The sequence below is a fragment of the Talpa occidentalis genome, unplaced genomic scaffold (genome assembly GCF_014898055.3).
Source record: "Talpa occidentalis isolate TD23 unplaced genomic scaffold, MPIMG_talOcc4v2.1 talOcc4.10, whole genome shotgun sequence".
Classification (NCBI taxonomy): Eukaryota; Metazoa; Chordata; class Mammalia; order Eulipotyphla; family Talpidae; genus Talpa; species Talpa occidentalis.
In genome coordinates, this window is record NW_023600993.1 from 88,486,952 (window position 1) to 88,547,899 (window position 60,948).

General features: G+C 46.5%; 2 protein-coding genes across 2 annotated transcripts; one reads left to right on the top strand and one right to left on the bottom strand.

The window, feature by feature from the left end:
• Window positions 1-28,358: 28,358 nt before the first annotated feature.
• Window positions 28,359-45,402, bottom strand: CUNH20orf96 (chromosome unknown C20orf96 homolog). Its single transcript, XM_037497462.2, has 11 exons — window positions 45,160-45,402; window positions 44,812-44,863; window positions 44,148-44,265; window positions 37,371-37,471; window positions 33,821-33,979; window positions 31,989-32,088; window positions 30,979-31,136; window positions 30,801-30,902; window positions 30,557-30,643; window positions 29,817-29,935; window positions 28,359-29,033 (listed from the first exon to the last, which is right to left on the bottom strand). The coding sequence occupies exons 1-11, from the start codon at window positions 45,177-45,179 to the stop codon at window positions 28,973-28,975; spliced, it is 1,077 nt and encodes a 358-aa protein (XP_037353359.1). The 5' UTR covers window positions 45,180-45,402; the 3' UTR covers window positions 28,359-28,972.
• Window positions 45,403-49,588: 4,186 nt separating this feature from the next.
• Window positions 49,589-52,375, top strand: ZCCHC3 (zinc finger CCHC-type containing 3). The gene has a single exon (XM_037521234.2). It carries the CDS (start codon window positions 49,694-49,696, stop codon window positions 50,903-50,905), a length of 1,212 nt encoding a protein of 403 aa, XP_037377131.1. The 5' UTR covers window positions 49,589-49,693; the 3' UTR covers window positions 50,906-52,375.
• Window positions 52,376-60,948: the final 8,573 nt, after the last annotated feature.

Below are 60,948 nucleotides of genomic sequence, written 5' to 3' on the forward strand. Positions count from 1 at the left end.
TGTTTCTTTTAAGAAGCTCCGTGGCCCCAAACCCAAAACTACATCTCTGATGAAGCACCCAAAGGTGCCATTAGGCCCTCCAAACTTAGCAACCACCTGTAGCACCTGGAGTGGCCCTCACTGATCCAGCCAGACTTTTCTTAATTTTCACATGTCACTGCTTTTTCCGGTAAGCAGTTATTTCCTTCTTGGCAGCGATGGGCCTCTATGTTTCGAGAAAAGGGAGCTTTCACTTCATTTAGTTTTGTTTTGCTTTAATTTGGGAGGAGGGAGCGTAAGTTGGTGAGTGGTCCTTGAAGGGCTTCCTCCAAGCCTTGAAAGTGCTCCCTGGAGTCTTGGAATCTGGGCCTGTGGTTCATGTCATCATCAACTTCGGGATTTCTCAAATTGGAGTGACTACCTCCTGCCTATCTTTGTCTTTCTGGATAACTTATAGATGTCCACATGGGTGACTTTTAATAACCAGAGAAAAGCTAAAGAAGTGAATTGAAAGAAAAGGACAGGCAAGTCATATTTTAAGGGAAGAATCTTCAGGAATGGTTTACTTGGAGAAGCTTTACTTACTAACTCAATGATCTCTGTTGGATAAAGGGGGTTGTATTCTATTCCTAATGTACTAAAAATATCTTGTATTTGCTTTTTTATAATAAGTTTTAAATCAGAAAGTGAAAATCCTCCCACTTTGTTCTTTCTTCAAAATTGTTTTTGTTATTTTTTTATCTTGTTATATAAATTATGAGATCAGCTTGCCAGTTTCTGCAAAAGCATCCTGCTCAAATGCTGATAGGGATTGTGTTAACTCTGTAATCAACAAAGCATATAAAGAGATACTTAAATTCATTTAATCAGAGAAAAGCAAATCAAACCAAACTTAGAAAGCTGGATAAAAACACATGGTAGGGTAGATGTAGGGATATAGGAACCCTCAAAAACTGTCTGTAAAAGTGTGGACACTTCATCTTTTTAGGGGATAATCTGCTACTACTTGATCAAATTCATTGTATATTATCTTATGACCCAAGAATTCTGCCCCTCCATATATCACAAAGATATTCTGACCCAGGTCCTAAGAGGATGTATTTACATTGTTATGTTGTTTTTGGGATTTCAGGCATCCTAAGGCAATCTGGTAGCAGAACAATAAATTATGCAGATGAAGCCTTCAAAATACACACCTAAGTAAGGAGCAACAGATTCAACATACAGAAATGTGGAAGGATTTTCACATTCTTAGTGGGAAAAAAAATGAGACAGACATATAATACCATTTATGTAAACTAAAAATATCTGCACTTAACACATTTAAAAGAATATATAAAAGATATTCATGAAACTCATTAGAACAAAGAGGAGGGAAAATAGACTAGGTATACAGTTTAAAAGAAATGAATGAGTAAAATAAAAGCTGGACCTAGTATAGACCAATACGATTATGCACCATGATAGAGGAGAGAAATTCATTCAAGAGCTGAGAATCCAGGGGCCTCCTTGGTGGCGCAAGAGGTTAAGCATCACACCATGAAGCAATCCGCAGCCTCTGCAACATGAGTTCGATCCCCAGCCAGCCAGGGAGCTACCCACATGGCACAGTAGACCTCTTCTGTCTCACCTGCCCACTGCTCCCCTCAGCAGTGTATTTCAGTCAATCCGCCTGTTCTGCTCCCTACTCTGTCTCTGGCGAATCCTCTCAAATCATCTCTGGCCTGTACCCCAGCTCTTGTATGCATAAATAAATAAATCTTTAAAAAAAAAAAAAATAAAAATCAGGAGTGATATGATAAATAACAGGCTGTCAGGGTGTCCAGGGACGGCACCACATGTGCCTCTTCCTCTAGAACACACATTGCAAAACACGCTGAGCACTGGGTGGATTTTTTCCTTCTGTCACAAAAGCGGAAATGCCCTTTGGTTTACAAAAATAGTCACAAGTGTAGGTCTCATAAAAGCGAAGGGGTATAAGGCAAACTTTCAAGAAGGATCATCCCTGTATAGACCTTAGACCTTCATAAACCTCTCCGTTTATTCTATGTGTGTTAATTCTATATGTGGATCAAAAGACAATCATACCTTTGTTTAACGCATTGTGTGTATATATTAACATACTGCTCTGTAAAGTGTATTATATCAACTGAAATTCAAAGGAACTGTAGACCAATGGTCTTACTTGCCTCACCCTTGCCAACAGTGGCTAGTTAGTGTTTTTTCTAAGACGTGGTGCTAGTCTTCTAGATATTCAGTAAATCGATGCAATGGCCAAATAGCCTGGCTGGAGCTATTTGCCATGATGGCAGAGATTTCTGCTCTATCACTGGCTCACTGCCAGATTTTTCTTTTTTTTATTCTCACTTGAGGTCTGATAAAGATTGTGCTTCAGGCAAGTGACACATATCACCCCACTGCATTCTCCCCAGGCATGTCCCCATTCTTCAAGCATGAAGTTCTTGCCTCTGACTTTTGCAGCTCTCATGTTTCTGGCTTCAGTGCCCTTCAGTGAGCTGGAATGCTCCTTAATAAGAAGAGCATAACGGCGGGGAAGGACAGTGGAACAAAAGCCTTAGCTATATCTATTTTAAAAGGGAAGGGAAATGTTTAAATGAACATCGATAGGAGGAAGAAAAAACAAGGCAGAGGAGACAAGTAAAAAGTTATACTTCTGTGAATATAATCTGCTTTGAAGATTTGACTTTGAGTCAAACTTTAGTTTACTTAATACAAAAATATGGAAATTGAGAAAGCAATCTCTAAAAATTAAAAGCTAAAGAAAACAAATGATCCTGTATTGAATTGGTGGCATTGGCACAAGAAGAACTATTTAAAAGTGATGTTAAAAGAGTAACTTGAGGCCTCCCTAGTGGCACAGGGGTTAAAGTCTCTTTGCTATCAAGCTATCACCAATCATTGCTGCATGAGGTCGATCCCCAATCAGGGAGCTAGCCCACATGGCACAGCAGACCTCTCCTGTCTCCCCTGCTGCTCCCCTCAGCAGTGTATTTCAGTAGATCTACCTGTGCCGCTCCCCACTGTCTCTGGTGAATCCTTTCACGCCCCGCATCTCTGGCCTGTACCCCAGTTCTTGTATGCATAAATTAAAAAAAAAAAACAAAGCTAGCAGTTGGTCAAATTTTGATCCCTGCTGTCTTTGGCTGGCTGTTACAGTTTGATTTTCTTCCCACTAGTGGGGCTTCTGGGCCTTCCGGAACATGCCACTGGACCTGGACAAGCCTGGGACCTGATCCTCACTAGCCTCCAGACCCTGCATCTTCCCCAGGCTCCAAATGACTCTGCATCTCTTTTTCTCTTTTTAATATTATTCATCACATATATGTAAAGTTATGCAAAAATAGAAAATAATGGAGACCTACATTTCTAGATATGATAAGAGCTCTTGGACATATTAATTTTTTTTAAGATTTATTTATACAAGCACTGGGTACAGTCAGAAGCGCGGGAGGGTGAGAGAATTCACCAGAGCCAGAGCGGGGAGCAGAGCAGGCAGAAGGACCAAGGTACACTGCTGAGGGGAGCAGCAGGCAGGAGAGGTCTGCGCGCCATGTGGGACCCTTGCCTGGCGGCCGGGGATTGAACCAGTGCTGCAGAGGTGCTCAACTGCTGTGCCACCAGGGAGGCCCTTGGACATATTAAATTTTAAAAAAGAAGCAGAACACAATTATTTATTTTTTTTGTAATGTCTTTAATAAGATAAATCTGTCTTTTTTTTTTCTTTTGGTGTGTGCTTCTATAAATTTTAATACATATACTTGCCTGTAACCACCATCACCACAAACATACTATAGTTTCATCACACTCACAACCACTTCTATGTATTCAGATTTTCATCTCACCACATCTCAACCCCTTGCTATCACTGATCTATTTTCCGTTGCTATATTTTTAACTTTTCTGAAAATGTCATATGAATAAAATAAAATAGCATTTCACTTTTGAGACTGACTTTCTCACTCAGCATGTCTTTGAGAGTCATCCAATTAATAACTCATTCCTTTTTACTCTTGAGTAATATTGAGTTCTAGAGGTAGAGTACAGGATTTTTTATCCTTTGACTCAATGAAAGACATTTTCATTGTTTCCTCTTGAAGGATAGACCTCCCAAAATGTCAGAACAGACTTTTCCCAATATGTGTCACCTTGGCATATGGAGCTAAGGTCAATCAGACCCTGTGAAATTCAAGGGAAACTGTTACCATTACCTTAAAGAGTGAGGGTTACCCAGATTTAGGTCATCTCCAGAAATAACCTTTCTATTAAGAAACTTATGGCAGAACAAACACCTAGAGCATCTCCCCATCGTATGAGAATACCTCCTTTCTCCTTGAGGACGTCAACTCAGGAATAAAAACCTTCAGACTGTCTCATTTACTCTAGAATGTAGAGGCCTGTAAATTCTCCACATATATGTAACTAAATTTGTTCTTTGTCTTCTGCTTATCTGCGTGGTGGTAATTGGTTTGTTTGGCCCTACAGTTTTTGGTTATCACAAATAAAATTTCTATGAACATCTGTTTACATATTTTTGTGTGATCATAATTTTGGTTTCACTAGGATAACTAGTGAAACCATTTTCCAGAATGACTCTGATATTTTGCATTCCCACCAGCAATGCATGAGATTTCTATTTACTCCAAATCCTCTACAGCACTTGGTATTGACTGAAAATATTTTAGCAATTCCTATCAGTGTTCAGTGATAACTTTTTTTAATGAATAAAAGGAAAGTATATTTATCTGTGCAGTTAAAACAGTTATAGAAATGTGTAAAAAGGAAGATAAAAATACACAACCAATTCAAGAAGCTACACAAAAAACAATAAAATTAAGATAAGAGAGAGTCAAAGGGAAATTCCTGCTTTGACTGTTTCTCTAACAACTTTACTTCAGAAGAATCAATATATCACTTGGACACATTGGAGAAGCCTGCCCGGAGCCCTTAGAGTGCTGGACCTGTTTGTCTACCTCAGGGCTTCCCAAATTCTAACATGCATCAGAATCACAGGAATACTTGTTAAAATAAGGTTGCTGGGCCCCCATTCCAGGGTTGCTGATTCAGTGAATCTTGTGTGGCCCTGAGAATCTACATCTCTAAAAAATCCCTAGGTGACATTGATACTGCTAGTTTGGAATTCTCCTTGTTGGGGCATTTGTGTTTTGTTGGGTTTTTTTTTTTAAAGATTTATTTATTCATGCATACAAGAGCTGGGGTACAGACCAGATGTGTGGGAGGGTGAGAGGATTCACCAGATACAGAGCAGGGAACAGAACAGGCAGACTGATGAAATACACTGCTGAGGGGAGCAGCGAGCAAGACAGGAGAGGTCTGCTAGCCATGTGGGATTCTCGTTGGCAGGCCAGTATCAAACCTACACAGCAGAGGCTGCGGGGCCGGACAGCATCACAGCGCTGTGCTCAACCACCTGAACCACCATGGGAGGCCCATTTGTGTTTTGATTGTTGCGCAAATGTCCTCTTTTTTATTTTTTAAAGATTTATTTATTTATTTATACAAGCACTGGGTATAGTCATAAGTGTGGGAGGGTGAGAGAATTCACCAGAGCCAGAGCAGGGAACAGAACAGGCAGACTGATGAAGTACACTGCTGAGGGGCGCAGCAGGCATCGCAAGAGAGGTCTGCGCGCCATGTGGGACCCTCGCAGGTGGCCGGGGATCAAACTGGCACTGCAGAGGCTGCGGGCAGCTTCGCAGCCCAGTGCTCAACCGCTGCGCCACCGGGGAGGCCCTGCAAATGTCCTCTTTTACACTTTTCTAGTCTTCTTTCTGGTGGTCATGGGAATTTCCACTCACTGGTTTTATTAGATGATGGGGGGGATGTGTGTGTGTGCTTGCGCGCGCGTGTGCATATGTGCGTGCGTGTGTGTGCGTGCACACGCATGCGCACACACACATGCTTGCTATTGTTGGGGAAAATATAATTTTTAAAAATCTCATCTCAACCCAGAAAACCTTCCGACAAGGTAAAAGAGAAAGAAAACAGTTTTGTCATTGAATAAGCATTAAACCAGAATGTGAAGCCTGTCAGGGCAATCTGCTTAGAGGTTGGAAAATCAGGAAGAAACCTTATCCACTTTTCGTAGCCAAGCAGATACAGCCCCTCACCTACATAGTCTCAAAATTATCAATAACAAGCCCTCAAGTAAGGGCACCTTTTGTTACACATAGTTCATTCTAGATTCACCTGGTAATTGGAGTGGCCATCATCTGTGCTGATTGGCTTCAAACAAAATTCCCCTGTTAAAAAACAAAATTCATCTGGACAAACTTAAAGGCCTAATTGACTTTGACAATTCATTAATCAGACAGCATCCCTATTCTCTGAAGAGCTCCAAAGAGCTGTACAAATGGAAGGCTTGTATAGATAAGAGAGAGAGAGATAAAGGAGAGAATAATTATTGCAGCCAAAGTCAGGGGTCTATCAGGCAGATTACCTACCCAGGAAATTTCAACTGACTGGTTGAGATCACATTCCTAGAAGGGAAAACCTGAAATTAAATTAGGTGTTAAATCTTGAGTTAGCGATGTAGACTTAGCAAGAGTGACTCCATTTGGGACCTAGTCTCTCTGTCCTCTCGCTCTTTTTTCTTTAAACACTTGTAACAGGAGATACTTTTGCAACTTGGAGTTACAAGAACCCGCTGAGGGGCTCCCCTGGTGGCGCAGCGATTGAGCGCTGGGCTGCAAAGCTGCCCGAAGCCTCTGCAGCGCCGGTTCGATCCCCCGAGGGTCCCACATGGCGCGCAGACCTCTCCTGCCGCCCGCTGCTCCCCTCAGCAGTGTACTTCGGTCCTTCTGCCTGCTCTGCTCCCTGCTCTGGCTCTGGTGAATTCTCTCACCCTTCTGCGCTTCTGACTGTACCCAGTGCTTGTATACATAAATAAATAAATCTTTTAAAAAAAAAAAAAAAACTTGCTGAGGTTTCTGTGTCCCCACCAAAGCTGGGAAACAGGAGTGCTATCTTCCATGATGATTACAGTTCAAAGATATGTTTCCCAGGTCTTTGAGAAAGACATTCTGTTACAGGGCAGGGAGAGGGGCACCCCAGACCCTGCAAACCTACCTGCTCTAAATAGGTTCTGTCATCCGCCGCATCAGCACAAGGGCTCTCCATCCTGCTTCCGTCCTCCTCAATCTCCACTGCAGCTTCTTGTTTACCCTGTTCAGCTCCACCCTCCCTTGGGTGGGGCAGGAAACCTGGAACCTCCCCCTTCCCTGGGGACCACCCTGTTACAATTCTTGGGTTGTAAAGTTATCAAAAGGCCGATTTACATTTTAAAAGATTTCCATACTTTAAGAGAGAGAAAGAACTTACAAGTCTTCAAAAGTAAATGCTCAGGGGCCTTAAAGATTTATTTATTTATGCATACAAGAGCCCTGGTGGCTTCTTGTATGCATAAATAAATAAATCTTTAAAAAAAAAAGTAAATGCTCAAAATCTTCAAAATTAAATGCTCAAAGAAAAGGAAAGTGCTTAAGCACTGCACTGTGAAGCAATCCAAAACCTCTGCAGCATGATTTCAATCCCCAGCAGGCCAGGGAACAACCCACATGGCGCAGCAGACCTCTCCTGTCTTGCCTGCTGCTCCCCTCAGCAGTGTATTTCCTCAGTCTGCCTGTTCTGTTCCCTGTTCTGTCTCTGGTGAATTCTCTCACCCTCCTGCATCTCTGGCCTGGCCTGTACCCAGGTCTTGTATGCATAAATAAATAAAAATTAAAAAAAAAAAGGAAAAAGGAGGGTCTTTTCCCTAATTTTCAACAGGGAGATTTAAGGCTCTTAGTTTTCATGTGTATTTGCCCTTGCACTATTCTGCTTGCTGTTTGCTTTAGGGACGTGAAAAAGGAAAAGAGTATGGAAGGAAGAAAGCAAGGAAGGGAGGGCGGGAGGGAGCCAGGATTCCTTCGCACCAAGGCCCACCTGTCATTAGCAGAATTAATGTTCCACACATGACTGTCTTTCCACAATGTCAATTTATTTGCAGTTTATCCAACGAGCAAATGGGTGATGACCATGGCAAGTAAAAACCGCCAACCTGATCATCAGAGTGAGCTGGGGGCACAAGGAATTCAAACAATAAGCAATCTATCCATGAGCAACGACCTCGCTGCGTTTGTAATAGAAAATTCTCAAACTTCGTCCCACACAGTTGATTATTAATGAACCAAAGTCCTAGCAGATGAGGGTGCTGGCCTGGTCCTGACAGAGGCTATTTCAGGCTCCAGACACTTGTGTTCAGGTGAGAAGAGTGTGGGAGCTTATTAAGTTCCAGTCTGTGGGTGCCAGCAGCGGTGTGAGAGGCAGAAGGCTTCTCAGCTGTCTGGATGAAGGGCAACACCTCAGGGAACAGATTCATGTAGAACTTAGCCTTCCACTTGCTTGGCGTCAGCTGCCATTGTTGTACCTTTCTCAGAGTCTCTCTGGCCTGGGTCTGCTTGTTCAGATAAGGTTCCCCGAGGTGCTACTCTTATCACTGTGTCGTCAGTCCATGTGGGTGCTGTCTGATTTACATCCACGAAGTGGGCTTGGGCTTTGACATTGTGACTCCATTTTATATTTGACATAAGTTACTTCAGTCACAGTCTATTAAATAGGATAACTAATTGAACAATAAAATGTTCTCACAGTCACCAAGACTTAATACCTAACCTGATAGCAATTTCGGCATCTCCCAAAGTGGGGAGAAAATTTTAACAACCTTGTTTATTTTTTTTATTTTTTTTTAATATTATTTATTTTATATAATTCTTTTTTTTTTTTTTTTTGTAGGACCCTCGCCGGCTGCCGGGGAACGAACTGGCGCTGCAGAGGCTGTGGACAGCCTCACAGCCCAGCACTCAACCACTGCGCCACCAGGGGAGGCCCAATATTTTATTTTATATAAGTCTTACATCATTTTTCATCTTTGTACAATGTATGCATTTTCATTTTGGTTATATTCCCCACACAATTGCATCCCCCCCTTATTTTGACTCTAGTTCTTCCTCTCCCCACCCCTTCCTAATCTCCCCCCAGTGTGTCTTTGGTTTATAGTTGCTTGTTGATTTTGATTATTACTTTGCATAGATTAGTCTTTTTCCTGGTCTCTTATTTAGGTTTTCTAGATTCCTGCTATGAGTGAGACCATCCGGTATTTTTCTTTTTCTTTCTGACTTATTTCTCTAAGCATGATCCCTTCTAGCTCCATCCATGTTGCTGCAAACTGCATGTGTTTATCTTTTTTGAATGCTGAGTAATATTCCATGGTGTATATGTACCACATTTTCTTGATCCAGTCATCTATTTTTGGGCATTTGGGTTGTTTCCAAAGCTTAGCTATTGTAAATAGTGCTGCTATAAACATAGGGGTGCAGGTGCTCTGTGGAATTACTGTTTCTGTGTTATTTGGATAAATACCTAGGAGTGGAATTGCTCTATGTTTCAACCTTGTTTATTTTCTAACAGCATAGGATTTCTCGCCTCAGGGGCAGCCTGAGGTTTTCCCACCACCAAAGCGCCCATGGCCGTCCATTACCCTCCACCTTGCTTCCCTGGCCCCTTCTCTACTCTTCTCTCCCTCCACCTCCACCCAAAACTGAAAATTTAAAGTAACCAATCTAGAGTTTCCTGGTCAATGCAAAAGTAATCCATAGAGAGAGAAGTCAACCCTCTATCCCTCCCCCTAAGGAGACAATCTTTCTTTTCTTTTGATAATAACCTTGTCCCACTGTAAAGTATCAGGCTTTTCTGCCCTCCCACCATTAGGATTGGTGATGGATCCTTGCGGTCCTGAATGCATGCCTGATGGCGGGCACCTGGAATAGGATGTGGGCATATGTAGATGGGATTCACCTGGGCTAAGACTGGGCTTATAACGGCGGCGTCACAGAGACGCCAGCAGAAACAGAGAAGCAGAACTACATACGAGAGAAGCTGAATGAATGGAAGAGATAACTAATTGAACAATAACCGCGAGAGAAGCAGAGAGAACGCGAGAGAACGCCGGAGAGCCTAGACAAAGTGAAGACTTGCTGGGGGCTGGGAGGCCTGCCAGCCTCCCAGCACCCCGGCCCCATAGCACCTGCTGTGTACCTGATAAATCCCAATAAGAGTCTGCAAAAGCCACTGAGGTCTCAAGGACTCTCTCTCCTCCTTTACCCATCTGCTCGGGTCATAGAAAACCTGCACTGTGCCCATTCCTGCCACTACACCGACCTTCTCTCAGGCTATAAAATCCCTCCATTTTAGAACTTCTTGCAGTCATTCTAGATGGGATGCTGCCCAATTCATGACTCATTTGATCAAGTGAATTAGATCTTTAAATTTAACTCAGTTGGATCTTCGTTATTTAACAACCTTGACCAGGTGATCAAATTTAACATCACCTAGGAGGGCCAGATGGACCTCACGTGCCTCCAGATATGACTCCTGAGGACACAGTATCACCTCAGCCGAATGTTGGCTGAGAACACATAACTTTAATCACATTAGACAAAAACAAAACATTTTGTTAAAACAAAAATAGAAAGGCTGTGTTTTTCCAAAAATAACAATATCATAAAAGATAAAAGCTGTAGAAATAGTTCCAATTAAAAGAAGCTAAAGAGACAAGCAAACTGAACTGGGTCTTACTACATGCCACAGCCCCCAAAGTTCGTATGTTAGAGTCCTAACCCCTAGTATGACTATATTTGGAAATGGACCTTTAAAGAAGTAACTGAACTTGGGGCCTCCCTGGTGGTACAAGAGGTTAAGCATCAGCACTATGAAGCAATCCGCAGCCTCTGCAGCAGGAGTTCAATTCCCCGGCAGGCCAGGAAGCTGACCCACATGGATATAGCAAAGGCGGAAGGCTTATCAATGACCTTGAGCTGAGCTCCAAGGTCTGCTGGGGACTGGTAAACCCAGGGGCTACCCAGCAGAGAAGGATGCATTACCAGAAATTCAAAATTCCAGTCCTCTGAGGAAAAGCCTCTTACTTCATGCATGAAGTGCCCTATCACTAGCCAATGAACTTTAGACAAGTCACATTTCTTTATCGCAACAGGATGTTCAGCCAATAAAATGTAACTCTTTTGCTCTCAATACTGGTCCCAAACTGTGTATAACCTCATTCCCTTTCTTAATTAGGGTGATAGACTTGAGGATATTGCCTATCTTCTTGCCACTTGATTTGCTAAGACAGCTGATTTCTCAAATACCTGATATTGCTACTGATCTGTGCGTGTTGGGCAAAGGACCCCACAGCTCAGCTGTGTTTCTATACAAAAATCATGTGTTATTTGAATTTCAATATTAATACTCTGGTCCCCCAATTTTTTCTGTTAGAGTTTATGTTTTCTGGAGGATAGCTCCACATTCCTCTCATGAAATATTTTGTTTCGTTTTCTTTCTTTTTTGCATAGAATGCTTTTTCAATCCAGTTTCTTTCCTTGTGTCCAAGCTCTTGTTTTCCTAGATCCTTTATCTAATGTGGTACCTGCAATTTTTTTAAAAGATTTATTTATTTATGCATACAAGAACTGGGGTGTAGGCCAGAGGTGCGGGGTAGGGGGTGAGAGGATCCACCAGAGACAGAGTGGGGAGCAGAACAGTGAATCTACTGAAATACACTGCTGAGGAGAACAGTGGGTGAGACAGTAGAGGTCTGCTGTGCCATATGTGGGTTAGCTTCCTGGCCGGAGATCGAACCTATGCCACCGTGCTGGCAATAGCTTGATAGCACTGAGATTACCCCTGCACCACCAAGGAGGCCCCTTCTTCTTCGTATTTTAAATCATGCTATATGTATATCTTATAGCCTACATTTTTACATTTCATGATCATTTTTAATGGTTGCGTAGTGTTCTATTATTTCCACCTTCAACTGCATCCATGTATTACCATAATTAAGGTTGCTTTTGGTTTTCTGCTATTGTAAACAATATTAGGATAAGTACTTTATGTACTTGTTCAGTTTTTTCCATTAAACGAGTTCAAGGAATAGTTTCTGAGTAAAATGTAGGCATGTATATTTCCAAATTACCCTACAAAAGCAAAATTGTACCAATTAACACTCCCAACAACGGTGTAAAGGAGCACAGGTTGCACAGGTTTCTCCATTCCTTCACCAACGCGGCCTAGAAAGCATATTTTCAAAGAGGGGGTACTGTCCTTGATGTTCTTTGTTCTACCTTTCTCCTTCCTGATAGCTCTGAATACATCAAATGCTCAATTAATAAATCAATCCTGCTATAATCCAGTAGACATGCTGATCTAATCTGACCGTTCTGGATGAAGAGAACTCTCCCTCTGGTTCACTGCCCAATATTCTGGCATTTGTGGATCCTATAAAGCAGTGGCTCCATGCACATGACACACAGGGCCCTGAATCCACTAAACCACTGCCTGCTTCCCATCCTTCAGCCATGAAGCTCTTGCCACAGGTCTTTGCAGCCCTGGAGTTCCTGGCCCTGGTGACCCCAGGTAAATTGGTTGGAGGAGGGAAAGAAGAGTTGCTGGCCAGGAACACTACCAGATCTGGCTGCTCCAGTGACAGACAAGCCAGAGTGGGAGAAGGCAGGACTCCACCCACTGAATTCCAACCAAGGGTGGGGTGCCCCCCACATCCACCCTGTCCCCACGATCCCATATCCAGCCACGGCCCTATATAGCCTTGTATAAAGCCCTGGTTCAATAACTCTTTCCTGTTCTAAAATGAATCACCTTCCAACTGAAAATAGCTCTCAATTTCTGTGACTTCCCTTCATCTCTCATTTTCTGTGAGCTTTTAAGACACTGAGAAGTCATTTCTCGCCACATTTTCACTGCAGGAAGCCAGAACCCATGTTAATATAGAGAAGAGAGAATGAGCCTGGGAGGAAGAGTTGAGAAAGAGTCCAGTCCCCAAGTCCAGCAAAGGGCCAGCAGGAGCGGCAAGCAGATTCATACCTGATGCCAACAATTACTAAGTCTGAACCCCTCGGCCACCGGGCAGGCCCAGAAAGAAAACATTAACAACAAAACTAACAATCTACCTATGATCTGCAATCCCACTCCTAGGTACCTACCTAAAGAGCAGAAAAACACTATTTTGGACCTCCCTTGTGGCGTAGGGGTTAAGACTCTGCACTATCACCTGGATGGCCTGAGTTCAATCCCCGGCCACGGAGCTGACCCACATGGCACAGCAGACCTCTCCTGTCTCTCCCGCTGCTCCCCTCAGCAGTGTATTTCAGTAGATCTACCTATTCTGCTCCCCACTCTGTCTCTGGTGAATCCTCTCACCCCCCATACCTCTGGCCTGTACCCCAGTTCTTCTATGCATAAAGTAAATATTTTTTAAAAAATAAAAGCAGAAGAAATCTTGCCATTTGCAACAATGTAGATGGAACTGGACACAATTATGTTACACAAGAGAATTTAGAAGGAAAAAGACAAATACTGGATGATTTCACTCATATGAAATATAAAGAAACAAAGCAAAGGAACAGATCAAAAAAAAAAAAAACAAAACAGAAATATGACGGCAGAACTGAGACTACTAGAAGGGGGAGGCAGAGACGGGGAAGAAACAGGAAAGGAAGCCCAGGGGGCTATGGAGGAGGATACTGGTGCTTGGGTGGTAAGTGTCATGTGGTAACATAATCTAAAGAGGTGTAAATCTGGGGTCTCCCTGCTGGCACAAGGGGTTAAGCACCACACTATGAAGCAATGGCAGCCTCTGCAGCACAAGTTCGATCCCCGGCCAGCCAGGGAGCAACCCACATGGCGCAGCAGACCTCTCCTGTCTCGCCTGCTGCTCCCCTCAGCAGTCTACTTTGGTCAATCTGCCTGTTCTGTTCCCTGCTCTGTCTCTGGTGAATCCTCTCACCCCCCACATCTCTGGCCTGTACCCCAGCTCTTGTATGCATAAATAAATAAATCTTTAAAAATAAAATAAAAGAGGTATAAATCTGTACCCCAAACATATAGTGTTGCAAGTTAATATTACCTCAGTGAAAAATAATTTAATTTAAAAAATATTTTGGGGCCTCCCAGGTGTTTCAGTAAATCTGCCTGTTCTGCTCCCCACTCTGTCTCTGGTGAATCTTCTCACCCCCCACACCTCTAGGCTACACCCCAGCTCTTCTATGCAAATAAAAATTCTTAAAATATATTTTGAAAGAGAATACAGTCACATAACTTTTATTACAGCATATCGTTGCAGTTATTCTATTTTACTATATTATCATCACTAATCTTTTACTGTGCCAAACTTATAAATTCACCTTTATCATTCATCTGTAGATGCAGGAGAAACATCACACATAGGGTTTTGTACTTTCCATGGTTTCAGGCTTCCACTGGGAGGTCTTAGAACTCATCCCCTGTAAGAAGTGGGGCTAACGCATAGCAAAATTACAGGTAAAGATGTAGAGACTAAGAGAAAGAGCTCCTTGGAGTTCCCAGGTCATCAGTGAAGGGAGAGTCTAGCTCCTTTTCATGTCTTTCCCATGTCTCATTTACCTGACATCTTAAGCATACACTTCAGGATAAAAAAACAAATAAAGTAAATATTTTCCCAGGTCTGACCCTGACCCATTGGCCATTTCTGCGCGGCTTTTAACTTTTGTCTTTTCCTCTCCATTGCAGCCCATGGGGGCTGGTCAAATTGTGGAACTCACTTCCCAGGACACTGCAGGCTGGAGTGCAACTTATTGGAACGATCACTGTTCATGTGTGACAGGTACAGACAGTGCTGTGTCAAAGACCCCATCCTGCCCATCCTGAAGACAGCTTACAGGAAACATAAGAGCTCATGCAGAAAAACCACAAAAACAACCAAGATGACTACAGGGCCAACAACTTTAGACATAACGCCTGCACCATCATCTGCACCATCATCTATAAATTCATCTGCATCATCACCTGCATCGCCATTTACATCATCATCTGCATCATCATCTGCATCATCACCTGCATCGTCATTTACATCATCATCTGCATCATCATCTGCATCATCATCTGCATCATCATACACATCATCAACTGCCCCATCCAAATCATCTACAACCATCTAAACCCTCCCATTGAGATAGGGGTTAAGTCTCAGCACTATCACTGCTATGGCCTGAGTTCGATCCCAGGCCCAGGAGCTGACCCACATGGTGCAGCAGACCTCTCCTGTCTCACCCACTGCTCCCCTCAGCAGTGTATTTCAGTACATCTGCCTGTTCTGCTCCTCACTCTGTCTCTGGTGAATCCTCTCACCCCCCACTCCCCGGACCTCTAGCCTACACCCCAGTTCTTCTATGCAAAAATAAAATAAAATAAAAAACAAATCATATTGCATCCAAATAAATTGTTGGGGCTTTCTCCATCTAGGGCTTCAATTTATGACTCACCTCAAAGTTTCTATTCTGCATCACTTACAAAATAATTTGGAGTTTGTATTTATCCTACAGGAACAAGTGCCACATGAATTCATCCAAGGAGTATGTGCATTCATTTATTCATATATGTAATAAAATGGACACAATGCATAGATCCAATATTGTTAAGACTCCAGAAACAAGACTGAAATGAGGTTGGTGAATTAAAAGTCCCACCCACATGATAAAGTTAACATGATCTTATTGGAAAGCCAAGAGGAAACAAGTACAAAGAAAGATAATTACTATTTGATTGATCCAGTTAACACTGCTTCTGGGAATATATCCATTGCAAGTATATTAAAAGAATAAAAAATAATGAACACAAAGGTATTCAGTACAATGTTATTGGCAATGACAAGAACGAAGGAAACTAAAGCAAAAATAAACAAATGGGGAAGAGATCTGTCTTCTTGTAATCAAATAAATGCAAATTAAAATTACCATGAGATCTCTTTTTTTTTTTATTTATCAGATTGTCAGAGCCAAAAGATTTGCTAATCCAAGGTTGACAAGGAATAAACAAACACAAGTCTTGTCACCAACATTTAGCTGTACTTTCAAAAAACCTTAAATATTTATGTTCTTTAAATCAGAGACTCTACTTTTAGAAATGAATATATTTTGAGGAAATAACTAGAATCCATATTTTAAAATAATGTCTGCACAAGTTTAATCCTAACATCATAGTTTAAAATAGTGAAAAACTGGAAACTATCTACATGTCCAGGAATGAGGGATTTGTTGAATAGACATATTAATAGTATGGAATACTATGCATCCCTCAAAAAATAAGCTTAAAGCTTTTCTTCATAGTATGGAAAGAATCTAATTGTGTTATTAATTCAAAGAAAAATGTATATATAGTTGATCCCATTTTATAATAATACATGCTGGGGCCCTATAGATGCTACTATTTTTTGTTCCATGCCCTTCCCAAAGAAATAATGCAATGTATCACAAAATAAATTCAATTCCACTAGGCAGTCATGAGTAATAAATATTTGCTGAAAATTTCATGGGGCTATAGGGAAGACATTCTGTATTACCACTATGCAGCAAATCTTTTTTTTTAAGATATATTTATTTATGCATACAAGAACTGGGGTACAGGCCAGAGGTGTGGGCATGAGAGGCTGGCCAGGAATGGAACTTGTGCTGCACTGGCTGGCATTAGCTTGAGAGTGCTGTCTTTAACCCCTGTGCCACCACGGAGGCCCTATGCAGCAAATCTTCACAACATTTCCCTTTTAAAATTCTTGGTGGTGCAAGGGGTTAAGACGCAACCTATGAAACTGTCCACAGCCACTGCAGCATGAATTCTATCCCCAAGCAGGGAGCTACCCACATGGCACAGCAGACCACTCCTGGCTCGCCCACTGCTCCCCTCAGCAGTGTAGTTCACAAGTGGATCTTCCTGTTCTGCTCACCACTCTGTCTCTGGTGAATCCTCTCACCCCTGCACCTCTGGCCTGTACCTCAGTTCTTGTATGCATAAATAAATAAATCTTTAAAAAATAAAATAAAATAAAATTCTTGGGATCTTTTCAAGTCTTTTTTTGGTCACTGATACCTGAACCCACAGACCTTGATTGTCCCTTCCCCACCCACCTTACATTCTCCTCTTTCTACTGTAAAGGCCATTTTGTCCTCTCTTGGCTTCTCTTATTGACATCCATAACCAGGTCAATAGATAATAACTTTCCTAGCATTTACTCTCCTCAGAAAACAACCTGAGATTACAAATCTATCATTTATTTATTGCCATAAATGCATCTGATAACAAGAGCTCTAATAAATGGATCTACAAAGATATGTAATGATGAATGATGTTTACTATTAATTAATTTTTTTCTATTTTTTAATTTTTTCTGCAGTAAACACATCATGAAGAAAAAAGTAGCATTCTAACAGCCATGATGATTATCAACCAAATTGCAACTCAAACCAGCAAAACATTTTCCAATTTTCTACTCTATCCCCCCTCTATCAAGGATTCTTGATGCAGAATATCTATAAATGGCAAAAAAAAAAACCAATAATTTAATGGTTTATTCGTTGTCCTTCTGTTTTTCCAAATAATGTATTAAAAATATAACCACTAGAAAAAGAAACATAAAATATAGGTAAATTACTTCTTCATACTTTCAAATTATTTGTGATGCTGTCACAGTGAACCATCAAAAGTTGAGACAAGACCCCTGGGAAAGGGTACCCCTCATTTCCACCCCTTCACCGACAGTGAGGGCTGGGAGACGAAATGGAAACTGGAAAAGATGTTAGAATACTTCTAAGTTATTTCAAAAGTGTTTCCTCATCAGAATGCTTCCAAAATTTCTTCCAGGTAAATGACCTACAATTCTATTCTAAATCAATAAATTAAGGACAAAAAGGATAACATAATGACAGAGAAATTTTACTAAACAATTGTCAAACTTGAAGTCATTAATATAAAGAGAGAAAAAATACTTCTTTCAAAAACCAGTGGAAGGGCCTCCCTGGTGGCACAAGGGGTTAAACCTCAGCACAAACAAGCTATCGCCAGCCACTGCAGCAAGAGTTTGATCCCCCGCCAGGGAGGTGACCCACATGGCACAGCAGACCTCTCCTGTCTTGCCCGCTGCTCCCCTCAGCAGTGTATTTCAGTCATTCTGCCTGTTCTGTTCCCCACTCTGTCTCTGGTGAATCCTCTCACCCCCACACCTCTGGCCTATACCCCAGCTCTTGTATGCACAAATAAATAAATCTTTTTTTTTAAAAAAGGTGGAAGATTCATAAAAATTAACAAAATATTAAGTTGCAATACAAATGTTCACATATTTAATACATATTATTAAAAGCAGAAGTTAAACACGTCACAGTCTTTACTCAAAGCAAAATAAGTAAGAAATTAATATAAAGTGAAAACCAAATGTTGACTCTGCAGAGAATGACCAAAGTCAGGCTGGGCTCCAGGACACCAGATTAGGCTGAAGCCAATCTCCCGTTCCTTCCCTCTCAATTTCAATCAGCCTGCCCACCAGACAGATATCCTGGGAGGAGATGAAAGAACCCTTCCAGGGAGACTCAAGGACACCAAAGGAAATTGGTGAAGTGATAGAGCTAGTCTATGTCCTGATTTTGGTGATAGTTAAAAAGTCACACAACTGCATGCCCAAAACAGTTTTACTGTATGCTAACTTCACACTAAAAACAAGATTCATAGGCCTCTCTGGTGGCTCAAGGGGTTAAGCACCACACTATGAAGCAATCCACAGCCTCTGCAGCATGAGTTCGATCCCCGGCTGGCCAGGGAGAAACCCACATGGTGAGGCAGACCTCTCCTGTCTTGCCCACTGCTCCCCTCAAAAGTATATTTCAGTCAATCTGCCTGTTCTGTTGCCCACTCTGTCTCCGGTGGATCCTCTCACCCCCTGCATCTCTGGCCTGTACCCCAGCTCTTGTATGCGTAAATAAATAAATCTTTTTTTATTTTTTTTAAAGATTATTTATTTATTTATACAAACACTGGGTACAGTCAGAAGCAAGGGAGGATGAGAGAATTCACCAGAGCCAGAGAGGAGAGCAGAACAGGCAGACTGACGAAGTACACTGCTGAGGGGAGCAGCAGGCACGGCAGGAGAGGTCTGCGCACCATGTGGGACCCTCACCAGCAGCCGGGAATCGAACCGGTGCTGCGGAGGCTGCGGGCAGCTTCGCAGCCCAGCACTCAACCGCTATACCACCAGGGAGGCCCAATAAATAAATCTTTAAAAAAAAAAAAAAACAAGATTCAGTGACAACAAAAATGTCAGTTTGGGGGGAAATATGTATTTCATACACCACGATACTAGAGAAATTTTTTTTACACAATTTTTTTTTATTTTCCTCTGATAAAATAAAATATTAAAATATAAATTCTCAAGAGCAATCACAAACTTCTACGTATAACTAGGTGAATAGTTCTGTGAAAACAATTCCTTTGGTGATTCCTTCCTTCTCTTTTCCTCTCCTTTTCTCATTTTGCTACAAGAAACAGTCTTAAAGCTTACCGAGACAGTAATTGTGACCCACGTGTGATGCTTGAAAGGATTAAAATAGAGTTTTAAATATGCTCAATCGCAATAATGATTTTAATAGGTATGTGCTTAGCGTGTTCCTATTTCTTTGCTAGTTTTTTTTTTCCCAGCAAAGAAGAAAGATAATTCTGCATCTTGTTTTAAGGACAATTGTAGTATGATTGTATTTTGGGCCAGGAAGGAAAGGACAGATTGAGGGAAGGCAGGAGGAGGAAAAATATATTAAGAGATTATACTATTAATTCATTTCAAGACAGATTTTAATCAACAAAACTACCATGCTATTATGAAAGTGAACTGTCCTTAGTATGCTTTCTGTTCATTGTATTAATGGGAGAAATTAAACTTATGGTTATCAAATTGCAAAATGGCAGCAAGTCATGACTGAGAATATAATGTATATGCCATGGCATTATGCCCAGAAAAATGGCTCAGGAGCTACTTTCAAGACATTCGTTTCTGAGGTTGAAATCTGGAGGCTTTTTAAAAAATAAAGTGTTTCCCCTTTTTAAAATAATACATCTTAGGGACTTGTATGTAACCTGAGGAGACAAAAATAAATCGCTACTCCTCTTATATAGCCTATATATAATGGTTGATTTTTAAATGTTAAAAATTATTTCCATTTTTTAATAAGTGGATCGGGTCATACTGTGAAAGTTAGAATTTCTCACTGCATTCATCAGCGCAGGCTGCCATAACAAAATACCACACACAGGGAACTTAGACAACAGGAGCATGTGTCTCCCAGACCTGGAGGCCAGACGCATGAGCCTGAGGTAGCAGCATGGCCGGTTTCTGGTGCATCTCTTCCTGGCTTGCAGACAGCCACCTTCTGTATCCTCCCATGAGAGAGATGAAGTAGGTGGGGTGGGGGCAGGAGAGCGAGAACTCTCTGGTTTCTCTTGCTATAAGGACAGTAATTCTATCAGATCAGGGTCCTACCCTTCTGACCTAATTTAGCCTCATGAATTACTTCTGTAGAGGCCCATCTCCAAATATAACCACTTGGAGGAGTTAGGGCTTCAACATAGGAATTTGGGAAGAACAAAAATATTCAGACCATGGCCTCCCTGGTGGTGCAAGGGGTGAAGACGCACCTATGAAGCTATCCGCAGCCACTGCAGCATGAGTTTGATCCCCAGCCTGCCAGGGAGCAACACACATGGTACAGCAGACCTCTCCTGACTCGCCTGCTGCCCCCCTCAGCAGTGTATTTCAGTCAGTCTGCCTGTTCTGTTCCCCACTCTGTCTCTGATGAATCCTCTCATCCCCCCACACCTTTGGCCTGTACCCCAGTTCCTGTATGCATAAATAAATAAAATCTTTTTAAAAAATGAGTTAAAAAATATATATTCAGAGGGCCTCCCTGGTGGCCTAAGAGTTAAGTCTCAGCACTATCACCACTCCTGAGTAAGATCCCCAGCCAGGGAGCTAACCCACATGGCGAGCAGACCTCTCCTGCCATGCCTGCTGCTCCCCCAGCAGTGTATTTCATCAGTCTGCCTGTTCTGTTCCCGGCTCTATCCCTGGTGAATCCTCTCACCCTCCCACACATCTGGCCTGTACCCTGGCTCTTGTATAAATAAATAAATAAATCTTTAAAAAAAAACAGTTCTATAGATTACACTACGTGATATACCTAAAACGCCTAAACTATACATTTAGAAATGGTTAAAATGGTAAATTTTATGTTGTTTCTTACACTTTTAAAACAAAAAAAATCATATTTAATAAAAAAAATTAATACAGCGTGAAAATAAGATGGATGGATGGATTGGTAGGTGGGTGGGTAGACAGATGGATGAATATGTGATAAAACAAGTTTAATAAGTTGTCTGAGTAGAATCTCTGATGGAGAAAGGGTAAAATTCTTTCAACATTGCTTTTCATTTGAGAAATTTTTCATTAAAAAATGTTGGGGAAAGTGAATCTGGTATTAAATGAAGACCTTGTGTTTTTGGTATCAAATGAGGTAACCGGGCCTCCCCGGTGGTGCAGCAGTTGAGCGCTGGTTGCAAAGCTGCCCACAGCCTCTGCAGCGCTGGTTCGATCCCAGGTTGCTCCCCGGCCACCGGAGGAGGATCCCACATGGCGCGCAGACCTCTCCTGCCTCCCGCTGCTCCCCTCAGCAGTGTACTTCGGTCCTTCTGCCTGCTCTGCTCCCCACTCTGGCTCTGGTGAATTTTCTCACCCTCCCGTGCTTCTGACTGTACCCAGTGCTTGCATAAATAAATAAATTAATTTTTTAAAAAGTTTTAAAATAAATAAATGAGGTAACCACTTACCTCATTGTAAAGTATGTTTTACTTTTAAGTCAAAGGGAGTTAGAAGGTCTGGCACTGCCCAAAAGGGGCCTTCCCTCTGCCATTAGTGTCCTCAACAAAATCTTGCTTATTTTTTTTAAAGATTTATTTGTTTATACAAGAACTGAGGTGTAGGTCAGAGGTGCGGTGGGGTGAGAGGATTCACCAGAGACAGAGTGGGAAGCAGAACAGGCAGATTTACTGATATACACCCTGAGGGGAGCAGCAGTCGAGACAGGAGAGGTCTGCTGCACCATGTGGGTCACCTCCCTGGCCGGGGATAGAATTCATGCTTCAGTGTTGTAGATAGCTTCATAGTGCTGTGTCTTTAACCCCTATGCCAGCAGGGAGGCCCCAATCTTGCTTAATTTAAAGATGCCAACAGAATTTTTTTTTTAATTTCTTGAAGACACCCTGACTGTCCCAACAACTCTGTGAAGGAGAGAAAGATGGGCATGGAGCCCTCCCCCGGACGTTACAGATGGGGAGAACTTTCCCAACCTGGCCTGTCGTCCCCATCCTTGGTGTCATTTTTACTAAGACAGAGGGACAGTCTAAGAAGTATCCAACTTATGACCTGTGAACAGTGTTCCTCTTGATATATTTTTTTAAAGATTTATTTATTTATGCATACAAGAACTGGGGTACAGGCCAGAGATGCAGGGGATGAGAGGATTCACTAGAGACAGAGCAGGGAGCATAACAGGCAGATGGACCAAAGACACTGCTGAGGGGAGCAGCGGGCAAGACAGGAGAGGTCTGCCGTGCCATGTGGGTTGCTCCCTGGCCGGCCAGGGATTGAATTCGTGCTGTAGAGGCTGAGGATCACTTCATAGTGCAGTGCTTAACCCCTTGCGCAGCAGGGAGGCCCCCTCTTGATATTTTTAGATAAAAATTTGGGGCCTGATTTTAGCCTCCATAACTCCTTGAGCACAACAGTAAATAATTTTTAAACCATGGCATGAACATGAAAAAACAGCTCACTAGAGAAATGCAAACCAGAAGAGAATGTTCCAGCAATTATTCAAGCTCTTCTCCTAAATCATCTTTTTTTTTTTTTAGATTCATTTATTTATGCACACAAGAGCTGGGGTACAGGCCAGAGATGCGGGGGGGTGATAAGATTCACCAAGACAGAGTGGGGAACAGAACAGGCAGACTGACTGAAATATACTGCTGAGGGGAGCAGTGGGCGAGACAGGAGAGGTCTGCTGCGCCATGCGGGTAGCTCCCTGGCCGGGGATCAAACTGATGCTGCAGTGGCTGCAGATAGCTTCGTAGGCTGCATCTTAACCCCTTGAGCCACCAGGGAGGCCCCCCTAAAGCATCTTTTATCAGTGAAACAACATGAGGAGAGAAGTGAAAGATGTGTCATTTCCCATATCTCACCCTTACATATCACGCCCCGTGTCCCACGGGTATGAAACACAGTACAGACTCTCCCTCACTTTCTATGGCCACACAGCAGAAATGCAGGCTGGTGACATAAACCCAAGGAAGAATGCATTACCCTGCCTCTGCAAATCGAAAAACGGGGATTTAGGGAATATGAGATTCAACTTGCTGGATTCCAGTCAATACAAGATACAAAAAGCCAGTTCAAAATGAAAATGTGAGCCCTTGCTCTCAACTTAAGAATATTGTGACAGCTACAGTAAAATATAAAAACAGAGAATTCTTTCTGGATTTGGGGACCTATGAGACACACCTGTGAAGTCAATCCTGGCTGCCCTGGTTAATAAGGTCATTATTTTTACTAGCGTGACAAACCATCAGAATAATCTGAGCCTGAAACCACTGGAGTCTGAGAACTACTCATATCTTGGGAGAGCTGACACCCGCCCCCTCAAAGCTGGGCATGCCAACGGAGCAAATGGAAACATTGAGGGACTGCATTTATTTCCCATGGCTGAGCGATCCTGACCTTGCTGGAATGATGGGGTTAATCACAATTTGTCTTATCACGCAGTGTATTTGTCAGACACCCCATTTTGCCACCTCACTGGATCATTTCCTTCAGGTGAAGGGTGCAAGTGTCACCGCTGAAACCCCCCTTACAAGAGGTGGAGCCTGTTCACCCACTTAATATGCGTTGAGCACCAACTATGTATTAGGAACGGCTCCCTACACTAGGGGTAGCAGGAAGCAAGAATGACAAATCGTCTACCCTTAGGAAACTTACATTATTGTTGAGAGACTCGGTCATAAAAAAAGAAATAAACGTGCAGGATCACATAGTAATCTCTCTATCAAGAAATTAAAACCGAGTGACTTGATGGAAAGCGATGCCGAATATATGGTAAGACCTCGCTGAAGAAAGAAAGAAACTAAGAGCGCATGATGAGCCAGCCTCTCCAAGACGTTGTGACTAGCATTCAAAGAGTGAGACCAGCCAGTGCAAGGCCGAGCAGGAAACGCTGGCTGGGAGGGAGGCAGGCTCTGAGGCTAGAAAAGGGAACACCTGCGAGAAGAGGCCAGAGGCAGGGCCTGCAGGCAGGGAGCAGATAGCAGCGATGGGCGCATCACCAACGTCTCACTCGCCAAGCTAATGGCCAAAAGCATCATCTCCAACTGCGAACTCTGAAATAATTGCCAACGCGCGGTTGGCAGTTTACAAGCTGCGGGACCGAGTGCCCTACCAGCCAGAAAAGCCGTCAACAGGTCAATTTTTGTCTTTTACCGCCACCTGCTGGCGATACCCGGTATGCACACGCCATGGTGGCCACACTGGCTTGATGCAGGCTGACACCCCAAGTTATGGGGGGGTTGGGGGGACCTGGGGTCAGGAATGACCACTGAGCAGGTTTTCTTTGATCCCATGCAGACTGGGTAAAGGAGGAGTTAGAGTTCTCAGTGGCTTTTTGCAGGCTTTTATTGGGATTTAGCAGGTACACGGCAGGCAGAGGTACTGGGGGGCCGGGAGGCTGGCAGGCCTCCCAGCCCCCAACAGGTCTTCACTCTGGGCTCTCTGGCCTTCTCTCGGCTTCTGCTGGCGTCCCCGTGACGCCGCCCTTAAAAGCCCAGTCTCAGCCCAGGTGAATCCCATCTACCTATGCCCACACCCTACTCCAGGTGCCCGCCATCAGGCATGCATTCAGGACCGCAAGGATCCATCATCTATCCTGATGGCGGGAGGGCAGAAAAGCCTGACATACCCTACAGGCTCACAACGCACTTCACAAGATACCCAGAGTTGAGCTTAGGACAGGGAATTCAGTGGAACTTCCACTCACCTGGTTAACGGGACTCTGCAAAGGTCCGCAACAGGCCTTCCCAACAGCCCCTACTAAAATTTAAAAATAATGCCTGGTCATCCAAATGGTGCCTGGGTCACGCCTGCCACAATCCTTTCAGGTATGTTCTCCACCTTAGGGGCATTCTACACTTTGCTTGCAGATTCCCCAGTTGCCTGCTTTTGCCAGTGAAGCACACCCCCCACACCTGCTCCTTCTCACACTGTGCCCTCCTTACCCCAATAAAGGATGATGGGTGGACACAGAACAGGGCAGGATCCTCTCATTATCCAGGGAAGCCCAATTGTGCTGATTTGGGATCCTATGAAACCAGTTGCCTAAGGCAGAGTTTCCTCTAACTTCCCTGCACAGGAGGGCCAACTCATAACTAATACTCATAAATTTTCTCAGGAGATGGAGGTCACTGTAACCAGCTGAGCTGACAGCATGGTGTGGAGAGTTTTTAGGGGGCAGTGACTTAAAACCACACCCATGGGCCTCCTTGGTAGTGCAAGGGATTAAGCACAGCACTATGAAGCTCTCTGCAGCTTCTGCAGCATGAGTTGGATCCCCGGCCAGTCAGGGAGCTACACACACAGTGCAGCAGACCTCTCCTGTCTCGCCCACTGCTCCCCTCAGCAGTGTATTTCAGTCAATCTGCCTGTCCTGCTCCCTACTCTCTGGTGAATCCTTTCACCCCCCCCCACATGTGTGGCCTGTACCTCAGTTCTTATATGCATAAATAAAGCTTAAAAAAATAAAACTGGGGGTCTCCCTGGTGGCACAGCGGTTGAGCGCTGGGTTGCGAAGCTGCCCGCTGCCTCTGCCACGCCGGTTCGATCCCCGGCTGCTCCCCGGCCACCGGAGGAGGGTCCCGCATGGCGCACAGACCTCTCCTGCCGCCACTGCTCCCCTCAGCAGTGTACTTCGGTCCTTCTGCCTGCTCTGTTCTCCACTCTGGCTCTGGTGAATTCTCTCACCCTCCCGTACTTCTGACTGTACCCAGTGCTTGTATAAATCAATCAATCAATATTGTATAAATAAATAAATCTTAAAAAAAAAAATAAAACTTCACCATGAGCAGAACTCTGAAATGATATGGTCCTGGCCCTCCCCACAAATCCACACCCCAGATGCAACACTCCTGCTGACCCAGAGGCTTCTCTCTCAGCTCCTTGTTACTGCCCCAGGCACCTGACAATGGCAAGAGGATTCCGTTGCAATGGCCAAGTCCATGAATATGTCATTGGACATCTCAGCTTTACCAGAGCTCACTTAGCCCTAGCATAGGTATGGGACACTCAGAACCCAACTGCCAAGGCCGCTGGACATCAATGTTATTGGGCCCATGCACCTTCTAGAAACTACTGCCAGATATATGGGCTCCTCCTACCCTCACTACACCAACAACCTAGCAAGTCTAAATGCAAAGCCTGAGATGCCTGGAACAAGAGCTCCTGTGTGTATTTGTGTGCACCTGCACGGGGGCACACCTGTGGGTCTGAAGATGGACCACGTGCAGCTGAGTAGGTTGGGGCGCTCCAGGTATAGCTGGCACGTGCAGGGCAACTACTGCAGCTGCAGGCACGTGGGCTGTGTGCCAGCGAGGGAATCTGCATGTTCAGCTTCAGATCGGGATTTTGCTCACTTGTCTCAGAACTCAGTGTCACTTCACTATAAGGAGTCCAGCTTCCTGCTAAAAACCTGTGTGTGATTTTTCAAGCCAACCATAGGCCTTTCCAAAGGCTTTGCCCAGCAGGCCTCATAGGGTTAGCTGCCCTCCACACACAAGCCTGGGAGGCACAGCCAGAGGGCGCTGTAGCTAAGGCCTCAGCCCCTGGGTCCCCAGGCCCTCATGCATTCCCAGCCCAGCCTTCCTGCAGAGAAGAGCCTTTTCACCCCTTTATGGGACTGAGACAGAGTTGGGGGGGGGGCAGGGCTTCCCTCTCTCCATTATGCAGCTCGCTCACTCCCACCCTGGCCCCCTGGCCCATACAATTGCAGGAATCTCTTCTTGGAGGCTCCTTACATCCTCTGGGGCCACCTGACCCTCCATGGTGCCATTCACGGGGAAAATGGAATAGGCTAGAATAGCCCTTCTTCCAAGTAGCCTCTTCCCTAGACCATCACAGTAAGCAATTAAAGGCTTGACTGTTCCTTGCATCATGACTCTGACACGGGCAGCTCAGTTCAGCTCAGTGAGCTGCCGACAGCATAGGGACTGAGGAACTGCTTCTGCAACTTTCCAGCCTGGTGGCTTTGGAAAGATCACTTATCTCTTCCTGCTTTGGTTCCTGCACCCAGAGAGTGGAAATGCTAACAATACCTACCTGACAGGGCTGTATGAGGATTGAACTGATATCTACAAAGCAGAGAGTGAGTTCAAGCTAAGTGTTGGCTGTCGATCTGTCTGGAAAGCCACAGGCTCTGGAATAGGCCTGTCAGCTTAGCCCGAGTCACTGTCCCACCACCATCTCTTCCCCTCCCCCCAGGGACAGAACACGTGCCCCAGACTCCCCTCTTGGGCTGGCTCAGGGTGGGCATGTGAGGTCATCAATCCAGTCACAGTGAACCTTAAGGTTGGCTGAAAATTCTGGGACAGAGACACTCTCTTTCCAGCAAGACATGAAAGGGAACGCCAACCCCGACCACAGCAGACACTGGCAGCAATCCTGGGAGCCAAGGAGTGTCAAACTTGGGGAGAGGAAAAGGCCTTGGAGGACAGAGCAGAGAAGTGGAAACTGGGTCCTTGGTGCAGCCATGCCTCCCCCAGAATATGTATTGACCTGCGCCCGTTACTCTTTAGGCCAATCTGAGCGGGGTATTCTATTACTTGTGACCAAGTCTCCTATCAAACAGAGTGGCTGTGTGAGTGGCAGAGGCTCTTGGGAGTTGCAGCAGTTGGGGGCCCCAGGGAAGCCAACTCTAAGCTGGAATAGGGGGTGCCGGGGTATTAGTGAGTGCCCATGGAATCGACCACTGGGGAAGGGAGAAGTCTGCCGAACTTCCAGAAGTCAAGCTGCAAGGTGGGCCCAAGATAGTTCTACTGACCAACCCTGGTGGTGGTAGGAGGTGGAGGTGGTGCAGCATCTGCAGGCAGAAAGCCCTTCAGAGTTGTCCCAAATGAGGCTGGGAGGGCTGGGTCTTTGGTATTTGAACACCAAGAGGTCCCTGGGTGTGGGAAGGGGCTTGGCCTTGGGTGGGGCGTTCTCCCAGGTGAGGCAGGCTCTGAAGGGTCTGAGCACGGAAACACACCTGCCACCAGCACCACCAGTGTCTGGAGAGACAAGTCCTTGCTGGAAGTCCTTGCTGAGTCCTGGTGGCTCATCTTGGCCCACCATGGAGGGAAACTATGCCCAACCGTGCCCGGGCTCAGGCTTCTGCTCGTGTCCATATGCAGCTGGGGCAGAGGCAGTGGACAGGCGGTGGCACTAGACAAGAGGCGGCCCCAGTGATGAAGGCCCAGCAAGTTCCTGGGTGTATCAGACACAAGCGTGTTCCCTCCACCCTGGCACTGGCCTTGACAGGCCTGGGCCAAACTGGGAGGCAAACTGTACCAGGAAGGGAGTGGCCACAGCCACCGAGCCATGGGGATTCAGGCAGGGGGTCACCCCAGCCCTGCTCTAGCGGTTCGAGCCCCAGATGGGGTCAGTACTGTTGCGCACCCCTCAGCTTAAGACAATGTCCATTCCCACTACACCTGCTACAAGGTAGAGAACCCCCAGGCACTGGCAAAGCACAAAAGCAAACCCAGCTTTACTGGTAAAAAGGAAAGGCAGGTTTGACTGGGAATCCCGACCTGGCCCAAGCAGCAGTACCAAGCGGAAAGGAGGGAGGAAGGGACAAAAGGAGGGGGAAGGAAGGAAAGAGAGGGAGGAAAGGGAGGTACGAGGAGGGACGGCGGGCCAGGGCCTGAATGGAGATGTGAAGCCCAGGGTCCAGGCGCACAGGGCTGGGAGGGAGGGGAGGCCGTGGCCCCGCCCCTAGAAGGGCAGCACCTCTTCCACGGGGATGTTGAGGATGACGTCCATGTCGGGGGTGCACCTGGTAGGAAAGAGCAAAGAGAGGTGAGAGGGGCCAAGTGGGGGTCCCCGAGTTGCAGGTCGGGGACATGCGCTCAGAGGAGGCTTGTCTGAGAACACAGTTACTTAGCCGAGGGGCCCCATCCCCAAACACAATCGTGAACTCATGTGCAACGGTGTGTGTGTGCACGTGCTCGCACCCACACAGGTAAGAAATGGAGGCAGGGTGGGGTTGGCGGGACTCATGTCCCCTGCAGAGGTCTGAGGTACACAGGGATGAGGACTGGGCTCGGACAGGCCACGACGAGGGTCATAGTGCCAGGGTTGTATTGTGCCCCCATGGAGAGGCCTGGCCTAGAGGTATCCCCAAGCCAGGATACCCAGTATCCTCCAGACCCAAAGGAGGGAAGGCAAAGAGCTGGAGCGGGCAGGAAGGAAGTTCTGGCTTTGCGGAGAAGCATGCTAGACAGAAGGCATCCTCTCCTTGCAGGGCGTCTTCCAGGCCATTCAACCACCCCCGCTTAACTCAGCCTTCCTGAACATACCAGGAGCCTAGGGGTGTCCCTATGAGACTGAAATATGCAATCTGGGAACCGGAAGGGTCCACAAAGGTTCCCTAACCCAGCCCGCTGGCAGACGGGGCGCGAAGGCCAGAGAAGGGAAAGGTCAGAGCGGTCACGAGGTCAGAGGCAGAGCTGGGCCGCAGGCTGGGCACCCTGCCTCCCTGCACAGGGCTCCGCCCGCCGCACTCAGCTGCGCCCTGAGAACAGTCCAGACCACGGCCAGTGTGTGAACGATCACCTACTTGGGTCTCCGAAGCAGAACGTCCGCAAATAAGATCTCTCGGGGATCCAGGATCTGGATGTGGAGCTGTTTCACCTCCTTCCTTAATAAGGGTATTTCCGCTTCAAACTGGCCAATAGACTGATGGAAGAGGCCCAGCAGGGGAGAGTGAGAAGCAAAGGTCCCCCAGCCCCAGGGAGAAAAGGGCAAAATGAAAGAGGAAGAAAGACAGCTAAGGACATGGCTGGGCATGGTCACCAGGATCGCCCGGCAGGGGCCCCAGGTGCGGGACAAGGCAGGCTCAGGCTAGTGACATCTGACCGTGCCAGACAAAGTGAGGGGATCATGGAGAACGGACACAGGTTGCAAAGGGATGGCAGAGCCTGATGCTCAGAGTTCATGGGGGTGGTGGAGACGGTAATGACTCACGAAGGCGTGAGCTAATGAAAATGAACGTGGAGGGAGGTGAGTGAGGGGCGTCCACGCTGTAGTGAGCGGTCAATGCCAAGAATTAAGAGGTCGCTGAAGGCAGTGAAACGATGGTTGGTGGGTGACGCCCGTGGGATCGCTACAGGCCCACGACTGGCGCAGGCTCAGGAGGCAGGGCCTACGGCAGCGCTCATCCCCTCTGAGATGAATGACGAGCAATGACAGCACTGGCAAGGAGGAGGGCTCACCCCAGAGCTGGAGGTCCCCTGAACACCAGTCTGACACCCCCAAATCCTGGGACCCTGCCCACTCCCACCTTCCTCGCCCACTCACCTCTCTGAACTTTTCCAAGTATCTCCGCAACTGCTGAGTGTCGCGGGTCTTCTGCAGAAGCGCCTTCTCATGGGGAGACTGGGTTTTCTGTGGAGGGAGAAGGGGTCTGGCCCCGGGTGCCTCTTCCTGGGCAGCCAGGCATGACAGAGACTGGTGGGGCAGCAGGGGCCCTGGAGGCAGAGGATGGAGGGGAGAAAGCAGGGTCGGGGCACACCTGGGTGCCCCACAGCAGTGGGTTACTCACCACCACCAGAGACATCAGAAGCTTTTCCTGCTTCTCCCGTATCTGTTTGGACAAGTTCGCCAGGACCTTTCTGCGCATCTCGTTAATTTCTTCCAGCTCATCCTGGGGGCGGCAGGAGGGTGTTGGCCTTCAGCCCTGCCTCTGCGGGGTCCAGCGGGCAGGGCCAGGGCCCACCTACCTGCTGGCTGTCCTTCATCTGCTGCAGCTGGCGCATGAGGGTAGCAATCTGGACCGACTTGACAGGATACTCATGGTCCATATAAGTGCTCAAGAAGTTCACTTCCTCCTGGGTCTTCTGGATCTTGGCTGTCAGGTGCTTCAACTGCTGCTCCAGTTCTGGGGAGGTCAGGAGGGACAGGAGGTGGGTTCACCCTCACAGACCCCTCCAAAGAAGTCTCCTTGGCCAGTGGATTGGGGCCCGGGCCAAGGCGCTCACACAAAGCTAAGAGGTGGTAAAAGTTAAAGCGCCTAAGGAGTCTTCTCCCCACAGAAGAGGCAATGCTGGGGAGGGAAAAAGTATTGGTGAAGACCCCTCAACCAGTCCCAGTTCTGCCATCAACTTGCTCTGTGACCCTCATGAAGACTGTGCCTCTCTGGGCCTCAGTCTCCTCATGCACATGTTCCCAAGGCAAGGAATCCAGGGAGTGAGGTGACACTGGTTCCAGAAGTTACTACCACAGAACAGTCTAGACAAAGCCTATCCTGTCACCCTCCATGGAGGGGATCCTCAACATGTGAGGTGCCTGACACAACACCCCCCGCCCCCATCTGGAAGACTCCCAGACTGCCCAGTGAAAAGAAACCACAGGCTTGATGGGATGAAAGGAGACCAGGGTCCTGACCCAGCAATGACTCCCAGAGGGACCACGGCAAAAAATCAAGGCAGGATGAGGTAGGATTCTGGCTCCCAGCTGCATAACCTTCAGCTGCCCATTTCACCTCCCTTGGCCTCAGTTTCCTCATCTATAAAAAGGGAGCTGAGTCCCCATCTCACAGGTGGCTACAATGACACACAGGGCCTGGAAGTGCTAAGCACTCCACAGATAAGCTCTGCATCTTAACAATTCCAACAGCCTACACCAAGGGAGATGAGGGGAGTTTCTGGAAAGTAGGTTCAAGTGACTGTCCAGCAGCTGGCCTCCCCACAGGGACAGGGGAGGACTGTGGCATTCACCTCCCGGTGCTTACGGTTCACTTTGGATGCCTCCTTCTCTTCCCATTCCTGAAGCTCACACTTCAACTGCTGCAGCTTCTTCTTGTTTGAGTACTTCAAGATGTCGATGACGTTCTGTGGGAGCCGTGTGGTCAGTCACCTCCAGCCTCTGCTGCAGCCACCAAAGCATAATCTTTCGGGGACCTGCAGCCTGCAGCAGCCATTCGGCACTTCTCAGAGGAGTCCCCAAACCTGGTGCTGGTCCCAGCCTGGCACCCTGAGCAGAGGCTGGAAATAGTCACCTACTGCCCCACCCTCCTGCAAACGTTCCCTGTTATACCACCCACATCAGCCCATGGCCCTACCTCACATGGGGCATCAGTCCCTACTCCCCATTTCATCCAAAATGGCACCAAGGTGTATGGACTTGACCCCCCTACCAACCTCATAGCCACACCCTTCTCTCCATCTCCACTGCCAATCTTCTTCAAGTTCTCATCTCTGCCTGAAATATTACAATAGTTATGCCTAACTGGTCGTCTACTGATTTATCCTGCACACTGCAGTCATAATTATCTTTCCTTAAAAATACAACTAGCGAAAAAAAAAATAAAAAAAAAATACAACTAGCGGCGGGCATCCCTGGTGGTACAACCTATGAAGCAATCTGCAGCTACTGCAGCACGAGTTCAATCCCTGGCCCGTCAGGGAGCTACCCACATGGTGCAGACCCCTCCTGTCTCACCCGCTGCTCCCCTCAGCAGTGTATTTCTATCAGTCTGCCTATTCTGTTCCCCACTCTGTCTCTGGTGAATCCTCTCACCGCCCCCCCCACACATACACATCTGGCCTATACCCCAGCTCTTGTATGCATAAATGAATAAATCTTAAAAAAAAAAAAAATACAACTGGCAGGCCTCCCTGGTGGCACAGGGGTTAATGTCTCAACACTATCAAGCTATTGCCAGCCACTGTGGCATGAGTTCAATCCCCAGCCAGGGAGCTGACCCACATGGCACAGCAGACCTCTCCTGACTTGCCCACTGCTCCCCTCAGCAGTGTACTTCAGTCAATCCGCCTGTTCTGTTCCCCACTCTGTCTCTAGTGAATCATCTCATCCCCAGCACCTCTGGCCTGTACCCTAGTTCTTGTATGCATAAATAAATAAATCTTTTTAAAAAAATTAGAATAACAATGTCCATCCCAATGGTTGCTATAAGGATTATAATGAATATATAAAAGCAACAGTATCACAGCATTAAGTATATGCTAGGGAGGGGGGCATGGTTACTTTCTCTTGCCCACCTACCTTGAACAAGTTCAACCCGTTTGGGGTGGCTGCCCCATCTTACAGAGCTCAGAGGTGAACTCAAAGTGTCCCAGCTGGTAAGTGCTGGCTATGGGGTAAGCCTCCCCCAATCCCAGTCTGATTCTGAAGCCCAGGAGGATGGGGCAAAGGGTGGAGGAGCTGTATCTTCCACGTGGAGAGAGCCGCTGAGTGTGGGGAAACCATGTCCAGATCAAGACTTGGATTTTAGGTCTCACCACATCTTGATTCAAACCCCAGTTCTGGCACTTACACCTATGGGAACCTGGACAAGCTAGCCAGCCTGCCAGGGCCCACTGTACACATTCCAGCAGTCAGGTAGCTCATACCTGCTTTGGAGAGCTGCTGTAAAGAGTAAAAGAGATAATATTCCCCATCGAGCCACGTAGTGGCAGTGCCTCACATGGCTCTAAGTGCAGGGGGCCGGGACAGGCGGAGAGAAGGCAGGAGAGGGCGCCCCAGCACTAAGGAGGGCGGAGACCCGCCGGCGGGCAGCGCCCAGGGCAGAGGCGGGGCTGCGGGGCCTGGGTGGGGACTCACCGAGAGGGTCTCCTGCTGCTGCAGCTTTGTCCGCACTGTCTGGGCCACGCTGTCCTCCATGTCCTGGATGGTCTTCACCAGGTGCTGATTGTGCTTGGTGAGGAAGCTCTCGTGGTGGCAGAGCTCCTGGAGTGCGTTTCGCCGGTTCCTGATCATCGCCTGCGGGCAGAGAAGGGCAAGGCTGGGGCCCCACCCGCAGCCTCCCGGAGCTAGGGGACCACTGTCCTCCCGCCGCACACCTGCCCCTCGTGGCCGCCACTGGTAAATGCGGCCCAAGCGGGGCGGTGGCTCCCCATTGTGTGCGGGTCAGAGCACCTCCGACGACTTCACTCCTTCTGGAAAGCCCGATTCCCCCTATTTTACATCTCTGAAGTGGGGACATGTCTTAAAATTGGCAGCTTGTCCCAACCTAATTGACAAATATTTTATTAGTGGACAAATAAAATAAAGGTGAGCCTTATTATCAATGGCTTTTCAGAATCAATGAAATATAATAGTAGAAGTAGTAATAGAAAAGCCCCAGGGGGCCTCCCCTGGTGGAGCAGGTGGTTGAGCGCTGCACTGTGAAGATGTCTGCAGCCTCTGCAGCGCAGGTTCGATCCGGGCCGGCAGCAAGGGTCCCACATGGTGCGGCAGACCTCTCCTGTCTCCCCAGCTGCTCCCCTCAGCAGTGTATTTCCTCAGTCTGCCTGTTCTGTTCCCCGCTCTGTCTCTGGTGAATCCTCTCACCCTCCCGCACATCTGGCCTGTACCCCGGTTCTTGTATTAAATAAATAAATATTTTTTAAAAAGTGAATGAAAAGCCCCAGGTAGATAAGGTAGCAGAGGTGACAGGCCATGTCTGCAGGAGAGGCAGAGTGAATGATAACCACCACCATTTCTCTCAGGCAGCTGAGCTGTTCTCTCTCATTTCATACAACACCCCTGTAAAACATTAAGGGGCTGGGGGGTTAAGTGATTTGCCTAAGGTCACCACAGAAGGTACATAAAATCTACAATAACAATTGTTGAGGGACTACTATGTGTCAGGCACCATGCCTCCTGGCTCAGGACACAGATTATTAGTTCATCCTCTCAGAGCCTAGGTTTACTAACTTTATTTTATTCATAAGTGAAAGCTCAGAGGTTAAGTGACTTGCCCAAAGTCACACAGCCAAAAAGTGATGGCACAGGAACTGGGGGAAAGGCCGACTTCTGACTAATGTCTGTCTTTCTACTATACTAAGACAAGGAACCAGGTGGGCTGAAAACTGCAAGGTGTGACTGAATCTCGTAATGATTAAGACTTGGATTTTAGGCCTCATCACACCTTGTTTCAAATCCCACCTCTGGCACTTACCACCTGTGGGAACCTGGCAAGTTAGTCAACCAGCAGGGCCTGACTATACTCATTCTAAAGGTCAGGAAACTCACACCTGCTTCCGAGAGCTGCTGTAAGAAGCGAAACAGATAACTTTCCCCCATAAAGTCACTATTTTCTTGTCTGTCTCCCCCACTACCATGTCCACATGCAGCCAGGATGGGTCACAGCTGCACCTCCAGCACACGGCACAGTGCCTGGGGCTCCGGAGCTATGGGCTGAACAAACAGATGAGTATTCTTTGGGGTTTTTAAAAATTCACTTATTACATGTCTTCCCACTAAAGTGTTAGTTCCATGCAGCACAAACTCTGGGTGCCAGGTTCAAAGCTGTGTCCCCAACACCCAGCATGGTACCTGGCACATAGAATGTACTTTCTCAAGACTTGCAGATGGAGCAAATCAGTGTCCTGAGAGTGAGGGGAAGAATCAGGATCCTATTCCAACTCCAAAACACACCAACTAAGTAATTTCCACTCACTTCTTGTTTCCACCTCGTCCCCAAAGTCCATTCACACAGCAGTGGCAGCCCAAAGATTCTGGCAAAAACCTAAGTCAGATCACATCCCTGTTCTCTTCAGACTCCTCCAGGGTCTTCCTGTCCTACTCAGCATATAAACACAAAGCCTAATCAGACTACAGCACCATATACAGGTTTACCCCCTATGCCCCCCACACTGGCCATCTTTCTCCCTCTTCACTTACCCCCGTCACACAGACCTCAGGACCTATGCACTTGCAGATCTCCACCTCCTTCAGATTATCAGCCCCTTAGTGGCCTTCTCTGATCACCCTATCTAAAAGTCACAGCCACTCCCTCCTCTGTGCCCAATAGTCCCCAATCTTACCCTTATACATCTTCATAGCTCTTAGCATTGCCACACATATATTTATTTGTCTTGCTTACTGTCTCTCTCCCAGTAGAATGTGAGGTCCCTGAGTCAGAGGCCACATCACTGAAAACCCACACTTAGAAAACACCTTGGCACATAGTAGGTATTCAGTAACTATTCAATGAATGAATGATGACAAGAGATGCTATAGGAAATGGTTAGGAGTATAGGTTTTAGAACCAAATCACCCAAAGTCCATGTTTTATACTGAACAAAAATACATAAACCCTTCTAAAGTCAGGATAAAAATAACATCAGAAATATGAGTTTCTCCATGAAGCACACTGGACTATCTCTAAACCATTTGTGCAAAATTAAAGGTTAAAGGAGAAAAATGGTTTCAAAGCAAATACATTTTCCCCTGTTTCTTTATATAGTAGTCATTGTTCACTGTGCTATTAAAAACTTCCTTGAGGGCCTCCCTGGTGGTGCAAGGGGTTAAGACGCAACCTATGAAGCTATCCGCAGCCTCTGCAGCATGAGTTTTATCCTGGGCTGGCCAGAGAGCAACCCACATGGAGAATCAGACCTCTCCTGACTCGCCTACTGCTCCCCTCAGCAGTGTGTTTCAGTCAGTCTGCCTGTTCTGCTTCCCACTCTGTCTCTGGTAAATCCTCTCATTTCCCTCACCTCTGGCCTATGCCCCAGTTCTTGTATGCATAAATAAATAAATCTTAAAAAAAAAAAAACTTCCTTGAGAAGTCCAGAATTATTCCATATTTCTATGTAATACTTACATAGAAATGTTTATTATTTTACTTTCTGCTACGGATGTTAAAGACCTCTCTTCTTTAATCATTTCAAATACTCTGAAACTTTCACACAATAACAGGAACCATGAAAACAATGGATGGTGAGAAAATTAATTTTCTAAAATTGTACCAACTGGTATGAAAAACTAATAGTAAGCTTCTAATAAGCCTTGCTTCAAGATGCACTGCATTCCATGAAAGGTTAATTTACTGGAAATTTTAAAATGAACAAGCCACTAGACTGTTTCTAATGCAGTAAAATAAAAAGTGATTCTGATCATTTTTCTTAGTCTTAAATGCAACAGCAAACACTTTGCTTAACTAGTTCTGAACCCTGGCACCGACCACTTTCTGGCTGTATGAACAGGTACAAATCATTTATCTCCCTGCACCTCAGTATCCCCATCTGTAAAACAGGGATAAGTGTGCCCACAGGACTGCTGCCAGGAGGCAGGAGGAAACGAAGAAGTCAGGCACCCCTGGAGAGCTCTGTGTATGTTTGCTGTACTCCTGGGTCCAGGGCCTGTGGGAAGCAGCTTCTCATACTCTCATCAGCCGGATTCTGGCCTGCATCTCCGTAGGGTCCACCTTATCTCGTGAATTCCTCTTTTGGTTCGGCCTCAACAAGCTGGGCTTGGAATGCAACCCTAGAGCACAGGGAAGAGCAGGGAGAGAGTGAGAGCAGTGGTAGGCCTGGAGTCAGGTCCCAGGGGACACACCATCCACAAGATGACACAGGCCCCAATGCCAACCACTCATGGCTACTCATGTGTCACACCGAGCAGAGGTTGAAACACAACCATCATCACCAAGCTCCTGGGCCTCACTCTGGGCCAATAGGAGGGACAGAGAAGCCCTGGGGAAAGCAAGGGCTGTGGGGATGAGAAGAGGCAAGGAAAAGGGGAGCAGAGCCAGGCACCCCCAGTATCAACTCATCCAGAGCAGGAATATCCACGTTTCTTGTCTTGCCAGTGGCTGGTGCAATGTGGAACAGCAAGACCAGAGTGTGGCAGGCCTGAGTTCAGATCCCTGCTCTCCCCGCACCTGATCAGTGGCAAGGGTAGATGGGATAGGGCTCAAGAGCAAGAACTATGAGCCAGACAGCCTGGGTCTGAACCTAGGCTCTGCCTTCTACTAGCTGGATAACCATGGGCAGATCACATGACCGCTCTGTCCCTCATAAAAGCTGTGGTCCTGCCAGAATTGGACAATATGGAAATAATTCTTTTTTTTAAAGATTTATTTATGCATACAAGAACTGGGGCACAGGCCAGAGGTACAGCGGGGCAAGAGGACCCACCAGAGACAGAGTGGAGAGCAGAACAGGTGGATTGATTGAAGTCCACTGCTGAGGGGAGCAGCAGGGGAGTCAGGAGAGGTCTGCTGCGCCATGTGGGTAGCTCCCTGGCAGGCCAGGGATACCAACTCGTGCTGCAGAGGCTGTGGACAGCTTCATAGCGCTGTGCTTAACCCCCTGCGCCACCAGGGAGGCCCCTGGAGATAATTCTATCAGAATAAGGTATTTGAACAGTGTGTCCTTAGCGCACTTGCATCTTCTCAGCCTTCCTAAGACAAATCACCCAAAAGACTGCAACTACAAGCCCCTAACCACACACAGCAACCCAGTTTATTTCAGAAAAATATATTATGTCTTTAGTAGATTTACATCCTTGACCCTGGGAAATTTTCATAATAAGTGTTGAGGTGAAGAAGTAAATTAACATAATTCTATGTTCAATTTATGAATAACCTGTATCTATCTGGTATTTAATTAAATTGTTTAAGAGAATTTGTAGATTAATGTGTAGGGTTTCTTTTGTTTTTTTTTTTAAAGATTTATTTATTTATTTATACAAGCACTGGGTACAGTCAGAAGTGCAAGAGGGTGCGAGAATTCACCAGAGCCAGAGCAGGGAGCAGAGCAGGCAGAAGGACCGAAACACACTGCTGAGGGGAGCAGTGGGTGGCAGGAGAGGTCTGCGCGCCATGTGGGACCCTCGCCAGTGGCCGGGGATCGAACCGGTGCTGCAAAGGCTGCAGGCAGCTTCACAGCCCAGTGCTCAACTGCTGCACCACTGGGGAGGCCCTTAATGTGTAGTTTTAGCTTTCAATGTGTAAATGAGATTTTTATGTAGATTTAAGTTGAAACATATAAGGCACTCTTATTAAATTTGTGTATAAATTACTGAAACTTTTTTTTGTAAGATTTATTTATTTATGCATACAAGAGCTGGGGCACAGGCCAGAAGGTGAGGGGGGTGAGAGGATTCACCAGAGACAGAGTGGGGAACAGAACAGGCAGACTGACCAAAGTACACAGCTGAGGGGAGCAGCGGGCAAGTCAGGAGAGGTCTGCTGCACCATATAGGTTGCTCCCTGGCCGGCTGGGATTGAACTCGTGCTGTAGTGGCTGCAGATAGCTTCATAGGTTGTGTCTTAACCACCAGGGAGGCCCAAATTACCAAAGCTTTTAAGGAATATAAGATTAACCTATATTTAGAAGTTTATTCATTAGATGTACAAAAATCATTTAAATATTCAATAGATTTTGTTAATCAGACAATTATTTGAAAATGAAATTGGGGGCCTTTTTGGTGGCACAGGGGTTAAGTCTCAGCACTATCAAGCTATGGCCAGCCACAGCAGCATGAGTTCCATTCCCAGCCAGCCAGGGAGCTAACACACATGGCGTAGCAGACCTCTCCTGTCTCACCCGCTGCTCCCCTCAGCAGCCTGTTCTGCCTGTTCTGTTCCCCACTCTGTCTCTGGTGAGTCCTCTCACCCCCCACAGCTCTGGCCTACACCTCAACTCTTGTATGCATAAATAAAATAAATCTTTTTTTAAAAAAATAAATGAAATTGAATATATTAAAAACTGAAATGTGGTTTAAAAAGTCTAGAGGGGGGGACTTCCCATTGGCACAGTGGTTTGAGCACAGCGCTGTGAAGCTGTCTGCTGCTGCTGCAGTGCGGGTTCAATTCCCGGCCGGCCAGGGAGATTACAATATGGCAGGGCAGATCTCTCCTGTCACGCCCGCTGCTCCCCTCAGCAGTGCTTTCGGTCTGTCTGCCTGTTCTGCTCCCCACTCTGTCTCTAGTGAATCCTCTCACCCTCCCGCGCCTCTGGTCTATACCCCAGCTCTTGTATAAAAATAAATAAATCTTAAAAAAAAAAAAAAAAAGTCTAAGGGAATTTAATTAACCAAGTTCCAAAATGCCCCTACAAGTGTTTACAAAAATTATAAGATTTGTAAACTGAACTCACTTAGGAAGATTTGTAGCTTTAATAATGAGTACTTATTTTCTTAGTGGTAGTACTCCTGCTCTATCTCCTCTTTTAATTAAGCTTTTTATTTTTTTTAAATATTATTTTTCTCATGTCTAGTAATTTTTTTTTAATTTTTTTAATAGAGGCATGTTTTATTTATTTGTTTGTTTGTTTGTTTGTTTATACATGCACTGGGTACAGTCAGAAGCGCGGGAGGGTGAGAGAATTCACCAGAGCCAGAGCGGGGAGCAGAGCAGGCAGAAGGACCGAGGTACACTGCTGAGGGGAGCAGCGGGCGGCAGGAGAGGCCTGCGCGCCATGTGGGACCCTCCTCTGGTGGCCAGGGAGCACCCGGAGATCGAACCAGCGCCACAGAGACCACGGGCAGCTTCGCAACCCAGCGCTCAACCACTGCGCCACCGGGGAGGCCCTAAGCTTTTTATTTTGAGAGAAATTCAGGTTCACATGCAGTTTTCAGAAATAATACAGAGAAATTCTCTGTACCCTTAACCCATTTTCTCCCAAAGGCGGCATTGTGCATTGCCAAGAAGGGCATGTGGACATTAAGAGAGACAAGAAACAGCATTTCGGTGACCACAAGGATCTCTTTCGTTGACTTTTACAGCCACCCTATCTCCCTCCTCCAGCCTCTCTTCCAATCCTCCTCCCCATTTCTAACCACTGGCAATCACTAATCTGTTCTCCAGTTCTATCCTTGTCATTCCCAGAATATTATATAAATGGAATCACACAGTTTGTAACTTGTGCAATTGGGTTTTTTCAATCACCATAATTCTCTAGAGATCCATCCCAGATAGTGAGTATATGCATAACTCTTTCCTTTTCATTGCTGAATAGTATCCCATGGTAAGGGTGTACCATTCACCCATTAAAGGACATCTGGATCACTTCTAGTCTCAGGGCATTATGAATAAGGCTGCTATGAACATTCAGGCACTGGTTTTTATGTGACCCTAAGTTTTCATCTTCCTGGAATAAATGCCCAAGAATGCAATTGTTGGGTCATTTGGCAACTGTGTGTTAGTTTCATTAGAAACTTCCAGAGGAGGGCCTCCCTGGTGGCGCAAGGGGTTAAGACGCAACCTATGACACTATTCGCAGCCACTGCAGCACAAGTTCAATCCCCATCCAGGGAGCAACCCATATGGTGCAGCAGACCTCTCCTGTCTCGCCCGCTGCTCCCCTCAGTAGTGTATTTCAGTTCGATCTGCCTGTTCTATTCCCCACTCTGTCTCTGGTGAGTCCTCTCACCTCTGGCACCTCTGGCCTGTACCCCCGTTCTTGTATGCATAAATAAATAAATCTTTAAAAAAAAAAAAAAAGAAACTTCCAGAGGAGCTGCACCATTGTACATCTCCACCAACAAAGTATGCATGATCAGTTTCTCCTCTTTGTGCCATTTGGCGTTACTGCTATTTTTTATTTTCCATCATTCTCACACATGTGCAGTGACATATCACTGTAGTTTAATTTGCACACCCCTAATGGATAATGATGGTGAGCATCTTTTCATGTGCTTATTTACCATATGTAAATCCTCTTCAGTGAAAAGTCTTTGTGTCTTTTGCCCATGTTCTGACTGAATTGTTTGTTTGACTACTGAGTTTTGAGCATTCGCTATGTGTTGTACATAGCAGTCTCGTTGCAATATTTTCTCCAAATCTATAGTTGTCTTTTCACTCTCCTAATGGGGTCTTTCACAGAAAGAAAGGAGTCCAACTTATTCACTTTTTTCCTTTCTCTTTTCTGGATTGAATGTCAGTGTGAAGTCTAAGAAGCTTCACTTGGCCATGAGTCCCAAAGAGTTTTCTCGCCTATATTTATTCTTCTAAAAGTTTCACATTTTCACATTTTACCCATACTTTTTGTTTTACATTTACACTTTGAGTTAGTTTTGTATACTCTTTGAGACTTAAATCAGGTTTGTTGTTTCCTATGAATATCCAGGGCCTCCAGCACCACTTGTGGCGAAGAATTTCACAAATATGGGGGATGGGGACACTACTTGTATCTGTGGGTGGGATGAGGACAGGGATGCTAGATATCCCCCAGGACTGGACAGTCCCATAGAACATAGACTTGTCCTATGTCCTGAATAACTTTCCCAAGTCCTATTAGTTAGCAATATAGGTGAAAGCCCTATTTATAATGACCAAACCCTAGAACGTGACTATGCTTTACATATAAACCAAAAACTAGGGCCTCCCTGGCACTATCAAGCTATGAGCCACTGCAGCATGAGTTCCATCCCTGACCAGGGAGCTGACCCACATGGCACAGCAGACCTCTCCTGTCTTACCTGCTGCTCCCCTCAACAGTGTGTTTCAGTCAATCCGCCTATTCTGCTACCCACTCTGTTCTCTGGTGAACACTCTCACCCCCCACCTCTGGCATACACCCCAGTTCTTGTATGCATAAATAAATAATAATAAATCTTTTTTTAAAGATTTATTTATTTATACAAGAACTGGGGTACTGTCAGAGGCACAGGAGGGTGAGAGAATTCACCAGAGACAGAGCAGGAAGCAGAACAGGCAGAAGGACTGTTCTGAGGGGAACAGCAGGCAAGGCAGAAGTGGTCTGCTGCGCCATGTGGGTTTCTCCCTGGCCGGCCAGGAATCGAACCAGCGTTGCAGAGGTTGCGGACAGCATCATAGGGCGGTACTCAACCTGCTGCACCACCGGGGAGGCCAGTAATAATAAATCTTTAAAAATAAATAAACCAAAAACTATTTTGCAGGGCTTTACTGAAATGCTGAATCTTCCAGTGAAGCAGCTACAATCAAGGGAATCATATACTTTGCTTTGTTTAGAACTTTACCAAGACAGGGGAACCATTTTGGAAAGCATGGCTGCAGTGGGAAAACCCCTCGAGTCCCGGTAACCCAACACTTCAGTCTACATTTGCAACCATTATATTCACTGTGATTCTACAACTATGTTCTGATGACTTTCATGTGTCTTCTAGTGGAGCCCAACCTAAGCATTTGCATACAGAAATATATATTATTTAGTGACAAACAATTTTCCTCTTATTATTCCTTTACAATTAGGGTATTATTTTGGTTTTTGTTGTTTTTTTTCTTTTTTTGTAATCAAAAAAATAGGTAAGTTATATAATCTATGAAGCTAATTTAGGACACTAAGTAATAGTACAAAATATTTGTTATTTAGGAACACTGAGTCTGATAGTGTTGACTAATGAGGCTTTACATCATAGATCTCATTTAATTCTTACAGCCCTATGAGATATTAGTGTACTCGTTTTACAATTGAGAAAACTAAAGATCAGAGAGATCAATGACCTCCCCAAGTGAGTAAATGGCAGAGCCAAGATTTGAACCTATGTCTGGGCTGAGGCCTCAGAACCCCCTGGAAAGCATGAGGATGATGTGGCAGAGATTATTCTGAATTCATCAAACCCTGATTTATTTTCCTCCTGGACACAAAGCTGGAATACATTTCTCATCTTCCATTGTGTTCAGGTCATGTGTCTGAGTCATGGCCACTGGAGTATGAGTGGGAATGATATGTGTGGCTACAAGTCTGGGCACCCCCAAAACTAAATACAAAATCATCTATATTCTTGTTCTCTCCTTTCCTTCTCTGCCAGCTGGGTACACAACTATTAAGCAGAGGACTTCAAGATCTTACAAAATGAGCTACAGGTTGAAGAAGCCTGGATCCCTGAATGATCACGTGGAAAAGATTACCTACTCTTTGCAGATCCACGAATGTACTCTGACAGAAATGAGAAATAAACCATCATTTCTAGGGGAAAATGATGGTTTTGAAAAATATAGTCTCAATTTAACCATTATCTCTCTCTTGGGCTCAGGACCACACACAAAATAAGACACTAGAGCAGGAAAAGTTCTTTTAAAGATACAATTCAACTCCCTCTTTTCTTTTTATTAATGTGTATTAATACTTGAAATCTGGGAGTTGTTTTAGGGGTTAGCCTACCCTCAAATAAATGGGTAATTTGTCCTGACCCCAACCCCACCACCAGTCCCCGACATGCCTCTGCCCACCTGGTTGAATGCTAGTGAAAGACTTCATTTTGCCTTTCTTGTGGCCGTTGGCTTGCTGGACTGGAGGAAGAGCAGATGGCTTGGTTTTCTGGTTGGACCGCTGCCATGGAACATAGGCCTAACAGACATAATACAATCAGTCACACAACTGATGGGTTCAAATTTTGCAGGCATCAGCTTCACCCCTAACAGACATCAGTGACCGTGAGCAAGTCACAGATACCTCTCTGAGCCTCAATTTTCTGATCTGTAAACTGGATCCAATAATAAAACCTACTCCATGGGTTGGTGCAAGAATTCCAACACAGGAATTGCAAAATATGTGATAAGTACCCCATAAATGTTAGTTGTCACTTTATCAGCCACTCAGAATTAACTAAACACATACAGGCTCTGAGATGTTAAGAACTGAGAGAAAAAGAAAGCATGTAAAAGAACCCATAGGGAATGAGAGCAGCAAAGAAAGACAAGTAAGAAAGCAGTCTAACATACGTTTGTATTCTGATAAAGCTATGAGCAAACTGGGGTTCAGAAACATGTCCTGTGTCCCACAGCTGGGTCTGGACTTCAGGTCTCCACGCTCTTATCAGCCAGGGCAGTCCCAAGCGTGGGGGTGTGACACAGGAGGACAAAAGTGATGAGCCCCCATCCCCTTCTGACTCACCAGATCCTTGTGGAACTTGTGGTTTGAGGCGCGAATGCTATAGTGACTCGGCCTGTAAAGAGTCGGGGAGGAAAAGAAGGTCCATAATCCCCAACCCCATTGGGACCACAAGCAGCAATGGTGAAAAACAGACGTGGGGTCTCCAACCCAAACCGCAGTTTACCAGGGACGAGGACAGACCTGCAGCTGGAGCATGAAGGGGGCGGAGCTAGCTATATAAGGCCGTGGTGGGCGGGGCCAAAGACCGCGGGAAGACCTCGCCGCAGGGACCAAGCGGAGGGGGGGCAAGCACGCATGCGCACCATCGCCCGCCCGCCCCACCCCTACCCCATGCTATTTTTCACCTACTTCTGCACGACCAGCGCCATTGGAGAAAAGGGAAGACGAGTCGTGAGTCCGTGAGGCCCTGGTCTCTTGGGATGCCTATTTATTTGGCTTCTCCGATTTCCTTATCTCAGCATGAATCGCGCGGTCCCCTAGGCCACTCGAACTTCCCAGAAACTGGACGCTTTCTTTCCGGTCTCGGTCTCCAAGGAAACGGACGCGAACTACGGAGTGCCTAGAGGGTCGAATCTCGCTAAAGAAAATGTAACTCTCCCACTTGCTATTCAACTTGGATTCGAATACCCTTGATCTTCAAAACCGGGGTGGGAAGAGCACAAGGGACTATGGTTATGGTACCCGGGTGAGTTGGCGGTGGGAATTTATCGGGGACTACAACTGAGTGGAGAAAGCATGCATTGTATAAAAATGAAGAATGATGTAAAATATATATATAATTTTTTTAAAAACCCTTGATCTTGTCCTGCCCATAATCATAGAGAATTATGTCATATTTTTCCATTCTGTTAACCTACCATCACTTCATTCTCCCTGGTCACTCATTGCTAATGACTTTGCCTCCTGTTTCACTGAGAAAATCATCGTTGGGAGAGTAAACTCACAAGTTTGCATCACCTCATTTACCCGCATACCTATATCCCTCCTGTGACTCTATCAACTACCTAAGACTGACTCCTACAATGGTGCTCTGAATCCTACCCCATTCCTCACTGCCTAATCACCCAGGCTTCACTCTCCAATAAAATTGTCTTTGTTGATGCCACAGTGGCCTCCATTTTGTTAAACCCCAGAGTTACTTCTGAAGCCTCCATTTCCTTGATCCATTTCCACAGTGGATTACTCCTCCGTGAAACATCTTCTAAACTAGAGGTACAGGAAACCACTCTTGAGTTGCTTCCTATCTCCTTTTCAGTCTCCTTTGCTGGTTCCTCCTCTTCTCCCAGTTATTGGAGTCCCTTCCTCCTAGATGCAGTCTTCTCTTATTCTCTACCTGCTCTCATTCTATTGGTGCTCTAGTTTCATGACTTCCGATGCCATCTCTATCCAGATGCCTCCCAGACTCACGTCTCCAACTTCTCCCAACCAAATGCCTCCAACTCTACCATACAATCTTTCCCCAGAAATATTTCACCCCAACTCAGAATGGCAGCTCTCTTCCTGGAAGCATCCTTGACTCATAATTCATCTCTCAACCCACATCCAGCTCTGACAGCAATACCTTCAAAATATATCTTGGACCCTTAACTACCACCACCCATACTTACACATACCCCTCTTTCCTCTCACAGCTGGACTACAGTACTAGCTCCCACACTTGCCCCTCTCCAGTTCTCCACACCCCAGATTTGTGAGATAGAGCAAAGATTTTTTTTTAAGATGTATTTTATTTATTAATGCATACAAGAGCTGGGGTAAGCCCAGAGATGTGGGGGTCAAGAGGATTCACTAGAGACAGTGGGGAGCAGAAAAGGCAGGTTAATTGAATTACACTGCTGAGGGGGCCTCTCTGGTGGCGCAGGTGGTTGAGCACAGCACTGTGAAGTTGTCCACAGCCTCTGCAGTGCCCCTTCCATCCCCGCCAGTCTTGGAGCAACCCACATGGCGAGCAGACCTCTCCTGTCTGGCCTGCTGCTCTCCTCAGCAGTGTATTTCAGCAGTCTGCCTGTTCTGTTCCCTGCTCTGTCTCTGGTGAGTCCTCTTACCCTCCTGCGCATCTGGCCTGTACCCCGGCTCTTATATAAATAAATCTTAAAAAAAAAAAAAGAAAGAAAGAAATACACTGCTGAGGGGAGCAGCAGGTAGAACAGGAGAGGTCTGCTGTGCAATATGGGTTAGCAACCTGGCCCTGCATTGAACTTGTGCTGCAGTGGCTGGTGATAGCTTGGTAGTGCTGAGATTTAACCCCTTGTGGACCTACAGAAGCCCAAGGTAGAGCAAAGATTTTAAAGTGTACTGCAGTTTAAAAATTAGGGCCTTCTTGGTGGTGCAAGGGGTTAAGATGCAACCTATGAAGTTATCCACAGCCTCTGCAGCACAAATTCGATCTCCCAGCTAGCCAGGGAGAACCCACATGGCACAGCAGACCTCTCCTGACTCACCTCCTGCTCCCCGCAGCAGTGTACTTCAGTCAATCTGCCTGTTCTGTTCCCCACTCTGTCTCTGGTGAATTCTCTCACCCCCACACCTCTGGCCTGTACCCCAGCTCTTTTATACATAAATAAATAAAACTTTTAAAAAATAAAAAATAATTTGGAGGGAGCAAGTCATTTGAAATTACCTTAACTTCAGTAGGGAATAAATGGTACTACAGAGCCCTAGACCAGAGCTCCCAAATTTTTCCCCTCTTAAAAATCCTAAGAATATGATTTGAGGGGGCTAGGGGAGGGGGAATCAGAGTCAAAATAAGGGGGGGTGGGAATTATATGGGGAATATAACCAAGATGAAAATGCTATGTTGTGCAAAAACGAAAAATGATGTAAAAAATGTATTAAAAAAAGGTAAATAAATAAGCCTCTAAAAAAAATAAAATAAAACTTTAAAAAAAAATGATTTGAATTGCACTGCATTTCTTTTGAGCATTCAATTCAAGTGTTCCAAAATATCTAATAGAATAATCTGTATTGGAAGGTAGAATTATTTGAAATGTCACACCTCATTTCCGTACATGGAGGAGTGTCCAATTCCTCTCCTCGGCTATGATGCTTAACAAACTTAATGCACGGATTATTCTCTCACCCCAAATTGAGAGGCTGCACCTATAAGTACCCCCCACAACATGTCTTGTGATTCCAGATGGTACCTACTCAGGATGCTCCATCAAAAGGTGAAGTGCTACTCCCAGAAATATATGAAAGAATGAGTAAAGAGGTTTGGGCTGATGAAACACTGGGACATGCCAAAAATGCAGACTCCGTAAGAATAGAAGTGGTGGAAGGGAGCAGAGCCCCAAGGAGAAAGCAAGACCTCTAAGAGGAAGCTTTCTGGAGAACTCAGCCAATATTACAAAAGTCACTCCAATCCAGCCTCATTTGTCACTGCTGCTCCCCCTATAACATTCTGATTTTACTGGTAAAGAAATCCCACACAAATGAGTATCATTTTGTATAGGATTTAATATTGTCCAGGACATATATCCAAACTTGCTATATCTTTACACTCTGCTAACTGCCATACATGGTTTCACATTGAGGTCATCAAACAATTGACACCTTGTAGAAGGGCTGAGATTTGCAGCAGTGAAGTCAAACTTGGGTCTCCCTGAGTCCATAATCCACGTTTTCTTGCCCTAAAGTAGGGGAGTCACTGAAGCACCCTCAAATACATACACATGTGCTTAAGCAAAGCCGACGGAATAATGTTAAACCCATCCCCTCAGCTACCCTAGTTTTACCAATACTTCCAAAGTGCCAGTGGCGTGAGATGAGGAATAGAAATGCTGTCCTGTACTAACTTTAGCCAGGAAATCTGTATGTTAAAAAAGAGATTTATTGGAGAGTATGGTGCAAATCATCCATGATCCTTAAAGTCTACAGCAAAGCACTGAAGAAATATTAACCACCTACATCTGGTGCCACCTATTAACTTTGCTACCTCAGCCAAGTAATTTAAACCTCACCCTGCCACTCCTCCCACCTCCCCCCAACCAGTCTCAAGCCCCTGCCTCCCGTAAAATGAGTATAATTACAGCATTGTTTGGGTAGATTTCATGTGATAATGCTTGCAATGTGCTTAGAACAGTACTGGACACTTAATCGCTCAGTATAAACGACCTCAGGAGTGCGATGGCAAGCTTCTGAAAAACACAATGTAAGATGGCTTACTTGGAAATCTATCCGAAAATAAGGAGTGAAGCCTATGGGTAGCGTGTCGGAGTATACACAATGTGGGCGATGGCGGAAATACTCAAACGACAATGGTATAAAGTTGATTGTAAAATTCTTCCAACTTTCCGTGTGTCTGAAAAGTGTTCCCAAGCCAACACTGGACCATCAGGGCAAGTGCATGGGGGCACGCTTCAGGAGGGGGCCGGGCTAGGCACCGTTTCTGTTTCTGTTTTTCTGACTAGAAAAGGTAAAACGAAGCAACAGCAAAACGGGAGAGATCCTGCAAAACGGGAGAGAGCCTGCAAAACGGGAGAGAGCCTGCAGCACGCTACCCCGCCCTTGCCCCGTGGACCGTTAGTAACACTACTCGAATGAAATCATCCAGGGCCGCTTGCGAAACAGCAAATCCTCGAGAGCAAGGCCGGGGGCTGCCAAGCGCTCGCGAGGGACAAGGACGCGCTCCAAGGCCCCGTCCCGCCCGGGCGCCGCGGAGGTGGGGTCGGAGCGCGCGCGGGCGGAAGCGCGGCCCGGCTAGCGGGGGGCTCCGGGCGCCGCGTGTAAATACCTTTGGGGGGAGGAGGCGGGGGAGAGAAGCGTCGAATTTCAGGGGGGAAAAAAAAAATCCCCAAACCCCCACAGCCCCGGGCGGGCGGGCGCGCGCGATGGGCGCCCTTTGGCTGCGGGAGCGAGTGGAGGATGCTGGGAAGGAGGTAAAATGGCCACCGGCGGCGGCGCGGAAGAGGAGAGGAAGCGGGGGCGGCCGCAGCTGCTGCCCCCCGCGCGCCCCGCGGCCCGGGGCGAGGAGGCCGAGGGCGGCCGCGAGAAGATGGGCTGGGCCCAGGTGGTGAAGAATCTGGCCGAGAAGAAGGGCGAGTTCCGCGAGTCGCGCGCGCCGCGGCGGGAGGAGGAAGGCAGCGGGGGCGCGGGCGGCGGGCTCGGGGCCCCCGCGGGCCTCGCGGCTCCGGGCCTCGGCGACTTCCCGCCGGCCGGGCGCGGGGACCCGAAGGGCGGCCGGAGAGAACCGGCGGCCGAGGCGGCGGACCCCCGCAAGAAGAAGGGCGCAGTCGAGGCGGGCAAGAGGAAGAAGGCCGAGCCGGCGGCCATGGCGGCCCCGGCCAGGCCCGGGACGGCCGAGGACGTGGCCGAGCTGGCCCCGCAGGACGAGCAGGCGGCGGCGGGCCCCGCGGGCGGCCCGGGCAAGGGCCGCTTCCTCGTGCGCATCTGCTTCCAGGGAGACGAGGGCGCCTGCCCGACCCGGGACTTCGTGGTGGGCGCGCTCATCCTGCGCTCCATCGGCATGGACCCCGGCGACATCTACGCGGTCATCCAGATCCCGGGCAGCCGCGAGTTCGACGTGAGCTTCCGCTCCGCCGAGAAGCTGGCCCTGTTCCTGCGCGTCTACGAGGAGAAGCGCGAGCAGGAGGACTGCTGGGAGAACTTTGTGGTGCTGGGGCGGAGCAAGTCCAGCCTGAAGACGCTCTTCATCCTCTTCCGGAACGAGACGGTGGACGTGGAGGACATCGTGACCTGGCTCAAGCGCCACTGCGACGTGCTGGCCGTGCCGGTGAAAGTGACCGACAGGTTTGGGATCTGGACCGGGGAGTACAAGTGCGAGATCGAGCTGCGCCAGGGGGAGGGCGGGGTCAGGCACCTGCCGGGGGCCTTCTTCTTGGGGGCCGAGAGGGGCTACAGCTGGTACAAGGGGCAGCCCAAGACGTGCTTTAAATGTGGTTCGCGGACCCACATGAGCGGCAGCTGCACGCAGGACAGGTGCTTCAGGTGCGGGGAGGAGGGGCACCTGAGCCCTTACTGCCGGAAGGGCATCGTGTGCAACCTCTGTGGCAAGCGAGGACACGCCTTTGCCCAGTGTCCCAAAGCCGTCCACAATTCCGTGTCAACTCAGCTAACCGGCGTGGCCGGGCACTGAACACCCGCCTGCCTGCCAGGGTGAACACACAGCCAGCTTACCCCTCTTAAGTGCCAAAACTTTTTTTTAAACCATTTTTTATCGTTTTTGAAGGAGACCTTTTTAAAACCTACAAGACATCTCTCTCCGCCTTCTTAAACCAAGTTTACTCCGTTTCAGCCTTTTCTGAATTGATGACTCTGTCATCACAGAACTGTAGTGTGCACATATGTCCCTCTTTTTTTTTTTAAATTTTGGTTTTGTTTTTGTATTTGGGGAATTTCTTTTTTTTTTTGGTTTGATTTTGTAACTTTTACTCCCCACTCCTTGTGTTCTCCCTAGATTTTCACCCTTTGGGCTGCCTTGCTCATATTTACGCCCCAGCGCTAGTTACGGGGCCCAGCACCTCGTAGGCACTCCAGTGTTTGTTGAATTGAGAACATTGTTGACTGTGCTTCTGTCAGGGTGTCTACCTATTGCAGCTCTTCCCTTCCCCTTTTAATTTGCTGCTTCTAATCTATGTGATCTGACATTTTGTGAAACCAGTGTTGTTAGAAAGTGTATGTAATCTGAGTCAATAAGCTCTGAATGGTGGCCAGGGGCCTCTCTTAAGGCTTAAAAATTAATGGACTATGTGACAGCTCTTTTAGTGACTCAGATGCCATTTTTCATAGAATCATGAAATCTGGAATTTTCCTGCTGGAAAGGAACCTACAAATTGGTTTAGGCCAATCCCCATCTTCCAACAGATGAAACAGACCCAGAACAATTAAATGACTGGGTCAAAATCACATAGCTGTCTGGTGCCAGAACTAGCCTAGAGTTCCCTAACCCCAAACCCGGTGCTCATTCCACTACCTCTCACACTTCACAACATTTTCCTCAACACTTGAGGGCCCAGAAAGCCTGCTCTCTTCAGGATAATGAGCCTAAAGGAATACTAAGATATCATCTGGTGGAGGAAACAGGTTTAAAGGGCTCCTGCATGCTAGAGAGATAGGGAAGGGACATAGGAATGTAATCCAGGGTGTGCGCATTGCTCCCTGGGCTGTCATATCTAGTTTAAAGGGTTCCAGCTCCTTTGGGGCCTTCCCCTTCCCCATGCATTGCCACCAGTGAGAAGTGGGGGTTTTCCTGAGTAAGAAAACCCACCACCAGTTTACAATTACACCTTAGCCTCAATAACTAGAAACCCCAGAGCAACAACTAACTGAAGCTCATCTGCAACCTCCTAACTCTCAGGAGGAAGGAGACTTTAATCCAGAATTAAAAGTGAGCTGTTAACTCTAAAATGTACTTGCAAAATAGGTCAAGCAAGAGGGCATTGTGTTAACTAAGTGTTATCAAGTTAAAGTTGAAAAAACAATACACTGCTTTTCTTTTAATTTTTGGTTTTACTTTGCTTTACATTTTGCTATTTCCTTGTGGCTTAGAATGTAAAATCGATTGTTAAAAGTTTTGTTCTGAATAAATATTTATCTTTTGTATTGCTAACACTGCTGCTCTATTTCCTTTCAAAGTGTTAGGTGCACAGCACAATGATGGTGGTTCAATCCATACTTCCTACACCACATTTGTTTACCCTGCAAATACATTTCCAGCCCCTGCTGGCAACACTTAGCACTTACTATGTTGTGCCAGGCCCTTTGGAGTTGTTACCTAAACCCTGTTTGTCACGATCGCTTAGCACGCTGTTAAAGCTTGGTTTTAAGTCCAAACTCAGCTCCAAGGAATCATAATTACTGGAGTGAGTGAAAATATTGTTAGTAATCATCCCCAAGCAATTCTGATGCACAGCCAGATTTGAGACCTCAGTTGTGCACATACTAAGTGAGGGATGTCTGCCCTCAGGAGATTACAAAGCAGTGGGAACGAAGAAAGGTGTTTCATCATTATCTCACAGTTAGTGTAAGTGCCACAAATTGAATACAAGACACTCATGGACTTTTAAAGAAAATGCATTTCCTCCGGCTATAAGAGAGTTGGAGAGAAAGGAGGCTTCAGGAAACTTCCCAGAGGCCTGGCTTACTCCTCCGGGCTAGCCTGGAAGACCGAATTCTTTAGAATTGACTTGAGATGTTAAAGCTGCCAAGGTATTGTTCTCTAACTCAGTGATTTGAGGGGAGCCTTGCCTTCTAGAGCCAGCTCAGACCCTCTCCTTGTCTCCCAAAGCATACAGGCTCTTCCCTCCCTCCCTTCTCTCCCCCCCTCATCTTTTTCCCTTTATCCGTTTTCCTCCCTCTTGGGTCTGGAGGCCTGAGGCCTGGAGAAAGCCTGCATTCATCATATTCCCCACCCCCTTCCTCCTAGCAGGCGCACAGCCAGGGAGCCTCCCTGGAAGGAATCTTCCCTCTCTCCACCCCTTCCTCCCAACTCTCCTAGATGGCGCAGAGGAAGAAACTGTTTCCCTGCCCATCCCCCACTGGATCCGCTCTAGGGCCTCCTGCCTATCAGCCCAGGGTCCAAGCCTTGGGCTAGAGCTGAACAACCTCCCCCAGCTTCCTCTCTTGATCTAGCAACCCTCAAATTACAATTCCTCTCAGTACCTGGGCTCCTGGAGTGCCCCAGACTGGCTCCCAACTAACTAACATACAATTTTGAGCAAACAGTGAGGGCTGTTAGAGGCAGGCCCTGTGCAAGGTGCTCTGCTTATACCATGAACAAGGCAGTGTATTTGCAGAGGGAGACACACATAAAGAACAAATAGACAATTTTTAAAATAGTATTAATTACTTTTAAATATTCTGAAAAAATAAACCTGAGTATAGAATTTTCTGGAGTTGGGGTTTCCCGGAAAAGGTGTCTCTCTTGAAACTTGCAAGATTATAAGAGCCTGATAGGGCCTCCCCTGACGGCGCAGGCGGTTGAGCACTGCGCTGTGAAGCTGTCTGCAGCCTCTGCAGTGCCTGTTCGATCCCTGCTGGCACCGGAGATACCCACATGGCACAGCAGACCTCTCCTGTCTTGCCCGCTGCTCCCCTCGGCAGTAAATTTCAGTCAGTCTGCCTGTTCTGTTCCCCGCTCTGTCTCTGGTGAATCCTTTCATCCTCCCGTGCATCTGGCCTGTACCCCATTCTTGTATGCATGAATAAATAAATCTTTTTAAAAAAAAAAAACTTATGAAGAGGGAAGAAAACCAAGCAGCAGTTGGGGCCTCCCCGGTGGCGCAGCGGTTGAGCACAGGGCTGCGAAGCTGCGAAGCTGCCTGCAGCCTCTGCAGCACCAGTTTGAGCCTCTGCAGCGCCAGTTTGAGCCTCTGCAGCACCAGTTCGAGCCTCTGCAGCACCAGTTCGAGCCTCTGCAGCGCCAGTTTGATCCCCTGCCGCCGGCCACCGGGCGAGGATCCCCACATGGCGCGCAGACCTCTCCTGCCGCCCACTGCTCCCCTCAGCAGTGTACCTTGGTCCTTCTGCCTGTTCTGCTCTCCGCTCTGGCTCTGGTGAGTTCTCCCACCCTCTCTCGCTTCTTCTGACTGTACCCAGTGCTTGTATAAATAAATAAATAAATCTTAAAAAAAAAAAAAAAAGAAAACCAAGGAGCAGAAACAACCGATGCAAGGACCTGGAGGCCACAGAACACAGCCTGTTGAGGCTGGCTGAAAAATCACAGGAAGGTGTGGTTCGGAAAAGGCCAATAAGAGGTGACACAAGTCACTGTCAATTAAGAGTCTTGATTTTGTCCTAACACCCTCCAGCCTCCATTCCATTCATTCATTCAACACATGTTTGTTAACCTCCAACCCTTTCTAAGTGATGGAATATAGCAAAATAGTTTCCTTCCTCAAATTGTAGAGTCACACAAATCCATAATTACAAACTATGATAATGCATTGAAAGAAAAAGAGTGATAATGAGTTTAACAAGGAAAATTGATCTGGTCTTAGAAGTCAAGAATAACTTCCAGAGAAAATATTTTATCTAAGAAGGAAAAAACATATAAGGAGTTAATTGAAAGATGGGGGTGGACATTAAATTAGGTGGTGGCAAGGGTATTAGCCTAGGCAAAAGGGGGAGCAATGCTATAGTGGGGGGAGGCCTGGCCAATTCTAGAAACTAAATGAAGTCCAGTATATCAGTTGAGATTTAGAAACAAACTACAGCACACCCACTACAGCCTTCCACTGGACAGACAGCTATGGAAGGCCCTGCTTGAAATCACTCTACATATAGAAGTCAAAAGCCCTGGGCTGGATATTAGGAATGACTCCTGTAAAACTAGAACTAATCTACCAGGAGTGCTACTACTACTCTCATAGCAAGAAGGAACCAGGGCCTCCCTGGTGGCACAAGGGGTTAAGCCTCAGCACTATGAAGCTAACAGCAGTCACTGCATCATGAGTTTGAGAGTTTGATCCCCAGCCAGGGAGATAACCCACGTGGCACAGCTGACCTCTCCTGCCTCACCCACTGCTCTCCCCAGCAGTGTATTTCAGTCAATCCACCTGTTCTGCGCCCTACTCTGTCTCTGATGAATCCTCTCACTCCCAACCCCCACCTTTGGCCTTTAAAAAAAAAAAAAATTATTTTTCAAGCAAGGAAATGATAGAATTATAGTTGTATTTTTTTAATTATTTATTTATGCATACAAGAATTGGGGTCCATGTCAGAGGTGCAGGGGATGGGGTGGTGAGAGGATTCACCAGAGACAGAGTGGGGTGTATTAACAGGCAGATTGACTGAAATACACTGCTGAGGGGTCTGTTGTGCCATGTGGGTTAGCACCCTGGGGAGGGATCAGACAGCTTTGTTGTGCTGAGACTTAACTCCTTGCACAACCAAGGGGAACCCTCTCAAATACATTTGAAAATGAACAAAGATAGGGTATGCGGAGGTTTTTTTTTTTTTTTAAAGATTTATTTATTTATTTATTTATTTATACAGGCACTGGGTACAGTCAGAAGCACAGGAGGGTGAGAGAATTCACCAGAGCCAGAGCGGGGAGCAGAGCAGGCAGAAGGACAGAAGTACACTGCTGAGGGGAGCAGCGGGTGGCAGGAGAGGTCTGTGTGCCATGCGGGACCCTCCTCAGGTGGCCGGAGCAGCCAGGGATGGAATTGGCACCGCATCCTGCAACCCAGGGCTCAACCACTAGGCCACTGGGGAGGCCCGGGTATGCTGTTTACATATTTATTTGTTTGGGTTTTTTTTTTTTTTTTTTCAGTTTTAATGATATATTAACAAGTAAAAGTGTAAGATACTTAAAGTTGATAAAGTGATGATTTGATATAGTATGACATTTTAAAACAATAGAGTATATATATCTGCATTCTTATGTATAGACTAACTCTAGAAGAATATTAATGAAATTGCTAACTGTTGGAGTTTCTGAGTTGAACTGGATCTTTGCACTTTAGAACTGCAGCAAAATTTATTTTCCAAAGTTACATCCCTGATATTTTTTGTTCTTAAATTATTTCATGTATTGTCTCTGGCAAAAAAGAAAAAAAAGAAAGGTAATTAGCAAAAATAATGTAAAACACACAAGATTTCAAAAGAAATTCCTATGGTCTCTGCAGAGACAGGAGTCCATTTCCTCTGTCTTTAAAAATGAGAATGTGGATGGGGAAGTTTAAGACTCTACAGCAGCCAATTTACTGGTCCCCCTGCCACCAAACTGGTTCTTCAATCCAGGAAAGTCTTTTTTTCCAAAGTTACATCCCTGATATTTGATCACTTTACTCCTTAGCTTAAAGACCTTCAAAGACTTTATATCCTCTCTGGGGCCCACCACGCTGGGCTTGCTGGGACAAGCCAACCCCAGCCACCTCTCCACTCATGCTTCACCCCTTACCCAGGCTAGGCTCCAGCTACTTGGTCCAGGAATTCACCCTCCCCCACTGTGGTTAACCCTTACCTTCCTTGGCACTCAGCTCTTTTTTTTTTTTTTTTTAAAGATTTATTGGGTGGCATCCCTGGTGGCGCAAGGATTAAAGACAGTGCTATCAAGCTACTGCCAGCCACTACAGCACGAGTTCGAAGCCACTACAGCACGAGTTCGAAACTACAGCACGAGTTCGATCCCTGGCCAGCCAGGGAGCAACCCACATGGCTCAGCAGACCTCTCCTGCCTGGCCCGCTGCTCCCCTCAGCAGTGTATTTCAGTAGATCTGCTTGTTCTGCTCCCCACTCTCTCTGGTGAATCCTCTCACCCTGTGCCCCGTACCTCTGGTTTACAATCCAGTTCTTGTATGCATAAAAAAGATTTATTATTTATGTGTACAAGAGCTAGGGTACAAGGCCAGAGGTGCAGGGGCTGGGGATGGTGAGAGGATTCACCAGAGACAGAGTGGGGAGCAAAATACACTGCTGAAGGGAGTGGGGGAGGAGAGACAGGAGAGGTCTGCTATGCCATATGAGTCACCTCCCCTCCCAGGTAGGGGATTGAACTCCTGCTGCAGTGGCTGCCTACAGCTTCTTTGTGCTAAGACTTAACCCCTGCTCAGTTCTAATGCCACTTCCCTCACCTCCCAGATCGGGCCTCTAACACCTGCCCCTAGCCTCCTGGACTCTCCTTCTGGCAGTTTCTGCAGGTGTAATGATATGTTTTTGTATGCCACGGGTTGATTCATACCTGCCTGTGCCTCTCAATTTTGTGCTCTTCCCCAGAGGGCAGAGACCAAGACGTTTTCAGTCTAATTGTAGCTACAGCATTTAGCACTGTGCCTAGCACATAGTAGGAGCCAATAAATACTGCATGAATGATATAAATTCCTTGGCAGAGGTTGCACATCATATGTGTATGCTTGTTCTTTCATCATTCTTAAAGTATCCCTTTGCACACCTGTTACCCACTCTATACAGACGATTTATTCATTCATCTTTAAAAATTCACTCTTTCATGTTCTCACCATCGATAAGGGCTCCCTTCAGCCTGGGAGGCCATACCCTTCCTCCCCTATTTCTCTGAGGGCATAGCCTGCATGTTCGCTGACGCTCGGAGGCACAGGGGACACACCAGGCTCTGGGATTCCAAATGCCTGGCTTCAAAGATCCCTTACCCCAGGCAAGAGTAGCCCCTATCCTGAGCTGCCTCCTAAGAGGATGAGGATTTGGCTTGTAGGTACAGCAAGAGAAGAACAGCCCACCCTGAGTCTGTGCCCATTTTTTTCTAGAACATTCTGTGGGACCCCAGAATTCCCTTCCAAAATATCCCTAAGCTCATTTACGGAGTTTAGAATCTCATCTCTGGGCCTACCTGGTGGCTCAAGGGGTTAAGCACCGCACTATGAAGCAATCCACAGCCTCTGCAGCACCAGTTCAATCCCCCTGCCAGCCAGCGAGCAACCTACATGGCACAGCAGACCTCTCCTGACTCACCTGCTGCTCCCCTCAGCAGTGTATTCCTGTCGATCTGCCTGTTCTGCTCCCCACTCTGTCTCTGGTGAATCCTCTCACCTACCACACTTCTGGCCTGTACCCCAGTTCTTGTATGCATAAGTAAATAAATCTTTAAAAAAAAAAAGAGAGAGAGAATCTTATCTCTGGGTCTATCTCAGAGAGGGCAAACTACTGCCTCATGCACACCATCAGAACCTGAGGCGTAGGCAATATTGTAGTTGTTTGCCAGAGACAACCTGGATGTGGGGGCTAGAGTATCTATTTATGCTGGTCCCTCACTGATGGAAGGACAAGATCTGGGTGTAGGATCCAGGGGATAACACACTCTTGCATAGAATTCCAAGCATGCTGGAATTCTATATCAAACCTGGCCTTTCAAGTTGTTATGAAGATACATTTATTGAGGAGGATAGAACAGGGCCCCTTGGTGGTGCAAGGGGTTAAGTCTCAGCACTATGAAGCTATCACCAGCCACTGCAGCATCCCCAGCCAGGGAGCTGAACCCACACGGCACAGCAGATCTCTCCTGTCTCACCCCCTGCTCCCCTCAGCAGTGTATTCCGGTCAATCTGCCTGTTCTGTTCCCCACCGTGTCTCTGGTGAACCCTCTCAGCCCCCAAAACCTCTGCCTGTACCCCAGTTCTTATATACATAAATAAAAACAAATCTTTAAAAAAGAGGATGGAACGTATTTCATTTAACACTAATTAGTGTTAAATGTAGAGACATATGTACATGGGCCTTTAATGATATTCTCGTCCTGAGCCTCACAAACACCGCAGTTGGTGTCATTTCTTAGCTCAGACAAGCCACATCACCTTTCCAGGCCTGTTTGTTGCCAGAAAAATAGGTCTAATGAACTGTCTCATCAGGGCTGATGAGAGAGTGAGACAAAACAAGTCAGCTAAGGAGACTTGGCAGAGTGCCAGGCCCTCAATACACAGTAGCTATTACTGTTATTTTTCCCTTTTGTCCTTTGACTATCATTTCCCATGATTTTCTTTGACTCCAAACTGCTCTCTTTTACAGGATTTCCACGAGGCTCCTGCCTCCTTCTTCTTCCCCACACCAATAATGACAGTGTCCCCTTTCTCTCCACCTAGTCAAATCCTGCCCCCTTCTACAATAGTATGATAATAGCACTATTGACCGCTGGCTCACTTACTATGTTTCGGGCATTGTATTCAGAACTTGACATGCATTATCTCAACTCAGTTCTGACACCAACTCAATGAAGTGGGTACAGTTTATTACTCCCCAAACACAAAGACACTGGGCTCTGAAGAGCTGAAGCAGCTGGTAAGTGGCAGAGCCAGCAGGAATGTGAACCCTGGGAGTCTCACTGCGGAGTCAGGTCTCCCAGGTACCTACAGTCAGATTCTGCTTATCACCCTTCCTCCCCACCTCCCCACATCCCCACCACCCTTTCTCCCCCTCTCCCCACCACCCTTTCTCCCCCATCTTCCTTGGCGCCCTCAGGTCCAAGGCTGTCGTGCCCCCTCGACTCTGGGGCTCGGTCTGTGGTTTGTGGGCTTTCAGTCCAATAGGGCGGGCACTCTGTCACGCCACGTTGCCCACATCATGGAGCCTCCCTCCCTTTTCTCCATCTCCTTTCTCTTCCTTTCTCCCTTCCTCTAAGTACTGAGTTCCAACTCCGTGACAGGCTTTGTGTTCATTCACATGCAAAGTGTCACCAGTGGCATGGTCGGGGAGGATGGAGTTATATGTCATTTTTCTTTCTACTTTACGCCTTCTGTTTGGCTGATTCCTTTTTTTTTTTTTTTTTTTCTTTTTTTTAAGTGAGCACGCCGGCCAGGCCCAGGCGAAGCATTGAAACCAATTCAAATGCTGCTTTGCTAGGGTGATTCGGTGGGAGGAGGGTCTGTCTCCTTAACTCCCAGCCCCCACGCCGTCTCCACTGGCCCTCAAATCCAGGCCGCCCTGCCCCCTCCGGAAGGGGGAGTAGGGGGCGAACGCTGAAATCTGAGTGGCTCTTTCAAGCCTCCGTTGCCGTAGAAACCCGCTGCACAGGACTTGGAGGTCCATTACACCATCCTCGCGCCGCGGCCAATGGGATCCGCGCTCCATCCGGGAGCCCCGCCCCCAGCTTCCAGCAGCCACCAATGGGAAGGCTCTCAGCTTAGGGCCCCGCCCTCGGCCCAGGGACACCACCAATCAGCATCGACCCAGTTCTCCCGCAACCTTCAATGTAGCAACAAGACTAGTTTTTTTTTTTTTTTTTTTAAAGGAATTCTCCAAATTAGAAGGAACTAGCAGTAACGCCTCTGTCAGTTGCAGCCCGAATAATCTTGGGTTGGTACTTTATTTAAGTAGAACAAAACTGTTGTAGTTACACAACCGTGTATGTCATTCTCTACTAAAATAATTTTAGGCAATGAAAATTTAGGCAAAGGGATTGAGAGCTTCTCTGGATTTCTTTCAATATAGGTTTTTTCATTTATTTAAAGTCATCAAAGAGCTAGTCATCTTTCCTTGTTTGTATTTCAGATACATACAAATTAAAGATTTTTTTTTTTAAATGGGGAGTTCATGAAATATTGACCGAAGCAGGTAGCTGACTTACTAGACAAATTAACTCTTGAATTCAAAACATTAAAACCATAAGGGCCTCCTTGGTGGCTTAAGGGGTTAAGACAAACTATGAAGCTATCCCCAGCCACTGCAGCATGAGTTTGATGCCTGGCCAAGGAGCGTCCCACATGGCAC

Excerpts from the sequence above, each read along its gene's own strand:
- ZCCHC3 (XM_037521234.2), top strand. The coding sequence starts at position 49,694 with ATGGCCACCGGCGGCGGCGCGGAAGAGGAGAGGAAGCGGGGGCGGCCG.
- CUNH20orf96 (XM_037497462.2), bottom strand. The coding sequence starts at position 45,179 with ATGGCGCTGGTCGTGCAGAA. Across the intron at positions 33,980-37,370 it reads CCAGAATCCGGCTGATGAGA|GCGATGATCAGGAACCGGCG; the intron begins GTATGAGAAGCT and ends CTCTGCCCGCAG. Across the intron at positions 29,034-29,816 it reads GTTCTGCTTCGGAGACCCAA|GTGCACCCCCGACATGGACG; the intron begins GTAGGTGATCGT and ends CTTTCCTACCAG.